At 50.1% G+C, this 62,500-nt stretch overlaps 2 protein-coding genes across 2 annotated transcripts; one reads left to right on the top strand and one right to left on the bottom strand.

Annotated features, from left to right (window-relative positions):
* Positions 1 to 19,341: 19,341 nt before the first annotated feature.
* On the top strand, positions 19,342 to 22,047 carry LOC126993572 (keratin-associated protein 16-1-like). Its single transcript, XM_050852711.1, has 3 exons — positions 19,342 to 19,991; positions 20,071 to 20,239; positions 21,868 to 22,047. Exons 1-3 carry the CDS (start codon positions 19,342 to 19,344, stop codon positions 22,045 to 22,047), a joined length of 999 nt encoding a protein of 332 aa, XP_050708668.1.
* Positions 22,048 to 22,686: 639 nt separating this feature from the next.
* On the bottom strand, positions 22,687 to 27,159 carry LOC126993573 (proline-rich protein 2-like). Its single transcript, XM_050852712.1, has 5 exons — positions 27,072 to 27,159; positions 27,018 to 27,025; positions 23,526 to 23,728; positions 22,952 to 23,453; positions 22,687 to 22,740 (listed from the first exon to the last, which is right to left on the bottom strand). Exons 1-5 carry the CDS (start codon positions 27,157 to 27,159, stop codon positions 22,687 to 22,689), a joined length of 855 nt encoding a protein of 284 aa, XP_050708669.1.
* Between the last annotated feature and the right edge of the window lie 35,341 nt (positions 27,160 to 62,500).

Below are 62,500 nucleotides of genomic sequence, written 5' to 3' on the forward strand. Positions count from 1 at the left end.
TGCTCCTCAATGTCAAGGGTGCTTTCATCTGCTCCCTCCAATGTCGAGGGTGCTTTTCCATCTGCTCCCTCAATGTCAAAGTGCTTTCATCTGCTCCTCAATGTCAAGGTGCTCATCTGCTCCTCAATGTCGGGTACTTTCCATCTGCTCCCCCAATTTGGCCCCAAGTCTCTGTCGAGAGCAGATTAAATCACCAAAGCAGGCAAACACGCGTAATGACTAATAGGCTGTTTCTGTTGCCCTGTATTTCCATGTTTTCATGGTTTCCTCTTCCCTTCATCTCCAATATTTCACTTACGTTCGTTTTCTCTTCCCCTTTCTATCTCTTCCTTCGGTTCCCTTTATCTTTTCCTCCTACCTCCTCATCTCCCTCTGCTTCTGCCTTCCATACACCCTCAAATTTGTTTCTTCGCCCTCTTCTTTCCTCGTAGTCTCCTCCTCCTCCTCCTCCCTGTCATCTCTCCCTCCACTCTCCTTCATGTCATCCCTCCTTTTCCTTCATCCTCCTCCTTCCTCCTTTTCCCTTCATCTCTCCCTCTCTCCCCTTAAGATTCTCCCTCCTCTCTTCCGTCATATGTCCCTCCTTTCCTCTCCCCTCCCCACCCTCTCCTCCCTCCCTCCTCCCTCCCCTCCTCCTCCCTTCCACGCAGTGATTACTCTACATAATGCATGGAGAGAGAGAGAGAGAGAGAGAGAGAGAGAGAGAGAGAGAGAGAGAGGAAGCACCTCCTGAGGTTATTTATTTGCCTTGCGGAATAAAAGGAATAGTCAACAGTAATGGGTTTTCTTCATAATAATACGAACACCTCAGAACAAGCCAGACAGAGTTTTTGCGTGATGTTCCTTCATGGTAATTCATGACAATTTTTTGTATCGAGGGTGTTATTTGAAGGCTTGAGCGAGGACTGGGTTATAATTACGAGGGTAGTCTGAGGTCATATTCTTATTAATTTCCTCTCGCCCAAGCTTTCGTAGGGAGTTTCGGAGCATATCAGAGGTAGATTTATGAGCCGGTATGTTGTGGTTTGAAGGCCTTCCTCTGTGCTATGAACGTTAAGAAACACTCATGAAAACCCGAGTAATCTCCTATTTGGCCTTTATAAATAGTTGATGTGAGAGGTGGAAGCGGCTGAGGGTCATATTCTTACATTTTCTCGTCCAAGCGCACATATTTGACAAGGCTTTCGTAGGAGTTGTGGGCATGTCCAGAGGTAGTTTAATGACCCTGGTGGTAGTGTGACCCTTCTTCTGTGCAATGAACGTGAAGAATGACACTCCTTTGAAAGCGATTAACCTCCTTTTGGCCTTTAAGAAATAGTTGATGTGAGAGGCGAGGAAGCGATGGCCAGAGAATACCCAAAATAATTGAACTTTGAGAATGCACCGACCCAGCCATACTGCTCTCGGGCAGCTGATTCTCTCTCTCTCTCTCTCTCTCTCTCTCTCTCTCTCTCTCTCTCTCTCTCTCTCTCTCTCTCTCTCTCACCCCACCTCTCCTCTCCGCTCCTCTCCTCTCCTATTCTCTCTCTCTCTCTCTCTCTCTCTCTCTCTCTCTCTCTCTCTCTCTCTCTCTCTCTCTCTCTCTCTCTCTCTCTCTCTCTCTCTCCTCCCTCCTCTTCTCTCTCCCTCCTCTCTCTCTCTCTCTCTCTCTCTCTCTCTCTCTCTCTCTCTCTCTCTCTCTCTCTCTCTCTCCTCTCTCTCTCTCTCTCTCTCCTCTCGTGTGTGTGTCTGTGTGTGTGTGTGGCCAATGTGTGTGTGTGTGTGTGTGTGTGTGTGTGTGTGTGTGTGTGTGTGTGTGTGTCAATGGTGTGCAGTCTGATGCTGTGGCTGTTAAAAAGCAGATTGGGTGACGCGTCCCAACGACAGGAGGGAGAATGGTGGAGGGAGGGCATCATGTCTGCCATGATGCTGTGTCTGTGTGTGTGTGTGTGTGTGTGTGTGTGTGTGTGTGTGTGTGTGTGTGTGTGTGTGTGTATGTGTGTGTGACCTTTAAAGAAAGCAGATGACGTACTAGTCGTAAAATAGATGTCAGAAGACGTAAATACTGTAAATAACATAAACCTTCGAGCGCACTAATATATAAAAAAATCTTACCTACCAGCTGGTCCATAACATCCTATGAACGTAGTCTAATGTGAGTCTTTCAGTTAGTTGACATTCATCTATACTTTTTAGTTACAGAGGGGAGCAGTGATTAGCGGGCTACTTTTGTTCCCCTGATGGCTTTGCCCTTGAGGCTGCTTCCTTTGCTGTAAAAAAAAAAAAAGCTGCAGACAATTGCTGAACAGTAAATAAGCACACGTGCTAAAGAAATTGGCAAGCGACGGTCACGATAGCGGTGCCAACAACAGGAATGCAGTGAAGGGGTGAAGAGGGAGAGGGAGGAATGAAGGGGGAAAGAGGAGAGAGGGAAGAGATGAAGGGGAGAGGAAAGAGAGATGAGAGATGAAGGGGAGGAAAGAAGTAAGAGAGATGAAGGGAGAAGGAGGAGATGAAAGGTGGATGAAGGGGATGGAAAGAAGATGAGAGATGAAGGGCAGGAAAGAAGAGATGGAAGAAAGGGAGAGGAGGGAGAGATGAGGGAGGGAAAGAGAGGAGAGAGGAAGGGAGGAGGAGGGTTCAGGGAAAGAAACGCAGGGGAAGGACCAAGGGAACAGGAATAAAAGATTAAAGGAGCCAAATGGTGTTTCTAGTTCTGTAATGACGTCACACATCCCGTAGACTTGACTGGCTCGTGGACATTTTCCCAGTGGCTGCATGGATGTGATGTCATGCAACTCACTGACTGTCCGCCACTTAGGAAAACTCTGAAGTGTTTTCCCGACCTCCATTAATGGTGCTGTCCCACGCCCAAGCACATGCAATGAATAATCGATTGCTATAGACAACAGGACGATAGCCATGGAAGTAAAGGAATCCCGCTAAGGAGTGTGTAAGGAAGTGCCAGAAGCAACTAGCCCTTAAATGGTATGGCACTCAAGCATTCTCCCCTGACACTCAGGGGCCCCTGGCCTACATTTTCACCATGACCTTTGATGGGTGACCTAAGCCTCGTAAATAATCTATAAATAAAGAACGTTGAGGCTCACGAATAACTACGTTTTGTTGTTAGTTCTGTCTCGATATATATAACTCGTCTATGTTAGAGAAAAGTAAGTAAACAGGTATGACATGGCAGTTAATATAGTTAGATAAATCAAGGTTCCAGAAAAAAGGAATTTTACAGTACAAACGGATTTTCTGGAAGGTCCAATTGATACAGTACAATTTGTTAGATAATTTCAGCTTCAAGTAAAAAAAAAAAAGGAGAGGTCAACCAGTTTTTCATTAATAGAACAGTGATGTAGTGCAACGCAAACTTGAAGTAGTCCTGCGTATGTTAGTGTCTCCCACCGGAAGGCCTTTCCCCAGGGAGTCAAGGTACGGGGTGTTCGTGTCAGCTTACCACTCCGAGGACCAGAGGGAGGTTATACGTAGATGCAGGGCGGGATCACCAGGGAGGGCGTGTTGGTGTTAGTAGTAGCACTGAGACTCACACGGGAGGAGTTAGTTGCCATGGCATCTTATTAGTGTCAGTACCTCAAAGGATCCAAAAGGCAGGGTAGACAGAGGCCTGGGTGGGATGACAGACCCAGATCTACAAGGCTCCGAGCACAGGCCGTCGTGTTTGCCGAGCAGCTGATCCACGCAAGGACCCTCGTCGCCTAATGTGCTCGCGTCCTTTGAGGGTCCCATTCGACATGTGTGCCATAAGCCTCGGGGCGTCCAGGCCGCCAGTGACATTCGGATTACTGCCAATTTACTTTCCCCGGGTGCCTCGTGCGTCCATTTATCGACAGAACCATAAGGCCGGACGGAACAATTGCACGGGCGGCCGCTGTGCCGATTGCTTCTGCCTGGACAAAAAAGGACAGGGGAAGGGGAAGGCCGTGGGTGCTGGTTTTGTATACGAGTCATAAGTCCATTACTTAACGTGAGGGAAGAAGACCTGCCTTAGTTATAATTTTCTTTATAGCAAAAGGAAGCAGCTCAAGGGCAAAGTAAGATTGAACAAAAAACATCCTGGCGCTGCTCCCTGCAAATAAGAGTGTGTCGAAAGAGGTCAGAATCGGATGGAGGCGTCTTGATATTTCCCGTTTGTATGCGTGAAGTCGCAGGCAGGAGGAAGTACAGACCATAAGGAGAGGAAGGAGGCTGGTGACGGTGGCTAAAACCTTTCCTTTCCTAGCAAGAACGATTATCGTCCTAACTACACTGCTTTGGTAACGCGGGCGAACGCTTCAACATATGTCACTTGACACGCAACTGTCTCCCCCCTCACGTGTGTGTGTTGGGAGGGGATCAGCTGCTGGTCAGGTCCTCAGTCTGTCCCATCAAGTACCCGATGAGTTATCAGACCATCGATCGGTACGCCATTAATCTGAATTGGAAATGGTCGCATATCAAAACAGATTCAGTGTACAGCGCAGAGCTACTTCAAAGGCTGCTATCACGGGGTTGAAATTATAAGGACTATATTGAACTTTATCATCATAGCGAATACTACGATACTGCACAGGAATGAAGCTGCAGTTCCTTTATGGAGAGAATACATATATTACAGACATCTAAATACCCTTGAACGCTTGCAAACCCCTGAGGGAAACCTGTGGCCGAGATAAGAACATAAGGGGTCATATTGTATGCAGTACATTTAATCATATGATAAGACCACGTAATTCTGCCAGATTCGTTTCCTGAGGACTAAAGAGTTTGTATACATCTTGCGTTGTGGCAGCGTGTCTTGTGCGGCCCTGCCAAGTAATAGGATGACAAGGACACCGTGCCGGGCAACTCTTATGTGTCATGTGTGGTGTGGAAAATAAGTCAAAACATGAAAAATTACAATGGAAAAGATATTGAGAGGAACAGAGTGGGAAAGAGAGGAAAAATGGGAGAAAGGAGAGAGAGGAGGAGGAAATTGGATGCTGAGCGATAGGAAGAATAAAAGAGAGAAGGAGAGGAGGGAAGGAAGGAAGGAAGCAGCGAGGGACGGAGAATGAAAGGCGGAGGATGCGACAAGGAAAATGTGATGTCCGGGAAAGGGAAGAAAAAGAAAAGGAAGAGAGAGATTGAAGAGGCGAAGGAGGACAGGAGAGAGAGAGGGGGGCAACGCAGCTAGCTTGAGACAGAGCCACGACCACACCTCAAATGACTCTCTAAAAAAGAAACTACTATGAGTCCTCCTTCACTGCTATCACTGGTACTATCTTACAGGCGTCTTCATTAACTCCTATCACTATCTCACAGGTGTCTCATTCACTATCACACAGGTGGATTCATTTACTAGTACTTCAGCGGTTTCATCACCCAGCCCTATATGGTAAGCCTTAAGGTGTGTGGTGATACTTAGAATGCAAAGGTGTTGGTTCATTGTGTGCGTGTGTGTGTGTGTGTGTGTGTGTGTGTATGTATGTGTGTTTGTAGACTACTAGTATAACTACTACTACTACTACTACTACTACTACTACTACTACTGCTATATCTGTCCCGCCTGGCTGAGGGTGTATGGGTGTGTGGGTGGCTAGGCTGGTGGGTAGCGGTGGATGGGTGGGTGGGAAAGGGGTGCAAGAGGCTGTGGGATGAGAGAGAGGGGAGGTAGGAGAACTGGAGAAGGCTGGTGGAGAAGGATAAAGGAGAGGTAGCTGTGGGGATTTAGGAAGGGACAGATGAAGGGAGGAGAGGAAAGTGGAGAAGCTGTAATGGAAGACAGTGGAAGGGAGATGCCAGAGGCTGTGTTGATGGGGTGCAAGAGGCGGTAAGGATGGAGAGAGGGGGGGTGAGGAGAAGGCTATGAATTGGGGAAGGAAAGAAGAGAGGCTGAAGAATTTGGGGAAGGGACAGATGGGGGGAGGAGAGAGTGGAGAAGATGTGATGAAGAGATGGGAGAGGATGTAGTGATGGGGGGTAGGTTGGTGGGTGTGGGTGCGGGTCTGGCCCTGGGTTCACCGGGGGCTGGCCTTCACACGTATATGGTTCCTGTGGCAGCAGTGTCAGGACAGAAACAGGGCAGGCGAGGATTGGAATATTTATTGGGCCAGCACCTGTGTTACCCTCCACCTGCTTCCCTTACCCTCCTCCGATGTGTGTGTGTGTGTGTGTGTGTGTGTGTGTGTGTGTGTGTGTGTCTTTCGGTGTCTTCGTTTCTCTCTCTCTCTCTCTCTCTCTCTCTCTCTCTCTCTCTCTCTCTCTCTCTCTCTCTCTCTCTCTCTCTCTCTCTCTCTCTCTCTCTCTCTCTCTCTCTCTCTCTCTCTCTCTCTCTCTCTCTCTCTCTCTCAATCTCTCTCTCTCTCTCTCTCTCTCTCTCTCTCTCTCTCTCTCTCTCTCTCTCTCACACACACACACACACACACACACACTCACACCTCCCTCCCCCCACACACAAATTCAGTTCTCGGAGACGTGTGGCCAAAAAATGCAAGTTAGTATTTTCCGGAGTAATAATGAACGTTTGCCGATGGATTACCGCTGATCTACTTGTGTTTGTGTAAATATTGGAAAGCCATTTATCGCCGGACCCGACCTGTACGAGAGAGAGAGAGAGACACACACACACACACACACACACAGGAAGTAGATATTTCCCACATGTTCTTGCTTTCCCTTGATCATTACGACCTACTACTACTACTACTACTACTACTACTACTACAACTGCAACTACAACTACAATACAACATAAATGATACCTCCACCCATGTTTATTTTCCCGACACAAAATCATGGAGGGCTCCATAACGGAGGTCGTTAGCTAACTCTGTTCGCTAATGACTGTGGCATAGCCTGCCATATCACTAATACTACCTGACACTAAATCACCTATCATCTATTACGTCTAGATCCCCCTTACTACTACTACTACTACTACTACTACTAGTACGAATAATACTATTAATAATAATAATAATTATAATAATAATAATAATAATAATAATGATACTTCTAATACTACTACTACTGTCTGCCTGGCTCGCTACGTTCAGCTGACTACAACAAACACAGCTGCTATTTCACAACCTGTCTTGCGTTGTTCGTATTGGTACAACCACCCTGCAACATCCTACGGTAGTCTGTTCACCCAAGTCCACAGCGTGTCCGAGTTCGTGGATAATGTAGCCTACGCATGAAACAATCATCAGTATCAATAATATGCAGGCAACAATATCAAATACCGTCAATTATTATCCATTTCGAGTTTAGAGATTAATTATACTGTCACAAAGAGTTGGTTTGTTGATATATAGTCTGCTGTTTTTTTCGGTGGCTGGGTGAGGGGGTTACAAGGAGGCTGTGTTTGGGAGGAAGGGGAGATGATACGAGGCTGAGGGGACTGGAGGAGGATGAAAGGAGGCTGGTAGGAATGTGGTGCTGGGAGGGATGCTGGGATCTCGGCGCCGCTTGGATGAAAGTAGCGTCGCTGACCACTGGGCCCCGACGCTCTCTGCTCTCCTCTACTTCCTCTACCGACTCTTCCTCCTCATCCTCACGTCGTAAACTCTCTCTCTCCCTCTCTCTCTCTCTCTCTCTCTCTCTCTCTCTCTCTCTCTCTCTCTCTCTCTCTCTCTCTCTCTCTCTCTCTCTCTCTCTCTCTCTCTCTCTCTCTCTCCTCTTCCTGTGTTTTTTCCTTTTCCTCCTCTCTATCTATCACTCTCCTCCTCCTCCTCTTCTCTGCACTATTATCTCCTTTTCTTATCTGTACAGGAATGAAGCTGCAGTTCCTTTATGGAGAGAATACATATATGACAGACATCTAAGCACCCTTGAACGCTTGCAAACCCCTGAGGGAAACCTGTGGCCAAGATAAGAACACAAGAACATATAGGGTTATATTGTATGCACGTAATCAAATGATAAGAGCACATAATTCTACCAAAGATTAATTTTCTGAGGACTAAAGAGCGTGTGTACATCGTGCGTTGTGGCAGCCAGGGTCCAGAGAAAGAAATATTCTCTGGACCCTGGCGGCAGCGTAACTAATGCAGCCCTGCCAAGTAATAGGATGACAGGGACACCGCGCGCCGGGCAACTCTTCCGTATCATGGTGTGGTAAAAAGTCAGAACATGAAATTATAATGTAAAAGATATTGAGAGGAACAGAGTGGGAAGAGAGGAAAATGAGAGGAAGGAGAGAGAGGAAAGTGGATGCTGAGCGATAGGAGGAATAAAGAGAGGAGAGGAGGAAGGAAGGAAGGATGGAAATGGCGAGGACGGAGAATGAAGGCGGAGGATGCGACAAGGCAAATGTGATGTCAGGATAAGGAGAAATGAAAGGAAGAGAAAGAAAAGGAAAAGGAGATTGAAGAGGCGAAGGAACACACACACACACAGAGAGAGAGAGACACCCACACTACCACACCTCAAAGGACTCACTAAAATGGAAAGACTATGATACCTTCCTTCCTTCCCTACTATCACTACTATTACTATCTTACAGGTGTCTTCATTAGCTCCTATCACTATCTCACAGGTGTCTTGATTCACTACTATCGCACAGGTGGATTGATTTACTAGTACTTCTACAGCTGTTTCGTCATTTAGCCCTATATAGTAATGTGTGTGTAGTTACTCTTATATGCGAAAAAATTGGTTTAGTTTCTTATTAGTGTGACGGGGCGTGCTGTGTGTGTGTGTGTGTGTGTGTGTGTGTGTGTGTGTGTGTGTGTGTGTGTGTGATTGGCTGGCTGACTTTCTGTGTGTGTGTGTGTGCGGCTGGCTGGCTGTGTGTGTGGCTGGGTTTGGCGGTGTCTGGCTGGGTGAGTGAGTGTAGCTATAGGGGCTGGTTGACTGACTGGGTGCGTGTGTGCGTGTGGTTGGGTTTGGTGGTGGATGACTGAGTTGGGGCAAGTGTGTGTGTGTGTGACTGGGAGGTGTATGAGGCGTGTGGGTGAGTGCGTAGGCTGGTGGGTAGCGGCGGATGGCTGTGTGTGACTGTGTCGGCTGCTACGTAGATGTCTGTGTGAATGGTCTACTGCTACTACTACTACTACTACTACTATATCTGTCCCGTCTGGCTGAGAGCGGATGGCTGGGTGAGTGGCTGGCGGTGGGTAGCGGTGAATGGGAGAGTGGAAGGGGGTGCAAGAGGCTGTAAGGATGAGAGAGAGGGGGGAGGTAAGAAGAACTGGAGAAGGCTGTGAATTGGAGAAGGAGAAAGGAGAGAAAGCTGTGAGGATCTGGAGAAGGGACAGATGAGGGGAGGAGAGAGGGGAGAAGATGTGATGGAAGACACTGGAGGGAGATACGAAAGTCTGTGGTGATGGGGTGCAAGAGGCAGTAAGGATGGAGAGAGGGGGAGGTAAGGAGAAGGCTGTGCATTGGGGAAGGGGAAAGAAGAGGAAGCTGAGAGAATTTTGGGAAGGGACAGATGAGGGGAGGAGAGAGTGGAGAAGCTGTAATGGAAGACAGTGGAGGGAGATGCCAGAGTCTGTGGGGATGGGGTGCAAGAGGCTGTAAGGATGGAGAGAGGGGGAGGTAAGGAGAAGGCTATGAACTGGGGAAGGGGTGTAGCCGCGGTGCCGCCGGTGTACGCGGCGCCGCGGAAAGGGTTAAAGGTCAGTGGTGTATGTTTACGCGTCGACGCGCTTATCAGGACCGTCTTCGCCCATATATTGGACCTACTAGGGTCAAAGGGTAATGCCTCCTAGGATTAATGTAGGGTAACGTGGGGTTACGGGGTTAATGTGGTGGAGGCGTAGGCCATTACTCGAGGCTTGAGTGTCAACAGGGAACCGTCATCCCGATGGCGGGCTGAACGGAGGACAAGGTAGTAGCAGGCTGGCGTTCATACCGTTAACACGGCGTTGATGGAACTGGAAGGAGTAATCTGACTAACCCCGCATTGTGTACGTATCTCTTTCTCTGTTATCGTCTAGCGTCTAAGTATCTCCTGATTCCACAATATTGTAATACGTTTCCTTAACGTCTAAGGTTATTCTGCCTCCCACAAGTGTACAAGTACATTCATGTTAACGACGAGTGGTACGGGTTGTCCTGCCACGGAATATAAGGATAAAGTTTACATTCATGTTCATATGTCGGACTGTAGGGATTTGCCCCATCCCGGAAAATGTAGAGATGGGTGTAGTGTACCTCACATTGTAATGTTTCATGATATCGGCTTGCAGGTTTGACCACTGTACAATAAACCGTGACGTGAGTTCGACACAGCGGTTTCAGTCATCCTTGGCACTCACTCAACAAGCGCTGGTCACCGCGCTTACAGTCAAACACACAGGGTTTGTGATGCCGCCAAATGGGATGGATTGAGTGAGTTGCAACAGGACAGCGGTACGAGGGCGCCGGACGCTGAGGGAACGGAAGGGCTCGAGGAAGGACTACACGACCCAGGTTGCCCGTCGGTTCGGCGTCGGTGTGGGTATGGTAAAATCTACGGAAGTGTCACTGACTGTTTCGTGTGGTGGGCACTGACGGTTTCGTGTGTAGTAGTAGCGGTTCTGTGTGGGTATGGAAAAACCTACGGGAGTGTCACTGATTGTTTCGTGTGGCGGGCACTGACGGTTTCGTGTGTAGTGGTAGCGGTTCTGTGAGGGTGTGAAAAACCTACGGGAGTGTCACTGACTGGTTCGTGTGACGGGCACTGACGTATTCGTGTGGTGTTGTGGTTGAGGTTCTGTGTGGGTATTGTAAAAAACCTACGGAAGTGAATTCGAGTGTTGGGTGTTCGGGGTCGTGTGTTGAAAAAGGGGGGAGAGGGGAGAGACCCCCCAACGCACGCCGCCTGTGCAAGACGGAAGTAAGACGTCAAGAACACGAAAACGACATCGACCGTCATACGCCCGCAGTGATGTCACAAGGTAAGACAGACGGGGCATCAGCCCACTTTCCAACAGGGAAGGAGAGAGTCTAACGCCTCTAGCGACGCGCACCCGGCGTTCGGCGCTCGCGATGATGAATCTAGCGGTGCTCCCTTGACACCGGTGTTACTGGGAAGCCGCGAGCCCTCGGCCCCTCTGCACGTGACGGACGACACCTCCGGGCCTAAGCCAGCCGAACCCGCCACCGAACCCGCCCGCGAACACCCCTTGCAGGGGGTTATGCCCGCCGCTGACTCTGTGCCTGGAGGGAGTTGGCACGCTTAGTCGCAACGATGATAGACGACCGGTTGAACCGATGGATGAGAGGAACGTTTCATAAGGGTGGACCGTACCGCCACAACACATCAAGAGACAGACGGAGAATATGCAGGGTCCTCGAATGAGGAAATAAACACAGGACGCGCCAGTGGGCGCGTATACACTACCAAACCAGACGGAGAATATGCAGGGTCCTCGAATGAGAAATAAACACAGGACGCGACAGTGGACGCGTTATGCACGATACCAAACCAGACGGAGAATATGCAGGGTCCTCGAATGAGGAAATAAACACGGGACGCGACATTGGGCGCGTTGTGCAACCTACCAAACCAGACGGAGAATATGCAGGGTCCTCGAAAGAGGAAAGATACACGGGACGCGACATTGGGCGCGTTGTACAACCTACCAACACAGACGGAGAATATGCAGGGTCCTCGAAAGAGGAAAGATACACGGGACGCGACATTGGGCGCGTTGTACGACCTATCAACACAGACGGAGAATATGCAGGGTCCTCGAAAGAGGAAAGATACACGGGACGCGACTTTGGGCGCGTTGTGCAACCAACCCACGGGAGGCGCGCAAAGCAGGGTCTTCTCATCGGGGCGGACCGAGGAGGCCCACGAACCCGCAACGACGTAGAGGGAGGAGGTACAACCTCCGATGACGAGGAGGGAGGCACCGGGTGCGCCAAAACCAGGGGCCGGGGAAGCCAAAGGACCCGTCGCGAGGCCCGTCGTGAGACCGACGGTGTAGGATCTAGGTCCAGATCCACGAGTGATGCGGAAAGACGCGGGAAGAGACGTCGGGGTAAGTCCCAGAGCCCCCAGACCAAACGACGTAAGAAAAGAAGGGACAAAACCGGAGCGGGTGGAACTCTACTTGAAACAGTGCGCATGATGCAGGCGAAGCTTCCCACTCTCTATGCGGGCAGTGTTGAGGACTACTGGGCGTTCAAGAGGCAGTTCCAGGAATTCGTCCTCGAGACATCGACGTCAGACATGCATAAACTCAACCAGCTGTACACCAACTGCGCCCGGGAGGTACGGCCACTCATAGCGCATTGCATGGCGCTGTCGTCGGAACAGGGCCTCGCTTCGGCCTTGAAGATCTTGGACGAACGATTCGGCGATGAGAGAGTTTATATGCATCATGCGAGGGAGAGATTGATTAGAGGACCAACGATTTCTGAGAACGACTATCAGGCCCTCTCCCAAATGTGTTCCCAACTGACGTCATACATCTCCTTTGCGGAAAACATTGGTCAGCTTTCGGATATCGACAATACACCCACTATCAGAGACATTCTCCTTCGGCTGGATAGGGCGATGCAGACCCGTTGGAATTCTCGATGGACAGGGAAGAGGGGCAGCCGGCCCCAACGGATTACGGACGTTTTACACTTCATGAAGAAGGAGACTAAGAGAGTTGAAAACAACCTCCTTTTGACGGAAAGACACGGCGCCGAGTTACGGAAACTAAGTGGGGGGGAGACTGACAACGGCAAGGAGGCCGCCGACAAGCAAGGGAAAGCCTACGGGGCAAGGCGGGAAGCCAAAGTGCCAGTCTTTGTAACACAAGGTAGAACCCGGGGGAGGATGGAAGGAGGCAGGTTCGGCAACGACGGATGTCGCTTATGTGGTGACATTCATGCACTCTCCTCGTGTACGATTTTCCGGCTGATACCTGTCGAGCACCGTAAAGAGGGTTGTGAGGGCGCAGGGTAAGTGCTTTCTGTGCCTTCGAGACTCTCATCTGGTGAGGGATTGCAGAGCACAGCTTTGTGAGATAGAGAACTGTCGGGGCCGACATTCCAAGTGGCTTCACGAAACCGCAGCGGAAGCTAGACCGCGAAGGGGAGGTGCGACACCAGGGCAACGCGTGTCGGCTGAGGTCTCCCGCGGGGCAAGCGGGAATTGACTAGACCAGGAAGGCTACGTCGCTCACACCACGGCACCGACGACAGGAAACGTGTTACCTATAGTGCCGGTGGTATTGACTGCTGGGGTGACGGCAACGGGGGTGGAGACTTGTGCACTGCTGGACTCGGGTAGTACCCGCTCATTCTGTGTGAGGCGTATTGTTGACAGATTGGGAGTACGAGAGGGAAGAGAAACGATTGTGCTTTCCACTCTTCTACAACAAGAAGTCCAAACAGCCCCTAGTGTCGAACTTGTGGTCACCGGTTTGTTCGGGAGGAGGCCAACACCGGTCAGACTGACTGGGGTCCTCGTTGTAGACTCGTTTCCTGACGGCTTGACGGAGGCCAAGGCGGACCCTGCCATGGCTGCTCTCTGGGAACATCTTAGGACTTGGCATCCATGCATAAACGTGCCGAGCACCTCTCCGTGGAGTTGTTGATCGGTCAGGACGCCCCCCTGGCCTTGACTCCACTGGAAGTCCGAAGAGGGCGGGACGGGGAACCCTTTGCGGTCAGGACAAAGTTGGGCTGGGCGATAAATGGTCCGCTGCAACGGAGCCGACAGTCCTCAACAAGCTTTAACGCTTTCGTGGAAGAAACGACGAAGATCCCGGATCCGTGTTCTGAAAGGGCCCTGCGGCAGTTTTGGGAAGTGGACGATCGAGAGGATCCGGAGCAACGGGGGAGGTCGGTAGAGGACCAGCTCGTTGTCGAACTGTGGGAAAAGGAGGGAGCGAAGACCATGGGCCATTACCAGTTCCCGATACCCTTCAGGGACAAGGAACCTGCATTACCAGATAACTCCGCCATGGCTTTACGGCGTCTGGCTGGGCTACGAGCTAGACTGAAGCGTATCGAACACCTCAGGAAACGATACGTGGAAGAAATGGAAAGTCTCATAGCGAAAGGATACGCTGAAGAAGTCATGGACCAGAAGGGCCTCTGGGGAGAACGTGGTATCTCCCGCACCGCAGTGCTCAGCCCAACTAAACCCGAGAAGACGCGCATTGTCTTCGACTGCGCGGCGGTGTACAAGGGAGTTGCGCTCAACATGCGAGTCATGCAAGGGCCCGACATGATGAATGATCTTCAGGGCATCTTACTCCGTTTTAGGGAGGGCCGGCTGGCCTTATCCGCAGATATTGAGGCCATGTTTCATCAGGTATTGGTGACACCGCGGGACCGAGATGTCCTAAGGTTCCTGTGGTGGCCGCGTGGGGACGTCGACAGGCCACCTGTCCTGTACCGCATGACTCGCCACCTGTTCGGCGGGGTGTGGAGCCCCGCGTGTGCCGCCTTTGCGCTTCGGAAGACCCTGCAGGGAGGAGGTGTAACGTCGCGCAAGGTAGGGCGGTGCTTCTACGTTGATGATCTCTTGCTGTCCGTCAAGTCCGAAGTTGAGGCAACGAGATGCGTCCGGGACTTGCAAGAGGACTTGCGGCGGGGGGGGTTCCGCCTAACGAAATGGATGTCCAGCTCCGCCAGGGTAATGGTCACGATCCCTCAGGTTGAAAGGAGTGCCCGTGTTAAGGGTATTGATCTTGCTAGGGATGAGTTGCCGGTGGACAGGGCTCTTGGGGTCCTGTGGGACTTGGAGGATGACAGCTTGCGTATCGCGGTGTCTCCGCCCAACAAACCTCACACGAAAAGAGGCGTTCTCAGCGCCATGAGCTCAGTGTTTGACCCGTTGGGCTTCCTGGCTCCCTTTACCATACGGGCGAAGATGATATTCCAGGACGAAGTACGTCGAAAAGAGGGATGGGATGTACGACTCACAAAGGCGACAGAGGACGGGTGGATCCTTTGGTTGGCGGAGCTCCGGGAGCTGGAGGATTTTCGCATCGCCCGTTACCTTCTACCCCCCCGCTTCGGCCGACTCATGGATGCCCAACTCCACCACTTTTGTGATGCCTCGACCAAAGCATACGCTGTCGTGTCATACGTGCGTCTCAGGACGACGTCGGATTCGTGCATTGCAGTTTTATTGCAGCACGTACGCGATTAGCCCCTATCAAAACGACCTCCATACCACGATTGGAGCTCTGCGCAGCCGTCCTGGCGGTTAGCTCTGACGCGAAACTCCGAGAAATCTCTCTCCCAATTGAAAGCTCCACCTTCTGGACGGACAGTATGATTGTCCTCAATACATTGCCAGCCCTCTCGGCGCTTCCACACCTTTGTGGCGAACCGCCTCAGGACTATCCACCGCCTGTCGTCCCCTCCACAATGGCGTCACGTGAGATCCGAAGAAAACCCGGCTGACGACGCCACACGAGGACTGCCTGCGCAAGTGCTGTTAACGGGTGGCCGGTGGAGACATGGCCCCGCTTTCCTACGCTTGCCCTTGGACTCCTGGCCTCTACTTCCTGGTGACCCCGCAGTGAGCCTCGACAATGACCCGGAGGTGAAGCGGGACGTTACCACCCTCACAATGGAGGCGCAGACGCCAACTACGATTGACCAGCTTCTGTCCCGTTATTCGTCCTGGTACGCCTTACAACGGGCTGTAGCCTGGCTCCGCCGGTTTGCTGTCTGGATCAGGAGGGTCGCCCCAGCGGCCGGGCTCCGCCTTGCAGTGACCGAGCTCCAGCCGGCCCGGACGGCCATCCTCAAATATGTGCAAAGGGCCCACTTCCAGGACGACATCGCGGCTCTCCGACGTGGCAGACTCACCAAGAGGAACACACTCTATAGGTTGGAACCAACTCTCGACACCCAGGGCCTTCTTCGCGTGGGGGGTCGGCGTTTGGACGCCTCGGATACCTACTCCCACGATGCCCCTCTTCTCCTCCCTAAGACTCACCATGTGACGGCCCTGATTGTCCGGGACGTCCACATCTTCTTGGCGCGGCACTCCGGGAGAACATACCCTGGCCTGCTGACGTGGCCACTACTGGGTGGTCGCGGGCCGCCCCTTGATCGACCGGCTCCTGCGTAACTGTTTCGTTTGTCGCCGGGTGAACAGCAGGCCGCTGGTGCAACGCCAGGGCGAGTTGCCGGTGGAACGGATCGCTGCTGGCAACCCACCCTTCACTCACACCGGGGTCGACTGTTTCGGCCCGTTCGGTATCACTTGTATGCGGCGATCGGTGAAGCGTTTCGGCTGCGTCTTCACCTGCCTCAGCTCCCGTGCGGCGCATTTAGAGGTCCTGGATTCTCTCGATGCTGCCGCTTTCCTCAACGCCCTCATGCGCTTCATTGCCCGGCGCGGCCCCCCGGCGAAACTGTTCTCCGACATGGGACCAACTTCCAGCGGGCTGCCAGGATCTCCACGCCGCGGCCCGGGGCTGGCGGGACGACGCCAGGGTGGAGAAACCTTACATCGGAGGGCCATCGGTGGGTCTTCCTGCCGCCTACCGCCTCGCACATGGGCGGCGTGTGGGAACGACAGATCCGTTCTGTCCGCAAGATCCTGTCCTCCATCATTGGCACCCAGCGTCTTGACGACGACCGGCTGCGCACGTTGTTTTGTGAGGTCGAGGCTACTCTCAATAGCCGCCCCCTTACAGCCTCCCCGGGTGATGCTTCTGAGCCTGCGGCGCTTACTCCTGACCATCTTCTGCGTGTCGGGGCTGGTTTCCACTTACCCCGGGAAGAGCGTTCCTTGGGTGACACTTTCCGCCGCCGTTGGACACATGCTCAGGCCCTGGCTGATCGGTTCTGGGTCCGCTGGCGGGCGGAATATCTCCACACCCTCCGCATGCGTCAACGCCGGATTGCTCCCGCCCGCAACCTGCGCGTCGGCGACCTCGTCCTCCTCACCGAACCCCTCCTGCCGCGTAACCATTGGCGTCTTGGCAGGGTTCTTCAGGTCTTCCCGGGTTCCGATGGTTTGGTTCGGAGGGTCCGCCTTCGCACCGGTTCAGGGACTCTCGTTCGCCCCGTCGTCAAACTCTGTCTACTCGAGGGTGATGTCGCTTCCTCTCCGCCCTCGCCTTCGGCCGCTGCACGCTGACGCCTGATGGCTGCTGGTTGCCCTTTTTTTTTTTTTGGTTGTTTACGCCGCCCGCGCGCAATCAAGGGGGGAGTGTAGCCGCGGTGCCGCCGGTGTACGCGGCGCCGCGGAAAGGGTTAAAGGTCAGTGGTGTATGTTTACGCGTCGACGCGCTTATCAGGACCGTCTTCGCCCATATATTGGACCTACTAGGGTCAAAGGGTAATGCCTCCTAGGATTAATGTAGGGTAACGTGGGGTTACGGGGTTAATGTGGTGGAGGCGTAGGCCATTACTCGAGGCTTGAGTGTCAACAGGGAACCGTCATCCCGATGGCGGGCTGAACGGAGGTCAAGGTAGTAGCAGGCTGGCGTTCATACCGTTAACACGGCGTTGATGGAACTGGAAGGAGTAATCTGACTAACCCCGCATTGTGTACGTATCTCTTTCTCTGTTATCGTCTAGCGTCTAAGTATCTCCTGATTCCACAATATTGTAATACGTTTCCTTAACGTCTAAGGTTATTCTGCCTCCCACAAGTGTACAAGTACATTCATGTTAACGACGAGTGGTACGGGTTGTCCTGCCACGGAATATAAGGATAAAGTTTACATTCATGTTCATATGTCGGACTGTGAGGTTGCCCCATCCCGGAAAATGTAGAGATAAGGTGTAGTGTACCTCACATTGTAATGTTTCATGATATCGGCTTGCAGGTTTGACCACTGTACAATAAACCGTGACGTGAGTTCGACACAGCGGTTTCAGTCATCCTTGGCACTCACTCAACAAGCGCTGGTCACCGCGCTTACAAGGGGAAAGAAGAGGAAGCTGAGAGAATTTGGGGAAGGGACAGATGAGGGGAGGAGAGAGTGGAGAAGGTGTGATGAAGAGATGGGAGGCTGTGGTGATGGGGTGTTGGTGAGTGCGGTGGGTGCAGGTCTGGCCATGGGTTCACCAGCTGGCCTTCACACGTATAGTTCCTGTGGCGCGCGGCAGTGTCGGGGACGGAAACAGGGCAGGCGAGGATTGGAATATTTATTGGGCCAGCACCTGTGTTACCCTCCACCTGCTTCCCTTCCCTTACTCCGTGTGCGTGTGTGTGTGTGTGTGTGTGTGTGTGTGTGTGTGTGTGTGTGTGTGTGTTCGTCTCTCTCTCTCTCTCTCTCTCTCTCTCTCTCTCTCTCTCTCTCTCTCTCTCTCTCTCTCTCTCTCTCTCTCTCTCTCTCTCTCTCTCTCTCTCTCTCTCTCTCTCTCTCAATTGTAGATACTGTTTGTGAATAAAAAAAATAATCAATAAATCTCATTGTGTCTCTATCTAACACACACACACAAACACACACACACACCTACACCTTCCCTCCCCCATACATATCCCCTTCATCCCCCCCCCCACACACCAATTGCAACTCCCGGGGACGTGTGGCCAAAAAATGCAAGTTAGTATTTTCCGGAGTAATAATAAACGTTTGCCGATGGATTACCGCTGATCTACTTGTGTTTGTGTAAATATTGGAAAGCCATTTATCGCCGGCCCCGACCTGTACGCGACGGAGAGAGAGAGAGAGAGAGAGTGGCGTAGGTTTTGCCAATACAACAAAGGCTTATATGTAAATGTATGTATGTGTGTTACCGCCAGTCAGAGAGACAAAGATAGAGTGAAAGAGACAGAGAGAGAGAGACAGAGTGAGGGAGAGAGTGTCGGGTCAGAGGTCATTGGTTGATGTTTACGCGTTCACCGGTCTTATCGCATAGGGTTAATGCAGGGTTAATGTAGTGAATGCTTACATAAGGTCCTGAGGGTGACTCACGTAAGGGGCGACAGAGTCCCTGAGGGTGAGCTACAAGGGAGAAAAGGTAGCAGACGGTGTCAAGAATTGGTACTATCCACATGGATATCCTTTCTGTCTGAGTTTGTCCGAGTCCGAGAGCCCGAAGCACGTAAGTTAACTCGCTCTCGTGTCACATATGTAAATACGTCGCCCCTGTTCTGTCATTATAATGCCATATTAGTTGACTTGTTCTTTGTCCTAGTAGCCACAAATTGTGTTCCAGGTTTTGACCGAACAGGATCAAAATAAAGGTTCGTGTCGACGTGCGGGTGTCTCATTCTCCAGGTCAACATTATTGAAATCACCGCAGTTGCGGTAACAGTCAAAACGTGAATTCATTAGTGGTCTTAGTGACGAAGAAGACAGTGGAAGTGATCTTGACACCGTCTTGTGTGGGAGAAGGGCGGAAACCGCCCTCCTCCCGCGGCCCTCTGTGTGCGTGCCGCCCGCGGACCTGTGTGCGTGCCGCCCGCGGACCTGTGTGCGTGTTGCCCGCGGACCTCTGTGCCGCCCGCGGACCATGTGTGTGCCGCCCGCGGACCTGTGTGCGTGCCGCCCGCGGACCTCTGTGTGCCGCCCGCGGACTTATGTGCGTGCCGCCCGCGGACCATGTGTGTGTCGCCCGCGGACCTCTGTGTGCCGCCCGCGGACCTGTGTGCGTGCCGCCCGCGGACCTCTGTGTGCCGCCCGCGGACCATGTGTGCCGCCCGCGGACCTGTGTGCGTACCGCCCGCGGACCTCTGTGTGCCGCCCGCGGACCTATGTGCGTGCCGCCCGCGGACCATGTGTGTCGCAGGCGGACCTCTGTGTGCCGCCCGGACCATGTGTGTCGCCCGCGGACCTGTGTGCTGCCCGCAGACCATGTGTGTCGCCCGCGGACCTGTGTACCGCCCGGACCATGTGTGTGTCGCCCGCAGACCTGTGTGTGCTGCCCGCGGACCATGTGTGTCGCCCGCAGACCTGTGTGCCGCCCGCAGACCATGTGTGCCGCCCGCAGACCATGTGTGTGCCGCCCGCGGACCATGTGTGCCGCCCGCAGACCATGTGTGTGTCGCCCGCAGACCTGTGTGTGCCGCCCGCAGACCATGTGTGTCGCCCGCAGACCTCTGTGTGCCGCCCGCAGACCATGTGTGCCGCCCGCAGACCATGTGTGTGCCGCCCGCAGACCATGTGCGAAGTAGCCCGCAGACCATGTGTGTCGCCCGCAGACCTGTGTGCCGTCCGCAGACCATGTGTGTGTCGCCCGCAGACCTCTGTGCCGCCCGCAGACCATGTGTGTCGCCCGCAGACCTCTGTGTGCCGCCCGCAGACCTTGTGTGTGTCGCCCGCAGACTTCTGTGTGCCGCCTGCAGACCATGTGTCGCCCGCAGACCATGTGTGTGTCGCCCGCGGACCTCTGTGTGCCGCCCGCAGACCATGTGTGTGTCGCCCGCGGACCTCTGTGTGCCGCCCGCAGACCATGTGTGCCGCCGCAGACCATGTGTGTCGCCCGCGGACCATGTGTGTGTCGCCCGCGGACCTGTGTGTGCCGCCCGCGGACCATGTGTGCCGCCCGCAGACCATGTGTGTCGCCCGCGGACCTGTGTGTGCCGCCCGCAGACCATGTGTGTGTCGCCCGCGGACCTCTGTGTGCTGCCGCGGACCATGTGTGTGTCGCCCGCGGACCTCTGCGTGCCGCCCGTCTCCGGCGGTCTTGTGTGTGTGTGCCGCCCGCCTCCCGTGCACCGGCGGCCTTGTGTGTGCCGCCTGCCTCCTGTGCACCGGCGGCCTAGTGTGTGTGTGCTGCCCGCCTCCCGTGCACCAGCGGCCTTGGGGGTGTGTGCCGCCCGCCTCCCGTGCACCGGCGCGGCCTTGTGTGTGTGCCGCCCGCCTCCCGTGCACCAGCGGCGCCCGGGTGTGTGCCGCCCGCCTCCCGTGCACCGGCGGCGCTTGTGTGTGTGCCGCCCGCCTCCCGTGCACCAGCGGCCTTGTGTGTGTGCCGCCCGCCTCCCGTGCACCGGCGGCCTTGTGTGTGCCGCCCGCCTCCCGTGCACCAGCGGCCTTGTGTGTGTGCCGCCCGCCTCCCGTGCACCGGTGGCCTTGTGTGTGCCGCCCGCCTCCCGTGCACCAGCGGCGCGTGTGTGTGCCGCCCGCCTCCCGTGCACCAGCGGCGCTTGTGTGTGTGCCGCCCGCCCCTGTGCACCGGCGGCCTTGTGTGTGTGCCGCCCGCCTCCCGTGCACCGGCGGCCTTGTGTGTGTGTGCCGCCCGCCTCCCGTGCACCAGCGGCCTTGTGTGTGCCGCCCGCCCCTGTGCACCGGCGGCCTTGTGTGTGTGCCGCCCGCCTCCCGTGCACCGGCGGCCTTGTGTGTGTGCCGCCCGCTCCCTGTGCACCAGCGGCCTTGTGTGTGTGTGTGCCGCCCGCCTCCCGTGCACCGGCGGCCTTGTGTGTGTGTGCCGCCCGCCTCCCGTGCACCGGCGGCCTTGTGTGTGTTGCCGCCCGCCTCCCGTGCACTGGCGGCCTTGTGTGTGTGTGCCGCCCGCCTCCCGTGCACCAGCGGCCTTGTGTGTGTGTGTCGCCCGCCACCCGTGCACCCGCGGCTTTGTGTGTGTGCCGCCGCCCCTGTGCACCGGCGGCCTTGTGTGTGTGTGCCGCCCGCCCCCGTGCACCGGCGGGCTTGTGTGTATGTGCCGCCCGCCTCCCGTGCACCAGCGGCCTTGTGTGTGTGTGCCGCCCGCCTCCCGTGCATCGGCGGCCTTGTGTGTGTGTGCTGCCCGCCTCCCGTACACCAGCGGCCTTGTGTGTGTGTGTGCCGCCCGCCCCCCGTGCACCAGCGGCCTTGTGTGTGCGTGCCCCCCGCCTCCCGTGCACCGGCGGCCTTGTGTGTGTGCGCCGCCCGCCTCCCGTGCACCGGCGGCACGACACTGTGCAATGTGACGACAATGATGTAGGCCCTGGCGGAAACTGTAAAACTGTTACAGAGTGGAAAGAACTCATCCATATCTAATGAACAGGCAACGGCCTCTTCTGAACCGAATCTGCTCCTTGCGTTAGAACCTCCGAACCAGGGGAAGGAAATAAAGTCACTCCCGTCCCCCGCGGCCTTGACATCTACTGGACAGGCAACGGGCCCTTCTGAACCAAATCTGCCGTGTCTCATTGGAACCTCCGAACCAGGGGGAGGAAATAATCTCACTCCCGTCCCCCGCCGCCTTGAGATCTACTGGACAGGCAACGGCCCCTTCTGAACCAAATCTGCCCTGTCTCATTGGAACCTCCGAACCAGGGGGAGGAAATAATCTCACTCCTGTCCCCCGCACCCTCACAGGTCGGGACTATCAAAACTGCTATGCAGAATGAGGAAATAGAGACGTATATAGTGGGCCCATGAAGGAAAACTTAAGGAGTTGCCTCGCGATGGAAACTCAGAAGGCAGGGCATGAAAGACCCTGGGCCCTTCTCGAAAAACGCCATGGCAATAAACACACTTATATGCGGAAGCTGACAGGGAGGCTTCTCGTAGGGCCGTCAGTGAGTCTCCAAGATCTGAAGGGTATGACACGACTGGTACATGACATGTTTTGCATTGACGGCTTAAAAGCAATGGGAGAACTCCACCAAATCGAAAACCTTCAGATGACGCTCGCCGCGGCTAAGAGATTCAAAGGTGTAATCGCGCCTATGAAGGGTAAATGTGTGGACTGTATGAATGTATAATGTTCGGGAAAGAGCGGGGCGCCCCGAGCGAGTCGTCGGGGTACCCCGGCATGTTGTTTACAGTGCCTAAAAGGCCTAGATAAGGAGGGCCTCATGATTGACCCTGGGGTCAAATGAGGGGCCATGGAGAGGTTCGCCCCTGACGGGAGGAGAGACGGGATAAAACGGCGTCAGAGGAAGACGGCAGAGTTCCTGTCTCCCACGGCTGACGAAAAAGAGAGGAGCTGCAAAGGCAGTCATTAGACCTCAAGAATGAGCGTACCACGAGCGACCAGGCCCACGGGCTGGCTGAAGGACGCCATCCACGGGGCTGCGACTTGGTGGCAGTGGTCGAGCCCACGGGCTGGCTGAAGGACGCCATCCGTGGGGCTGCGACTTGGTGGCAGTGGTCGGGCCCACGGGCTGGCTTAAGACAGCCACCAGTGGGGCTGCGACTTGGCGGCAGTGGTCGGGCCCACGTGCTGGCTGAAGGACGCCACCCGTGAGGCTGCGACTTGGCGGCAGTGGTCGGGCCCCCATGCTGGCTGAAGGATGCCACCCGTTGTCCTGTGACTTGGCAGCAGTGGTCGGGCCCACGGGCTGGCTGAAGGACGCCACCCGTGGTCCTGTGACTTGGCAGCAGTGGTCGGGCCCACGGGCTGGCTGAAGGAAGCCGCCCGTGGGGCTGCGACTTGGCGGCGGAGGTCGGGCCCACGGGCTGGCTGAAGGAAGCCACCCGTGGGGCTGCGACTTGGCAGCAGTGGTTGGGTCCATGGGCTGTCTAAGGGAAGCCACCCGTTGGGCTGCGACTTGGCGGCAGTGGTCGGGCCCATGGGCTGGCTCAGGGAAGCCACCCGTGGGGCTGTGACTTGGCGGCAGTGGTCGGGCCCATGGGCTGGCTCTGGGAAGCCACCCGTGGGGCTGCGACTTGGTGGCAGTGGTCGGGCCCACGGGCTGGCTGTAACGCCACCCGTGGGGCTGCGACTTGGCGGCGGTGACGTCGGGCCCACGGGCTGGCTCTAGTAGTCACCCGTGGGGCTGCGACTTGGCGGCAGTGGTCGGGCCCACGGGCTGGCTGTCACGCCACCCGTGGGGCTGCGGCTTGGCATAAGACCGCCCGCTCCGCACCAGGCCCACGGGCTGGCTGTTACGCCACCCGTGGGACTGCGGCTTGGCATAAGACCGCCCGCTCCGCGCCGGGCCCACGGGCCGGCTGTAACGCCGCCCGTGGGGCTGCGGCTTGGCAGCAGTGAAATTGGTGTTGGCGTGTGGCTCGGCAGCCACCGGCTCTTGGTCCGGCGGCTCGTGTGACGGTCATTCTTGTCTCATTTCTCTTTTCAGCCTTCAGTGTCATGTCCCTGCCCCCCCGGGATCCTGGTGTTGGGGGTCAGGACCCGTGGCGCTGCGTCGCCCTTCCTCCAGTCGCCTCCTCCCGGCCCGGGACCGCACCTCCCCGCTTCCTGTCCCTTCTGCTGCGCCCGGGGTTCGTCTCCGGGCCCTGTCCCTGCCCGGGGAGGGGGCCAGTGGGGCTCCTCGCCTTATCTCCCACCTCCTCACGCCGTCGACTGCTGTGGTTCCCCCTTTCTCGGGTTGGGGCTCACGGTTTCCTTCCTGTCTCCCCGCCGTCGTCGGATCCCTAGGTGCCTCCTTCCTGGCGAGCGAGGCCCATCCTCGCGGGGAGGTCCCTAGCTGCTCCTCTCCACGGCCGGCGTGACTCGGTGGCCGGGCCCGGGTGCCGTCTCGCTACTTCATCGTCCCTTCCGACTGCTTCCGTACCTGTTGCTGGCCCCCTACGTGTTTTGGGGTTTCGTGCGAAGCCCGACAGGGGGAGTGTTACCGCCATTCAGAGAGACAAAGATAGAGTGAAAGAGACAGAGAGAGAGAGAGACAGAGTGAGGGAGAGAGTGTCGGGTCAGAGGTCATTGGTTGATGTTTACGCGTTCACCGGTCTTATCGCATAGGGTTAATGCAGGGTTAATGTAGTGAATGCTTACATAAGGTCCTGAGGGTGACTCACGTAAGGGGCGACAGAGTCCCTGAGGGTGAGCTACAAGGGAGAAAAGGTAGCAGACGGTGTCAAGAATTGGTACTATCCACATGGATATCCTTTCTGTCTGAGTTTGTCCGAGTCCGAGAGCCCGAAGCACGTAAGTTAACTCGCTCTCGTGTCACATATGTAAATACGTCGCCCCTGTTCTGTCATTATAATGCCATATTAGTTGACTTGTTCTTTGTCCTAGTAGCCACAAATTGTGTTCCAGGTTTTGACCGAACAGGATCAAAATAAAGGTTCGTGTCGACGTGCGGGTGTCTCATTCTCCAGGTCAACATTATTGAAATCACCGCAGTTGCGGTAACATGTGTTTGTTTGTTTGTTTGTGTGGGAGATATGGTGTATGTGTGTGTGTGTGTGTGTGTGTGTGAGTGTGTGTTTGGGGGGAAATATGGTGTGTATGTGTGAGTGTGTGTGTGTGTGTGTGTGTGTGTGTGTGTGTGTGTCATGGCTGGATGTATAATAAATCCTTGCACCAAAGCGGCTTATGGAATTGGCTTACATTTATTCAACAAACACAAAGCCAACGAGGGAGAGTTTGTTGCCGCCCGCGTCCACATTGTGCGCGGGGTGTTTTAGTACGTGTGTGGGGGGGTAGGTGGGGGAATGAGAGAGAGAGAGAGAGAGAGATAGACAGACATAGTTTTAGCGTAATAAGTAAGTAAAAAAATAGTAGAAATACGTTGGTGAGATATTGTATAGAGTGGACGAGCTCTCATTACCACAAGTTACAGACAAACACAATATATATTTGCTTCCCTGACCCTTTCTTCCTATACTGTGGACAAGAGAACGTATATATAACAGGCCCAGCAGACACACGTACAAGGCGATCTCACTCACTCACGGCGGGGAAACGAGTCCCAAGTCCTCGCCCGCACGGTTAAAAAAGAAAGGAAGTTAGAAAAAGAAAGAGAAAAGAGAAGATAGGAAAATATGTGTATGGTGGCGCAAAAGATCAGGGAATAATGTTTTCTTTCTTTTCTTCTCTTCCTTTTCCTCTTCTCTTTCCCTCTTTTTGTTCATGTTTTTCCTTAATTATCTTGTATTTAGTCATATTCTACTTTTACATTTTTTTTTCTCCAATTTTACATCGTCTTCCATATCTCCTCCTCCTCCTCCTCATACTACTACTACTACTACTACTACTACTACTACTACTACTACTACCACTTCTCCTCCTCCTTCTATTACTTCACAGGTCGTTTTATTCAGCACATTCCCAGGATGGGGGTCACTTTTTCACTCCCTGCCCTCGTTGCAACCGCGCCGGGCCGCCGCTGCGAGTACCAATTCTGAACTTGCCGATTAGCCCAGCCGTCTGTTTTATGGGGAACATTTATATCGCAAGCTAGCCACTGACGATGTGTGTGTGTTCGCGGTGTGTGGTGTGTGTGTGTGTGTGTGTGTGTGTGTGTGTCTCTCTCTCTCTCTCTCTCTCTCTCTCTCTCTCTCTCTCTCTCTCTCTCTCTCTCTCTCTCTCTCTCTCTCTCTCTCTCTCTCTCTCTCTCTCTCTCTCTCTCTCTCTCTCTCTCTCTCTCTCTCTCTCTCTCTCTCTCTCTCTCTCTCTCTCTCTCTCTCTCTCTCTCATTTCTACCTTTGTATTATCAATCTACTTTCCTATATCTTTCTATCTGTCTATATCTATCTATCTAAATGTATGTATGTATCTATCTATCTATCTACCTATGTATCTATTTATCTATCTATATGGCAGAGAGAGTAATCCACATTCATATGGCAGGAATGTGCATCTATCTGTCTATCTGTATCTATCTGTCTATCTATCTATCCATCTATCTACCTATCCATCTACTATCTAGGCATAGGTTCATCCGTGTCAGATATCGCATCAAGAGAAAAAGAAAAAAGAAAGGCCCCTTGCAAATATGTGTTCCTGGGGTCCTACAACACTATTATTTCCCCAGTGAGTTTTCGAGGAACTTGTCAAAGGCAGTCCAGCCGGGGCAGAGGAAAGCCGCGGACTGTTTGATGTGACGTTTTCCAATGGCGGGTAAGAGTGGGAGGAGGAGAGTATGGTTGAAGAAATGTGTGTGTGTGTGTGTGTGTGTGTGTGTGTGTGTGTGTGTGTGTGTGTGTGTGTTTCGTCGTGGTAGTTTTGTATTAGGTAAGTTTTTGGGTTAATATGTTTTTTTTCTTTTTTTTTCGTTGTTTTTCTTGTTTTCTTGTTTTTGTTCATGACTTTTTTTTCTTTTCTTCGTCATCGTCATCCTCTTCCTCCTCCTCCTCCTCTTTTTTTCTTGTTCTTGTTCTTTATCTTCTTTTTTTTGTTTTTTCTTGTTTTTCTTCCTCCTTCTCCTCTTTTATTATTATCACATCATCATCATCATCATCATCATCATCATCATCATTATTAAAGTAGTAATAGTTTCAGTAGTAGTAGTAGTAGTAGCAGAGGGACGCGTGCTCATGGTTGTTGCCGGAAAACACTCGGTCTTGGCCGCTCACCGCAGCTCCTGTCAGGGGGCCACGTATAGGAGAGGGTAGGGAGGGGCGACTCACGTAACTCAAGCCCTGGATGTCGGCCAACGCTCCACACCTCAGCCTCGCCCCTTTGCCTGGCCCTCTTGCCCCCGCCTCCCTCACGCATACCTGTGGCGGGTTAAGTCATCTCGGCAGCTTTGGGCCTCAGATCAGATGAAGGGTGTCCGGTATAGCTATTCAACAGCACCGAATTAAAAAAAAAAAAAAGATATTCCCTTAGTCCTTTGGTGCAGTGGTTAGCGTGGTTAGCTAGGAATCCGCGGGTCTGGGTTCGAATCCCGCCCAGTTGTTCATCCACCCGCTCGGACTGGTCGATAAATGGGTACCTGGGGAAGCCTGGTGAGGGTAAACTGATTCTATGTCCCGGGGTAATGAGTTGGTTAGAACTCATTGCGGGACATAATCAGTTACCATCAAACCTGTATCCATTAACTAAATATCGTACTCAGCGCATTGCATTTTCGTTGTTTCTGACCGGTAACTATAGCAAAAAAGAACGAAACCTATAAATTTTTAACAGTTTTAACGCTAACTTTAATTTCCTATCGTTATTTGTGTGGTTACGACAGTCTTGGAGCCTAAAAATGATAAATGCAATGTTTAATGTACGACAGTTTGGCAACGTTGATTCTAACCCACCACAGACTCAGGGCCAATGCTACGGAGATGAGCATCACGGCCACGCGCAGCTACAGTGTATGCCCCCTGTTTTAACGTATCTTTTTGTTGCACATTATAATCCCGCTCTACTTTTCCGCAGCCAGAGAATAAGTTCCCTGTATGTTTCGGTATCTCCACTCTCCTCAAATATCTGGAGTCCACTTGTATGCAAATTTCTTCACAAAACTGCTTCCTTATTTTCGCTAATGTTGTGTACGCCTTCAGAAAATTGTCCAAACTTTTCTCTGTCTCTGTTCCGACCTTGTGTGTGTGTGTGTGTGTGTGTGTGTGTGTGTGTGGGTGGGTGGGTGTGGGTGGGTGGGAGGGAGTGGCCGCCGTCGTCCAGCGTTAATCTGTGTTTACCTGTCCTGTAAATACCAATCAGAGAACCTACCGAGGAATGCGTTAAGTTCTTTCTCATGTGATGGTACTTGTTAAGCAGTTCCCAGACGTGTTATAATTACTGTCTCTTCCTTTGTCACGTGACCCACCTCCCTCTCTCTCTCCACCTGTCCTGTTCATACTAATCAGAAGACCTACCGAGGAATGCGTCAAGTTCTTTCTCATGTGTTGGTACTTGCTAAGCAGCTCCCAGACGTGTCATGATTACTGCCTCTTCCTTCGTTGTCTCGTGACGCACCTCCCTCTCTCTCTCCACCTGTCCTGTGCATACTAATCAGAAGACCTACCGAGGAATGCGTTAAGGTCTTTCTCTCATTTATTGGTATTTGTTTTCCCGTTCCCAGACTTATGATCACGACCTCCACCTTGCCTAGTAGTGTGTCACGTGACCTCTTTACCTGTCCAGTACATACTAATTAGAGGACCTACTAAACATGCGTCAGGTTGTTTCTTTCGTGTGTCAGTGTTTGTTTAGGCGTTCCCACACGTGTTGTTACTTGGTCCTTTCCCAGCCCCGGGGTGTTGGCGGCGCCGCTTTACTCTGTGGTGGCAATTTTGATGTTTGTTTTTACGAGCTGCTTTACCCGCCTCAAGTGTTCCCGCGAGGCGCCTGTCCATGTCGCAGCGCTTGTCGCTCACCCCAGCAAGGAAGCGTTGAAGCTCTCGTGTCCGTAGCAGGAACTGTTTTGCATACGTGTTGAGGTGAAGACAACACCTGTACGGCGTTATTTAGCGCCTTATTAGATTTCTTTATCTCTTTTATTTAGTTTCTATAAGTTAGATTGGTGGACTAACTTATACCAACAATGGGCTGACGTGTTGCTGAAGCTGATATTATTACGTTAGGGAATATATATACGTAGGTATGTTAATGAATTTAGTGTATCGTGACTAACTTACACTTGTTACTTGGAAGATACGATATAATGTTTGTACGTCTGTCTGTCTATATGTATGTGTGTGTTTGTTTATTCACCCGACGCCTGATGTATAGCACTCGGCCGCCCCAGACGTTGTTTTCACCGCTGGCATTCACCATATTGGCGGAACACGACGCTTTCACCTCCGCCCCGACAGTTCTCTCCCAGACGCATGGGTTTTCGATGTTGTATTTGTTGTTTTCGCCGCTGGCAGAGTCTTGGGGCCGACTGATTCAGTGCCGCGGTTTAGTGTTGTCGGTATTGTGTACGAGCGGGAGGCTGAAGGGAACACAAGTCTCCGCAGCCCTCACAGGAGACATAGCTTACGAAGCAGACTTAATTAGAGCCGTGTTGTTGCGATTGTAGAACCCGAACGGCTGTCGATTTACCGAGTGACATAATTCAGACCGAGGCATGAGAGGAGGAGAGGAGAGAGGGAGTGCTCTTTCCTCTTGTACAGTTGAATGTTCAGGGATCAACACTCATGGTTGTTAGGGGCTAATACATCCACCGCTGATATGGCTTTCGTAGAGGTTGTGTTGGTATTTCCATAGGTAGTTTTATGAGGCTAGTGATAGTTTGACAAGGCTTCTGCACCATGAACGTGAATAACACTCAGGTGAATCCAACACCTTTGAAATTAGTTGTTGTATGTGTCTGTAGGCTCTCTTGGGGGCCTCTTAGACGACACCAACCTGTTAAGGGCGCAGGTGAATTTTATTTATATTGACTGCCGTGATGCATGACTCTTGCCTGGCCCATGCTGCCCCCGGTGTTCCTCTTGACCGAAGTCGCTGAAGTTAGGGTTGACGGAAGATCTGGGCAGCATGTGTTTAATCTTCCACCACCCTGCGATGGTTGAAAGTTGTCAGCGTCTTTCGGTGGGACTCGAACCTCGGTCCTTGGGCTCACCAAGCCCACAAGGAGGTGGTGGCTGAATGGATAGCGTGACGGCCCCGCGTTTGGGACGACGCGAGATCAATCCCCTCCCGGTGCCACCAAGCTGGGATTTTTCAGCCGCCGCCGAGTGGCTTAAAACTACCCACATGCTGTCCAGAAGACCACCTATCAACCCGGACTCTAGATTCTCGGATTAAAGATGAGCTCCGGGAGGGCAGCATGAGCCAATGCAAGATGGCGCCACTATAAACACTCGCCTGCGCCAGAACGGGCTGGGCCGACTATCAGGCCCCACCGGGAAGAAGTTTTGGGCCGACCATCAGCCTCCACCGGGAAGAAGCCTACCGGCGCAATAGGCCGCGACGTAAAAAAATAAATAAATAAATAAATAAATAAAATAAAAAAAATAAAAAAAACGCTGACTACTCGGCCACCGCCTCCATTATTTTGGTGACGTCACTCAATCTGCGCGGGCTCGAGGAAGTGGAGCTGTCTGGTTACCTCACTGGATATTGGCCTCAACCTCTCCTGTCCCCAGGCGACTCATCTTAGTATTTTGCAGCCTTTTCCTCGCCCCTAACTCTTTGATCGAGGCCCCCTTCTCCCTCCTCCTGCTCCTCCTCCTCCTCCTCCTCCTCCTCCCCCTCCCCCTCCTCCTGCTCCTCCTCCTCCTCCTCCTCCTCCTTCAAGGCACTTCCATTTTTCCTTTCCTCCACGTTTTTCTTTATTATTTCCTTCCATCTGCTTCGTTTCCTCTATCAATTATCCTCTGAAATCCCCCCCCCCCTCTCTCTCTCTCTCTCTCTCTCTCTCTCTCTCTCTCTCTCTCTCTCTCTCTCTCTCTCTCTCTCTCTCTCTCTCTCTCTCTCTCTCTCTCTCTCTCTCTCTCTCTCTCTCTCTCTCTCTCTCTCTCTCTCTCTCTCTCTCTCTCTCTCTCTCTCTCTCTCTCTCTCTCTCTCTCTCTCTCTCTCTCTCTCTCTCTCTCTCTCTCTCTCTCTCTCTCTCTCTCTCTCTCTCTCTCTCTCTCTCTCTCTCTCTCTCTCTCTCTCTCTCTCTCTCTCTCTCTCTCTCTCTCTCTCTCTCTCTCTCTCTCTCTCTCTCTCTCTCTCTCTCTCTCTCTCTCTCTCTCTCTCTCTCTCTCTCTCTCTCTCTATCTCTCTCTCTCTCTCTCTCTCTCTCTCTCTCTCTCTCTCTCTCTCTCTCTCTCTCTCTCTCTCTCTCTCTCTCTCTCTCTCTCTCTCTCTCTCTCTCTCTCTCTCTCATGTTGTTATTGGCGTTATTGATTTCACCTCCCCCAGCCCAGACGAGGAGACAGACACTTGGCAGCCAAATACATGTTGAGTGACGGGGTCGTTGCTTCCGCCTTCAGAGCACGACGCAAGGACTTCTTCTAAGGACTCACGCCTCCTCGCCCTCACACGAACGCTAATGCACTCAGTCTCTTCCCCCGCATGTATACTTACATATTTACATTCATACATACACACATACATACATAAGTACATACGCAATTTAATGTTGTCTTTGTGCTGTTGTTGTTGATATTGTTCCCGTTTTGTTTTGTTTTTCTTTTTGTTTTTTCTATTCCCCCACCCCCACACACACACACACACACACACACAGGAAGATAGATAGATAGATGGATAGTTAATTGACCTCTAAACAAAATATAGCGCACACACACACACACACACACACACACACACACACACACACACACACACCGCTCCGGTAGCTCAATCGGTAAGTGCGCCGCGCTGCATGGCTTCACGGCTAAAAGGCGGCGTTCGAGCCCCGCTCAGGCCGGATTCTTTCCATTGACTAGGTGTGGTTACTGTCCCCCCTTGAGAAGAGGATGGGGTGTGTGGTGTGTGAGGTCCTAACAGTACCAGAGATCGACGATAATGAGCACTTGCTCACGTCGTGAGGAACCTGCTGGCAGCAGTCCAACTCGCGATCAGGCCGTGGTGAATTACACTCACACACACACACACACACACACACACACACAACCACATTCCCACATAAAAATGATATATAGTTAATTGATCTAAAACTTAAAATATACCACACATACACATCAACACACACACACACACACACACACACACACACACACACACACACACACACACACACACACACACACACACACACACACACACACACACACACACACACACTCCCTTTCCCCCCCCCCCATACACACACACGTCGTTGCTAAGGAGGCACGCAACACTCCCGTATCCCGCCTCACACTGCTCCTCTGGGCTAATACACTGCTTCACCTTACGTGGCTCACCCCGTCACGAGAGGCCCGCAGACTGCACGCCTGCCACCCATCATCCAGCGCCGCCCCACCTCATCTTGCCCCACCACCTCAGTTCTGTATTAGTCTCTCATCTACTGTTCTTTCCTGTCTTTGTACCAGATCCTTGTTCCTACTAGTAGCCCCAATTCTTCCCTGTCTTTGCTTTAGTTCATGTTTTATAGTAGTTTTTCAGCCAGCAACCAGCCAGCGCGGACCGTCCCTACCTCGGCCTGACTTACCCCGACTCATCCAGCTCCCTTTACTTGCCTTCCTTTACCTTACCCGACCTCTTGTACCTTAGCTTACGTTATTTAGATTGTTATATGTTATTTATGTTATTTTATTTACTGTTTGTTAATTTTTTTTTCCTCTTTTGCAGGTAAGAGAGATGGAGATAAACGCGGATGACGTAGGTATGGGAAAGGTTAATTTTCTCTCTCTCTCTCTCTCTCTCTCTCTCTCTCTCTCTCTCTCTCTCTCTCTCTCTCTCTCTCTCTCTCTCTCTCTCTCTCTCTCTCTCTCTCTCTCTCTCTCTCTCTCTCTCTCTCTCTCTCTCTCTCTCTCTCTCTCTCTCTCTCTCTCTCTCTCTCTCTCTCTCTCTCTCTCTCTCTCTCTCTCTCTCTCTCTCTCTCTCTCTCTCTCTCTCTCTCTCTCTCTCTCTCTCTCTCTCTCTCGTCTTTTCTCATTCTTCTTTTTCTCTTATTCGCTTTCTTTTCCTTTTTTTTTATTCATTCTCTTTTTCTTCTCTCAAACACACACACACACACACACACACACACACACACACACACACACACACACACACACACACACACACACACCACACACCTCACCCGCGCATGTCATTATCTGCATATTTTCGCCTCCAGGAAGTGCAATCGACCTGCATTCCTGTCTCCTCCGCAGTCAATTTTCTTTCCTTTTCTTTGTATTATTTTATTTTCTTCCTTGTCTTGTTGTTGCATTAGTTTAGTTCCTTCCTTGTCTTTGCATTACTGTAGTACCTGTTCTTCCTTTACATTCACGTGGGTCTGGCTACTGTGTGTGTGTGTGTGTGTGTGTGTGTGTGTGTGTGTGTGTGTGAGAGAGAGAGAGAGAGAGAGACGATGTGCATGGGGGAAAGAGGAAAAAAAGTAAAAGGTAAAATTGGGAAGAAGGGGAGGAGGAGGACGAGGAGGAGGAGGAGAACATGTCTGGCACAACAGAGTCAAGACACATAAAAAACACTTACCGTCACAGGAGGCAAAAAAAGTGTGCATTTAAATGAGCCGCATCACCACACACACACACACACACACACACACACACACACACACACAGACACACACACACACACACACACACACACACACACACACAGACAGACACACACACACACACACACACACACACACACACACACACACACACACACACACACACACACACACACACACACACACACACACACACACACAAGGGCCTGGTTCTGGGTGCAAGATTGTGTGACCCGTATCAGGTAGTGTGACCCGCATCAGGTGGTATGACCCGTATATTTTTGTTTTGTTTTTACTTTTTATTTTCTTTATTTTTATTTTTATTTACTATTTTTATACCTTCATTTATTTTCTAATTTTTTTTTTACCATTCTTCAGTTATTTTTCTCACCTTCCTAAGTGTGACCCGTATCAGGTAGAATGTGACCCGTATCCGTTTGACCCGTACCTTTAGGAGCAGTGAGTAGCGGGCTTTCTTTTCATTATTGTTTCCTTTTTTTTTTTGCCCTTGAACTGTCTCCTTTGCTTTAAAAAAAAAAATTAAGTGTGACCCGTATCTGGAAAGTGTGACCCGTATCTGGAAGTGTGTGACCCGTATCAGTAAGAGGCGTTATAGGGTGCCTCGAGTTCCGTGTCATCAGTCAATAACTTGTGTCTCGAATCTCGTGTCTCGCCTCGTAACTTCATCGTGGTCGTCGTGGGTGGGTCGTGGGTTACCAGCTGTAACCGTGGTGATATACTGTCATTTTCCGTGGCCGCCGTAAGTGGGTCGGGAGGGCTCCGGGGTGGGATCGGGAATGGTCCGGGAACGTCGTTCTCGTTCCAGCGTACTACCTTTGTACACCGTTGTACAACCGCCACAGGGGTAATCCGGCGGTCAGATCGTGGCCAGAGGTCACGGATTAACCATCTGCTCTCCGGGATGCCATCGTGGACCACAAACCGTGAATGTGTGAACCCAGCATAAGCTGCATGTGAATTGAAGCCGAGACTTACTGGGTGAGGAAGGAAGGGTTGAAAATCATGGAAAATTCGGCCCGATATATTCTCAGACGCTTTAGGCTCTCACAACAACTATTTCCCAAGGCCACAAAGGAGATAAGTCGGTTCTCATGAGTGTTGTTTCACGTTCATAGTGCAGAAGCCGTGTCAAACTATCATTAGGCTCATAAAACTTCCCATGGAAATACTAACACCTCAACCTCTACGAAAGCCTTATCAAATTTAGGTGTGTTAGTCCAAAAATGGTTGAGAATATGGCTAATCGGGTTCTCATGAGTGTTCTTTTCACATTCATGGTGCAGAAGCCTTGTCAAACTATTACTAGGCTCATAAAACTACCCAATGGAAATACTAACACAGCATCCCACAAAAGCCTTATCTAGTGTAGGTGTGTGAGCCCCGAGACGTTTGAGAATACGGTTAATCGGGTTCTCATAAGTGTTCTTTTCACGTTCATGGTGCAGAAGCCTTGTCAAACGATCACTAGACTCAACCTTACCAGTGGAAATACTAACACAGCCTCTACGAAAGCCTTATCTAGTGTAGGTGTGTGAGCCCCGAAATGTTTAAGAATACGTATCATAGAGAGAAGACATCGCATGTGTAAAGAAGAAAGGTAAATGGACTCTGAAAATAAGTCAAAATGCTTAAAGAAAAGTATAAAAAACGGACATGGCCGAAAAAGCGAGACAATGGAGAGAGAGAGAGAGAAATTAATATACGAGTCATGCACTTGAAATTCAGACGGAAAAAAAAATTCTTCCCACACTAAAATATTTCCCCTGAATATTAAAACGAAACCTTTCTCGTCAGGTTTCAGAAAGAGCAGAAAACAGACAAATTATAAAAGTTTCAATTATCACGCAAATAAGAGAGGGAAGGAGGTATGAATGTGTGGGCGGCGCTTCACTGCGGGACGGGGAGTGGATGACCGAGTGGATCTGAGTTGAAACGAAATGAACCGAGTGGAACCTTCCTTGCGCCGAGCCCCAGAATCAAGGACTGGCTCCCAAAGACTATAGGACATGTCATCTTCGTATCAGGACACCTCTCCTCCTGAAATTGACTACTCTTTCGACCACCTCGTTGGATTTTTTTTAGAAGCAGCGAGTAGCGGACTTTTTTTATTATTGTTTTCTTTTTTTGTGCCCTTGAGCTGTCTCCTTTGTTGTAAAAAAAAAAGTATCCTCCTAGTTTGGCCTATCTCACCTTACCTTACCTTTCCTTACGTTATTTACCTTACTTCACCTTACCTTACCTCACGTTACTCTACCTTATGCTACCTTACTTTAACTTACCTCACATACCTTACCTTACCTTAAGTTACGTTCCCTTACGTTACCATACCTTATCTTACATTACATTGTTACATAACGTTACTTTGCCTTACGTTACCTTACCTTACCTTATATATCTTACGTTAGCTTATCTTACTGTGCCTTACGTTACCTTACCTTACCTTATATATCTTACGTTAGCTTATCTTACTGCGCCTTACGTTACCTTACCTTACCTTATATATCTTACGTTAGCTTATCTTACTTTGCCTTACGTTACCTTACCTTACCTTATATATCTTACGTTAGCTTATCTTACTGCGCCTAACTTCATGTCTTACTCAGGCTATGTTCTTTGGGCCCCGATAGTGCCGCTTCACGATGCTTGCTTCATTATTTCCCCTCGCTTCCATCTTTGCTCTCAACGCATCTGCCTCTCTCTCTCTCTCTCTCTCTCTCTCTCTCTCTCTCTCTCTCTCTGCCGCCCATACACAGTTCTTCCTCACGCCACCTCTTCCTATAATTACCTCGCCTCGCCTCCTGTCCTTTCTCTCGACACTTCTGCTTCATTCCTCTCGGCGCCTCCCACAGTACCGCCGCACGCTGCTTTCTTCTCCCTTGCTTCTCGCCTCGCCTCCCGTCCTTTATTTCGTCACATTTCTCTCACGCTGTCGCCGCCGCTCATACAGTACTTCCTCACGCTTCTTTCTCCCTTACTTCGCCTTGCTTCCCTCCCTATCTCCCAACACAACTGCATCACTCCTCTCGGCGCCTCCTGCAGTACCTCCTCACGCTCCCTTACTTCGCCTCGTCTCCCGCCCTTTCCCTCTTCGCATCTGTCACGGCGCCGCTGCTGCTCACACAGTTATCACTATCATTATTATTATTATTGATATGCTGCTGCTATTACTACTATTACTACTACTACTACTACTAGATATTAATACTATTACCAGAGAGATAAATAGGGGGATAGTTAAATTTACATGGATTTACAAAGATATTCAGAGCACACTGACCCTTTGATCCAGACAGGTGACTCGACTAATTATTGGGAGGGCGAGTGAGTTAGTATGAAGGCGAGTTGGTATAAGGAAGAATTAGTATAAGGGGAATTAGTATTAGGATAAGTTAGGAAGAGGCAAGTATGGACGCATTTCTTAGTTATGTAAATATCTTAAGATGTTTACCTTTTTACAAGACGGGAGCGAGGAGACATATAATAATTTAATTACTAGATTTAAATCGCCCTTGTTAATCTCCATTATAAATTTAAAACCCATCAAGTGAGTCCCCACGCAGTCCACGTCTCGCCAAAGAATGGTAAGCTTCAAAGTCATTGGAGAGAGAGAGAGAAGGTTTGAAAGAATAAGAAAGAAATATAAAGAGAGTTGGAGAGCAAGGAAGAAGAGAGGTGGAAGGGAAGTGAGAAGGAAAGAGAATCGAATGCCGCACCGAAAGCCGTCTCGAGTTTTCTTTCTATTTTGTTGATGCTGTCCCGTTCCCGAGGCCTTCCGACTTTCCATCCCAGAACCTACAAACGCGGTGCGCGGCGCCCTCACAGTGTTTGTGATTGATTTAATAATCCCGTCTGGCACTTTTGAGAAGCGCGTTCTTGCACCCGCCCTCCTCGAATCGTCGGGGCCGGGGAGCACCAGCGAGTCCTTGGTCTTGCTGGTGAGCATCGCAGGACTGTAGGGGCCCCGGTAGGGCGTCCTGGCTCCCCCGGGGCGTCCATGGCGGTGCCGGGGATCCCGAAGGTCCGGCGGGGGGAAGGCGTTGAAGTTCCCACAAGACGTGCTGACCTTCCTAAGAAGTAGCCAGACGAGCTGTGACCCTTATATCAGTTTAGGTCACCGGTACAAATCACCATAATCATAATGACTGACGCCTCCAAGAGGAACTGCCGCGCGGGGAAGAAGAAATCCCCCCAGCAGGGCAGAGCGTCACTAACTATAAAAACATAAAAACAACAAAAAAATCATAAAACAACAAAAAAACGGTGCTGTGTGTTGGTAAGAGTGAGTCTCCTCTGGGGAGAATGCGGCTTATCCAGACCAACAGACAACACCAAAGTTATGGCTGAGACTCTTCTGGGGAGACAGCGGCTCAGCCAGACTAAAAAAACACACGGACTGACAACTCCTGACGACCCACGACCTACTGACCCCTGACAGACCCCTGGCACTCTTTGGACACGGACTGATAACTCGATTATACGACCTACTGACCCCTGACAGACCCCTGGCACTCTTTGGACACGGACTGATAACTCGATTATACGACCTACTTACCCCTGACAGACCCCTGGCACTCTTTGGACATGGACTGATAACTCGATTATACGACCTACTGACCCCTGACAGACCCCTGGCACTCTTTGGACACGGACTGATAACTCGATTATACGACCTACTGACCCCTGACAGACCCCTGGCACTCTTTGGACATGGACTGATACCTCGATTATACGACCTACTGACCCCTGACAGACCCCTGGCACTCTTTGGACATGGACTGATAACTCGATTATACGACCTACTGACCCCTGACAGACCCCTGGCACTCTTTGGACACGATGGACAACCCGATGACGACCCACGCGATAATGCCCCCTGACATTTCCTGACCACTCTCAGAACAATGCCTCCGGACAATATCTCGACGTTTCTCTAATGTTTCTCAACAACAAAAAGAAGAGTTCAAAAACTCACGAATGGCTTTCTCACTTTCTTACTTTTCACACCAAACTACATACACGCTACACACTCACCATTTACTCAATAATCTCAAAATTTGCTACGAAATTAGTCAATGGGTATGCCTCGGAGGGGCTTATAATTATTGATTCCTGCATCTTTCTTATTTGTTAAGTATACTTAATGCTGTTACTCTTACTAAAATTATATCATTATCATTATTATTGTTGTTATGCTACTACTACTACTACTACTACTACTACTACTACTACTACTACTACTACTACTAGATATTAATACTATTACCAGATTGATAAATATAGTTAAATTTACATGGATATACATAGACATTCAGAGCACACAGACAGTACAGCAAGTTTGTAAGCCCCCAAACCAGACACCAAATACTACGAAAACTCCTTGTGTGGTGCTTGGTGTTGATGAAGAAGGTCAGCAATTTAAGATACCCATAGATACATTCAAGAAGAGATTAGATAAAGCCATGGATGGTGAGGTAAGGTGGGGTTGAGTATACAGGAGCTGCCTTGTATAGGCCAGCCGGCCTCTTGCAGACTCCTTACGTTCTTATGTTCTTATGTTCTCCTCCTGCCTTGCCTCGCCTCCCGCTCTTTCTCATGTCACTGCAAGTACTTCATTCTACTCGTTGCCTCCTACTTTACTTCGTCTCACCTTACTTCCCTTTCTCCCGACCCATCATCACAGTGTTCCTCGCTCCTCCAGTACCGCCGCTCACTACCTCCTCCCTTGTTCCTCGCCTCCAGTCCTTTCTCTCGAGTCACAACCCTTCTTCTTCACGCCTCCCCCGCCTCCGCCTCCGCCGCCGCAGCCCTGCCGAAACCTCCCCGTCAAATTTTCTCGTTTGATATTTTTGTCTCCCGTCAGTCAGGCCTTCAAGCGTCTGTCTGGGTCACGCTGTCTGGTGTTGATTTTTACCTCTATTTGTGTTTGTTTTTTTATTATCTGATGCCGCTGCCAGTCTAGTCTAGTCGGTGAATTTTGCGAACTGATGTAGGAGTGTGTGTGTGTGTGTGTGTGTGTGTGTGTGTGTGTGTGTGTGTGTGTGTGTGTGTGTGTGTGTGTTTGTGTGTTTCCTTTCCACCTCCCACATACCACCTGCTGCTTCCCCCCTCCCCTCCTCGACGAAGAAGCTTTACAATCAGATCTAGATCGACTTGCACGTTGGGCCAATCAATGGCAAATGAAATTTAACGTTGACAAATGTAAAGTGTTGCACATCGGAAAAAATAACAATCGCGTTCGGTACGTAATGAATGGCCAACAACTTTCAGCAGTAAGTAAAGAAAAGGATCTTGGAATCACTACATCAAGCGATTTAAAGCCCGGTTAGCATTGTTCAGAGGTAGTTAAAACTGCAAACAAATTGGTTGGCTTCATCGGACGAGTCTGTAATAATAAATCGGAAAAAGCAATATTAAAACTGTATAATTCGTTGGTTCGACCCCGTCTAGAGTACTGTGTACAGTTTTGGTCTCCCTACTACAGAAAAGACATAGAAAAGTTGGAACGGGTTCAACGAAGAGTAACAAAGATGATTCCTAGGTTGAGAAATTTGTCATATAAACAAAGGCTTAAAGATGTAAATTTATTCAGCCTATCAAAACGAAGAATGCGAGGCGATCTAATAGAAGTGTTTAAAATGTTTAAAGGATTCAATGATATTAATGCGGAAGATTACTTTACAATTGATCGATCAAATAGAACAAGAAGAAATCACAATTTGAAGATAAGTGGTAAAAGATTCTCGTCGCACGAAGCTAAACACTTCTTCTTCAATCGAGTTGTTAATGCTTGGAACTCTCTTCCCTGTGATGTCGTTGATAGTACAACAGTTACGACCTTCAAGAATAGATTAGACAAGTATTTTGAATCCAACCAGCAACTAAGATATTACTCATTGTCATAATAACGTTAAGTTCTTTCGAATACTGGTGTCCTTGTCCGCTTATATCGCCCGGTTAGTGGTAGCAGTAATGGTAGTTCTTTCCTCTTTCCTACATAATTTCCATGCAGTTTTTCCATGCTGCATGGTTCTTTTTCCTTTCCTGCCAGCTTTGGCTGGAGGGATGGGGGGTGGGGAGGAGCCTTCGCCTTTGCTGTCCTTCATGGTCCACCTTTGATTAGATAGTTAGTGTAGCTTGTCAGAAACAGCCTCGTAAGGACCAGCAGGTCTGCTGTTGTTTGTTCTTTCTTTGTGTTCTTTTTGTTCCTCCTCCTCCTCCTCTTCTCACTGCTCCTCCGCTCATATCCCCCTTCCTCCCCCCAATCGCTATATCTTAAGCGGGAAAAATATATTCGCTCAGGTTGAAATTTGTTGTATTATTTAATGTGTGTCTTGTCTCGCTTGTCTTGGTCCCTCCGGATCCGCTGATGTGTGTGTGTATGTGTGTGTGTGTGTGTGTGTGTATGTGTGTGTTGGCGTGTGTGTGTGTGTGTGTGTGTGTGTGTGTGTGTGTGTGTTGCCTGAGCTATAGTGGGCAGTTCGTATCTGTATTTTTATCCGTACACACACACACACACACACACACACACACACACCTTTCGTACCATTGCCCTCCTCTCTCCTTCCTTCTGTCTCGTAAAGGTAAAGAATAAGTAACCGAAGATCATATTTAAAGCCTGACGATAATAAGTCTTAGTATTACTGCTACTACTTCTTAACTAACTCCGGCTTGTTTAGGGCAATATAGAGTCAGTAACCTAAGATCATGATATGCACCTACTAAGTCTGCCATAGCTACTACTTCTTAAATAACGCTAAACTTAGATGTCTTGTTAATTCCATACGAAGTCCACTATTGCTACTACTACTTCAATAGCTCTAGCTTGTTCAGGGTATAGAGTAAGTAACCTAAGCCCATATTATAAGTCCTACCAAGTCTATTGTTGTTCCTACTACCTCTTAATATCGCCCAACTTAGATGTCTTGTTATTGAAGTCCACTGTTGCTACTACTACTTCAATAACTAGCTTGTTCAGGGTATAGAGTAAGTAACCGAAGTTCATATTATAAGTCCTACCAAGTCTACTATTGCTGTTACTACCTCTTAATATCGCCCAACTTAAGTGTCTTGTTATTGAAGTCCACTGTTGCTACTACTACTTCAATAGCTCTAGCTTGTTCAGGGTATAGAACCTAAGCCCAAATTATAAGTCCTACCAAGTCTACTATTGCTTCTACTACCTCCTAATAACACCCAAATTACCTCTTGTTACTTTCATGAGCTTAGTTTCCCAAGAATGCCCGAGATGTGTGTTAACGCCTCGCTCCCTGATTCAGTTACAGGAGGACTTGCTCAAATATGTCAATTATTCTTGAGCCTAACGTTGTTTCTTCAACTTTGGGGAATTAATAAACTTTCCACGGCGCCTGCATATTTAATGAGTTGTAGGTGCTCCTCCTCCTCCTCCTGTGCTGCCGGCAATACTAGAGGCGTTAGCGGGGCACGAGATACCATGACCACCACTACCACCACCACTACTACTACTACTACTACTACTACTACTACTACTACTACCACTACCACTACCACTACCACTACCACCACCACCATCACGAGGACTTCTTCCCCAACCACCACCACCATCTGCCAGACACCCTTTATGTCTTCATGTCTGATAAATGAAGCCACGAATTTTGGAGACATTGAAGTGGAGGAGGAGGAGGAGAAAGTGGATGTGGGCCTGATGGAGGTTATGTTGATGTTGGTAGTGGTTGAGGAGGAGTTGGATGTGGAAGAGGAGGAGGAGAAGAAGGATAAACTTCAATATATGATCTGCATTCTCTAGAAAGGCGAAGGCTGCGAGGAGACTTGATCGAAACTTATAAATGGATGAAGGGCTTTAATGAGGGGGATATTAATAAGGTTTGTATTAAGTGAGCCGTGTAGGACTTAAGTTATGTTAGACAATTTCAAATTCTAAAGACATAGGTGAGAATTGGTTGACGAACAGAGTGGTGGATAAATGGAACAGGCTCATGTTGTGAGTGACAATACTAAGAGTGGTGGATGAGTGGAACAGGCCTGGCAGTCATGTTGTGAGTGCCAATACTAAGTCGTGGATGAGTGGAACAGGCCTGGCAGTCATGTTGTGAGTGCCAATACTAAGAGTGGTGGATGAGTGGAACAGGCCTGGCAGTCATGTTGTGAGTGCCAATACTAAGAGTGGTGGATGAGTGGAACAGGCCTGGCAGTCATGTTGTGAGTGCCAATACTAAGAGTGGTGGATGAGTGGAACAGGCCTGGCAGTCATGTTTTGAGTGCCAATACGATAGATACATTCAAGAAAAGGTTAGATAGATTTATGGATAGTTAGGTTAGGTGGGGTTTGGGTTACACGAGCTTTGCTTAGGCCTACCGACCTCTTGCAGACTCCCTATGTTTCTAAGTTCTTAAGTAGTGGTGGTGGTGATGGTGGTGGTGGTGGTGGTGGTTGGGAAGCAAGAGGATGAGGAGGAAGGAATGGTGGTGATGGAGGTGATGGTAGCAGTGGAGGAAGAGGAGGAGGAAAAGGAAAACGAAAGGAAAAAGTTGAAACAAGAAGAAGAACCAGTAGAAGGCAGAGGAAGAGGAGGAGGCGGAGGAAAAGGAAAACGAAAGGAAAAAGTAGAAACAAGAAGAAGAAGAATCAAGAAGGAGAAGGAGGAAGCGGAGGAGGAGCAGGGGAAGCACACGTCCTCACAGCTGACTAGACACGAGACGCTCCAATTGTTTCTGTTCGTGCATTGTTTCATCGTCAGCGCCAAGAGGTATGCTGATGAGTTCCCTCGCTTGTCGCCTGCACTCCGAGACACGTGTACAGGGAGTGAAGGAGGCTGCCTGTGCGTCGTTCCCCATGGTCTGATCACGTGCTGGACCCGCGATCGCTATATGCAACACGTATCTTCTTTGAACGGATCGTTATTGTAGTTTTCTTCCTTGTTTTGAACCTGGAGATGCATTTTCAGTGTGTGTGTGTGTGTGTGTGTGAGAGAGAGATTGATTGATTGATTGATTGGTTGATAGTTTATTGCTACAGGTAAACAGCAAGGGAGAAGGAGGAACATGCCATCCCACCCCCCAGGCAGGACAGTGTGATGAGAGAGAGAGAGAGAGAGTGTCCTGTGTTAGGGTTATGCATTGTTCCACGTCGCATGTTGTTTATAGCTGTTGTTGTCATTCATTGTCACGAGTGTTTTCCTGTTGTTAGTGTCACTGTTTTGGTCCTTTTGTTATTCTTGTTTTTCTTTTTCCTGTTATTTATTTCCTGACAAGTTGTTGTTGAAGGTACAAGAACATCAACAGTAGTAGTGATAGTATTATTATTATTATTATTATTATTATTATTATTATTGTTAGTATATTTTTTATTGTAGTGGTAATATTGGATGATGATGATTATAATGAGGAGGAGGAGGAGGAGGAGGAGGAGGTGGTTTAGTATTAGTTATAGGAGAATGAGGAAGAGGAGGCGGAGCAGGATGAGGATGAGGAGGGGGAGTATTAGGTCAATAGTAGTAGTAGTAGTAGTAGTAGTGGCAGTTTCAGTTACTTCACCAAAAAGACGACCACTAAAATAATCTAGATACTTGCGCTGGGCAGTCCGAGTCAGTCCTCAGTTGTTGCCGCGTCACGTCGGGCGAGCGGCTGTTATGCCTGGCCACAATGACTCACAGGGGGGCCGCGGAGGGTGGTGGGCAGGCGGCGAGGGTGGTGTGGGGTAGGAGGGGAAGGGTGGCGAGGAGGGAGGGGCGGGAGCGAAGGGGAAGGGCGGTTGGGATGTAGGGGATGGAAGGGGAAGGGAGTGGAGGGCAAGAGAAAGGGAAGGAGGGGAGGGGAGGAAGGAAAAAGAGTAAAGTGTGTGGGGGAGGAGGAGAATGGAAGGGAAGGAGAGAAGAGGAAGGGAGGGAAGGAAGCTGCATGGGAGGGAAGAAAAGTGTAGCGAAGATGGAGGAGAAAGGGAAGTGTATGGGAAGAGGAGGGAAGGAGAGAAGAGGAGGATGTAGGGGAGGGAAGTGGAAGGAAGATAAGGATGGAGGGAGAGGGAAGCATAGGGGAAGAGAAAGGGAGATAAGGATGGAGGGAGAGGGAAGCATAGGGGAAGAGGAAGGGAGGTAAGGATGGAGGGAGGGGGAAGGAGACGGAAGTAGAGGAGGAGGAGGAGGAGGATAGAGGGGCAGGGGGGGACGTCTCAAGGCTTTGGTAATGACGCCTCATTCTCATACATTCAAGGCGTGCGTGGGTGGCGGGGCGGGCTATTTTCTTCGTGACCATTCCCCCTTCCCCCACCCCACCCCTGCCTCGCCTCGCCTCTCCCTGCCCACTGCCCTCTTTCTGCCCGGCGCCCTGATGTAGCCTCTCCTCGCCTTGGTTGTCTTTCTCTTTTAGTGTCTTTATAGCTTAGTGTGAAGGAAAACGAGTAGGTGGATTAGTTAGGTTGAGTAATAATTGGTTTTCTTATCATCATTTTCTTTCTCTAGCAAAGTGTGAAGGAAGATATGGTGATTTAGTCAGGAAGGGAGAGGAGTAGTGTAGTTCTATGGGTTGGAATGCTAATTGTTTTGATATACGAGGTGTTTGTTGATGCCCCAAAGTCTGTCTGTCTCTTTACCGGTCACATGAGAAGCTGAGATGTTTTGTTCAGGAGGTGAGAAGTTGGGTTGGTTGAGGGTGGTAGGATGGAGGTACATTAGGAGTAGAGGGAGGAAAGGGGTAATGTAGGATGTAGTGGCGGTGTGTTCAGAGTAAAGGGAGGAGAGGGAAGTGTGTAGGGGAAGAGGGGAGGGAAGGGGAGGGGCAGAGGGAGGGAAAAGTGCATGAGAAGAGATCTGGCAGGGGGACAGGTTAGGTTGGTGGGTGGTGTAAGGGTAGGGTGGAGATGTGGTCAGAGGGAGGAAAGGGATAATGTGATAGATAGGATGGGGGTGTGGCCGGGGTCTAGGGTGGGAAGGGATGCTCTCTGTCTGGCCGCAGCGCTGACCTTTACCGCCGCAGGCACCCGGTTAGCAATTGGCCGAGCCGGAGTTGCCTCACGTCGCTTGCAACACCCGGCCAGGCAGCCATGCACGCGCCGGCCGGCCATGTGCATACCGATCCGCCCTCTGTGTTTCCTCCGACGCTGATCTCCACCCGTAATTACGGGTTTAACTCATGGTTCACCTGCTCCGCGCTGCGTCACGTGTCGCGCGGCTTAACATGCGGTGCCGTGCCTCTAGTGAATAGCGGGCGACTCCTTTCCCAGTCATGGTGCCTGAGGAGTGTTTACACTTCCCGGCCCACGGCGCAGACGTGGCCGCTCCCTCGCCGCCCCCTCCCTCTCCTCCCGCCTCCTCCACCCCCTTCGGTCTGGCGGCGGCTCCAGTCAGCGCCTCACATGCTGCCTCACGCACCCCTGCACTGGCCGGGGCGCCTGCTCTCAAGGCTGCACCAAGAGGTCACAGACCCGTATATTCGGGGCTTACACAATACACACCCACATTGGATAAGGCTTCCGTAGAGGTTGTGTCAGTATTTCCATGGGTAGTTTTATGAGCCGAGTGACAAGAAGGGAAAGAGGGATAAGACCCGTATTCTTAAGCATTTCAGGAGCTTGCACACACGCATATTTGACAAGGCTTTCATAAGAGTTTGGGTCATTTCCAGGAAAAGTTTTATGATCCTTTGTGTACTTCGACCCTTCTGTACTATGAACCTTAAAAAACACTGATGAGAACCCGACTGATCTCCTTTTCGGCCTTTGGAAGTAGTTAACGTGAGAGCCGAAAGCGTCCCCAAGGAGTGTTCGCCTAGATATCACAAGTTACGACGCGCTCTCTTTGTTTTTTCCTTCATTCATCCCAATACTTAGCCTTAATTAGAGCACCAGCGTGGCCCAGCACTGTTAATGTGGCAACAACTCCCCCAAGTTTGCACAGCGTTATGTACTTACTCGCGTCTTTTCGGGTCAGGGCGGCGCCGATGTTCAGTTTTTGCGGCAGTGTTAATTTGGAAGAATCTTTTGAATCTGGCTCAACAGTTTGGTGGGCTTAATCTGAATGCTCTCCCTTATTGACTGGTCTGAATGCTCTCTCTCTCTCTCTCTCTCTCTCTCTCTCTCTCTCTCTCTCTCTCTCTCTCTCTCTCTCTCTCTCTCTCTCTCTCTCTCTCTCTCTCTCTCTCTCTCTCTCTCTCTCTTTTACGACTGCCTGTTCTTGTTGCCTCGTGTGCCTGTGCTGCATCGATCACGAGAGGCGGGTTACTACTGCTGCCCCAGACTTATTATTAAACCCTCAGGTGATGTTGCTGGCGTAGAGAACACCTGAGAATTACGACGCTCCTTCACTATGCTACATTTCCTAGTGACCGTTCCTCTTCTGCGTCAATCGTCTGTCTTCCTCTTCTCGTTCCTTTTTAATCTGAGTGTGTGTGTTTCAGGCGTAGAGGAAGACTTGATACTTGATAATTACCACGTTCCTCCACACACTTTCCTTGTTTGAGTTCCTCTTCTGCGTCCTTATTCTGTAGTTCTTCCTCGCCCCTTTTGATAATCTGATATTTGTCTGTGTTTCTTTCTCCCATCCTTGTTCTCTCGTCCTCTTCCTCGTCCTCTTCTTATCTGAAATCATGGCGCTGCTTGTACTGTGTGTGTGTGTGTGTGTGTGTGTGTGTGTCGGGCCAGTGACAGTCAACGCGATTTCCTGCTGATGGCATAACAGCAACCGGTCGGCGTCGATGGCAGGTGGCGGCGGCGGTGACACGTTGCAGTGACAGCCGCGGCGGGTTATGCAAGGGGCTAATGGCGCGGCGGGAGCGTGGCGGCGTGTTGGCTGCCGGCGGGGTTGTGGACATGGCAGGTGATGCTGACTGGCTGGCTGGGGCAGGTGCATGGGGGGCAGGAAGGTGTGGTTTTACATAGTTTATAAACAAATCGGCTGGTACATTACGTAAGCCAAACTAAAGATGCAAAAAAAAAATTATAGCTGTCCTAGAATAGCTTTGTCTTACCTCGAAGTAAACCCAAACATCACTTAACTAATCATACACGAAAACAGGGAAATACAGGCAACAGAAAGCTTACTTGCTCATTACGAGGCTGCCCGCTCTGGTAATTCAATCTGCTCCATAGTCACTTCGTGCCTGAGAGCAGATGGAAGCGCTTCGGTATTCAGTTCACTCCTGCCTGAAGAACCTCACACGCAAGATTTCCAATGCGATTGTTTTTAGGTAGGCTCTCTTGAGGGGTTTCTTAGACGACCTCAGCCCGTTAGTTGCGCAGGCGAATTTTATTTATAGTGGCTGCCGTGATGTATGACTCTTGCTTGGCCCTCTTGACCGAAGTCGCTGAACGTAGGGTTGGTTGACGGTCTGGGCAGCATGTGGGTAATCTTCAGCCACTCGGCGATGGATGATAATTGTCAGCTTGTTTGGTGGGACTCTAAACCAGGTCCCCGGGCTCACCACGCCCGCACGCTGACCACTCTTTCACCGCCTCCCTACGCACTGAACGCTTAACACTGAACAGGCCATCTAATGTTGTTATAAAGCAGCTCACTTAAATGCAGTTCTTTGTACAACTGAGGGGGGGGGGGGGTGCCGACAGTGTGGACGAGGACTCACTGTTGTGCTACTCTCTCGTCGCCTGAGTCTCCCGCGCCTCCCAGCCTGATACATCCACGGCTGTGTCCCAGCCCAAGGTCACCGAGGCCGCCGCGGTGCATGACCACACGCCATCCACCAGGCGAGACGGATGGTGTCGTGCGAATAAGTTCAAGTCGTATTACCCAGACGAGGTTCACTATACGTTCGTTCCCTCAGCGTCTCGGCGGGGCGGCCAGGCTTAGGTAACGTGAGGTGTCGGGCCGTGATGCATGATAGCCTCGGCAGACGGTTAAATCCCGCCTCGACGAACCTTCCTTCAGGCACGAGGCAACAGGTAGGATGAAATATAAAGTGGCGGTCTCAGTCATTTTGCAAGAGGCCGGGTCGTGGTGGGATGATTCAGTGTGAAGGAAGTCTAAAAAAAACACACAAAAAAAAAAACATGATCTCATCACGGTGACAGTTCCCGCCCACTTCCAGCTCGCCCGGCACCCTCGGACTCGTGTCGTGTTGTCTTGCACAGCGAGAGTAATAAAGTGTCATTTTCAGTCATTTTGCAAGAGGCCGGGGTCGTGGTGGGATGATTCAGTGTGAAGGAAGTCTCACAAAATAAAAACATGATCTCACGGTGACAGTCTCCACTTCCAGCTCGCCCGCCACCCTTGGACTCGTGTCGTTGTCCTGCACGGCGAGAGTAACAAAGTGTCAGTCTCGGCCATTTAGCAGAAGTCGTGGTAAGATGAATCAAATGGAAGGAAGTGTAAAAAAAATAACTCACGGTGACATTCTCCACTTCCTGCTCGCCCGCCACCCTCAGGACTGTCTCGTTGTTGTCTTCCTTTGCGGCCGCGCAGTGCACCAACAGTGACGCCACACACTGCACCCATGACACCACCCGCTTGTCATACTTGCCACTCCCATCAAACATTCCGCTGGTCTAGAAGTTGCTCTGCTTTGGGGTTTTGAGAAGATAGGAAGGACAACTTCATAACCTAACGTGCAGCATTCCCTTACCTAGAGACACCTGGCAACCATGACGGCAGCAATTTATCTCATCTTTGCCACTCCAATAGAACATTTCACTGGCCTAGAAGTTGCTCTGGCTCGGTGTTTTGAGGAAGGTTATGTAGGGGAGAGGACAATAGATGAACAAAGGGATAGACTGAGCGGTAACTGATATAGAAACACCCATGGGAAGGGAGGCCGTTCAGTAGATGCTGTGATGAAATGAAGATGTTTACGAGATTAGCGTCGAAACTATAAACCAGAGACAAGATGTGAATGAATGGAAACACCAGGCTGATGATGATGATAATGATGATCGTGAGGGGGAAAGCCTTTGAAATGAAGAGAAAACCTACGAGTGTGTAAATAAATGAAGAAAAAACGCACGATATTGTGATTAAAACACTTTCATCAACACTCACAAAGGAAAACAAATTAAAAGTGAACAAACAGACGGTAACTGCATGGGCCGAGTCTTCATGTTCGTTCAGTAAGTAATTTGAGATATTCGCTTTGCCGAGGTTATGCATTTTTCAGCGGGCAGGGTTCAGACGTGTTTTCTAGTTCGTTTTTAAATACCAGCGAATGTTTTATGCTTTTTTTACCTTTTTATACCAAACTTTGATCATAACCTTTTTTGTTTGCTGCCGCTTCCCAAAACTGTTTCCATTACTTTTCCGCAAAACTCATCATTTCTGTAATTTAATTCTTCTGTGCTGTATATTTTCATTTGCAACAACGCGTGCCAAAGTTAATCCACAAGAGAGGCAGTGAGTGGCCGGGCACCGACTACTACAGGCCATATTCTTAAACATTTCGGCGTCCAAGCACACACATTTGACAAGCCTTTCATAGGAGTTGTGGGAGGCATTTCCATGGGTGCTTTTATGCACCTGGTGGTGGTATGACAAGGCGTGTTGCTACGGCATCGCTCAACCACCAAAACTCGCGTCTCCCAGTGTTAGTAAGTTAGTTAGCTGGTCATAATATTGCTTTGTTTTCGCCTACGAGTCTAGATATGAGGGTGACAGTTCATCTACCCATCTTGTTGAAGGGGCTAAGTGCTGGTAATATCTCGCTTCTTTAAGGAAAACTCGCATCTTGTACGCCAACGGTGACAGTTTCCTTCCCTAGTATGCTAACTTGTACGTGGCACTCACTCAGAAAATAAAGGGAAAAAAAAGAAATAAAGGGAAAAAAAAGAGGAAAATGTGTCGTAGAATTGTCCGGTTTTCGTTTCCTTGTGTACGAATATTCTGTGTCATCCATTTATCCTGTTCAAGGGGCTTCGTGCAGTTCATTAGTCTCGAACTCTAACGCTGACAGTTCATCTATCTATCGTGTTTAAAGGGCTACGTGCAGTTCATTAGTCTCGAACTCTAACGCTGACAGGTCATCTGTCTATCGTGTTCAAAGGCCTTCGTGCAGTTCATTAGTCTCTCACCTCGAACTCTAACGCTGACAGGTCATCTGTCTATCGTGTTCAAAGGGCTTCGTGCAGTTGTATCTCGCTTCACTAAGGAAAACTCTCGTATCTTGAACTCTTAGCGGCGACACATTATCTCTCTATCTCGTTTCGTTAAGGAAAACTCTCGCATCTTGAACTCTTAGCGGTGACACATTATCTCTCTATCTCGTTTCGTTAAGGAAAACTCTCGTATCTTGAACTCTTAGCGGCGACACATTATCTCTCTATCTCGTTTCGTTAAGGAAAACTCTCGCATCTTGAACTCTTAGCGGTGACACATTATCTCTCTGTCTCGTTTCGTTAAGGAAAACTCGCATCCTTCGTAAACCGCTGCGGATCGTAAAGTCTCCCGCCACTCCTGCCTCAGCCGTCCCGGTGAGGTCTGCACTTGACGTTGTCTTAATGATCTTGGCTTGGCTTTTAATTCCCAGCAATATCCGGTGATGCCCGATGATGGATCTCAGGGCCAGATCTTTGCTTTCGTCTGTCTGTCTGTGAGAGGCACCGACCAAAATAGGGAGAGAAAAAAAACAACGAAATGTAGAAAAACACGAAAGGAAAAAGGGAAGAAAAAGCGAGCCGGTGAGGGGGCGACGCTCGAGAAAAATGTCCCCGGGAAGGGTCGGGGCACACCTTTTTGGCGGCGCACACTGCCGCGGATTTCAGGACAAAAAACCCAATCTTTATTTTCCTGCAGGGAGGCAAAGGACACGCTTTTTTCTCTTCTTTTAGGTTGAGAAATGAAAACACAAAAACGCAACCACTTACATTTATGAACTAACAGGTAAGAGTCACAGTGGGGGCGAAAGGCAAAAAAAGACTCAGATGGGAGGCAAAGAACATACATTTTTTTTTGTTCTTTCCGACTGCAGATTGAAAAGAGGTAAAATAATAGGCAAAATGGTCTGCCACTTACATCCATAAGTAAGAGAGTCTTCACAGTTCTCCTACTTCTTGAACCGTCCTTTTCCTTCCGTCCATAACCAGGCACGTAGCCTCAGACAGCCTCAAATACCCAAAAGTCCAAACTCATAACGATTCACCCGCCTCTTCATCCCTCAAGCAAGTGAAATTTCCCGGTAAGAATAGCCAAGTCCACCTTCCCAATGCGCCGCGGGACAGACGGATCCCTAATGCTACAGGATCACGCAAGCAAAAGTTCCAATCGTTACTGCTCAGCTCGCGACCCCAACTTCTGGTATTATTTATTTTAGTGGATGTCCAAGGTGCCACGAGGAGGCCCTTGGCGTGACTAATTGCACTTTCTTCGCTCGGGCTTACAGTGTTGGTCGCTTGAGAATTCCTACACAGAAAATTCATCTCACACACACACACACACACACACACACACACACACACACACACACACACACACACACACACACACACACACACACACACACACACACACACACACACACACACACACACACACACACACAAACACACCCACACACACACACACACACACAAACAAACACACACACACATCTACATATAATCTTTTGTTGTATTTAAAGTCTACGCCGCCCATTTGTTCATATCTGAGAGAGAGAGAGAGAGAGAGAGAGAGAGAGAGAGAGAGAGAGAGAGAGAGAGAGAGAGAGAGAGAGAGAGAGAGAGATGTCTCAAGCAACACATGGAAGGGCTGGCTGGCTTTCTGGCTGACTGGCTTTGTAACTGGTCCGTCCCCTTCCCTTCCTATCGTCCCTCGTCTGTTGCCAGCCCGTGATCCAGCCAGCCAGCCAGACGGACAGACAACCAGCCAGCCAGACAGACAGACAGACAGACAGACAGACAGACAGACAGACAGACAGACAACCAGCCAGCCAGCCAGACAGACAGACAGACAGACAGACAACCAGCCAGACAGACAGACAGAACCAGCCAGCCAGCCAGACAGCCAGCCAGACAGACAGACACACCTTCCGGCCCCCGCCCACCCTCCCGCCATCATCGTCAGGTCACTAGCCATCACGTCGGAGTTTGTCTTATCTCTCCCCCTTCACTGACGTGCCGTCCTCAGGTTCACGTCCCTTTCACGCCGCCCTCGCGCGTCGACGAGCGTGTAATGAGAGATACCGAGGCGGAGAACATCTGTCACTCTGTCGTCTGTCGCCACACGAACACCACGAGGAAGGGAAGGGAACACAGCAGACTCATAACACCGGAAAGACGTACTCGTTCCCCGTAAAATGAAAGATGCCGAGACGAACATCTGCACGTACTTATTCTCCGTGTAATAAAGGAGGAAAATCTGTCATCTCTCGCCACACAAGGGAACCCAGCGGACGCCTAACACTAGACACACGTAGTACTTATTCTCCCGTGTCTGTTCAGTGAAATTAAATCACGCGAGCACGACCCTAAAGCGGCGAGCTGTTCCACGCCGCCAAGCAGGAGTCCGGCGAGGAGGAGGAGGAAACACAAAGGAAACACAAAGGAAGAACAAACAACAGCAGACCTGCTGGTCCTTACGAGGCTGTTTGTGACAAGCTACACTAACTATCTAATCAAAGGTGGAAGATGAAGGACAGCAAAGGCGAAGGCTCCTCCCCACCCCCCCATCCCTCCAGCCAAAGCTGGCAGGAAAGGAAAAAGAACCATGCAGCATGGAAAAACTGCATGGAATTAATGTTGGAAAGAGGAAATAACTACCATTACTGCTACCACTAACCGGGCGATAAAAGCGGACAAAGACACCAGTATTCGAAAGAACTTAACGTTATTACGACAATGAGTAATATCTTAGTTGCTGGTTGGATTCAAAACACTTGTCTAATCTATTCTTGAAGGCCGTAACTGTTGTACTATCAACGACATCACAGGGTAGAGAGTTCCAAACACTAACAACTCGATTGAAGAAGAAGTGTTTAGCTTCGTGCGACGAGAATCTTTTACCACTTATCTTCAAATTGTGATTTCTTCTTGTTCTATTTGATCGATCAATTGTGAAGTAATTTTCCGCATTAACATCACTGAATCCTTTAAACATTTTAAACACTTCTTTTAGATCGCCTCGCATTCTTCGTTTTGCTAGACTGAATAAATTTACTTCTTTAAACCTTTGTTATTATGATAAATTTCTCAACCTAGGAATCATCTTTGTTACTCTTCGTTGAACCCGTTCCAACTTTTCTGTCTTTTCTGTAGTAGGGAGACCAAAACTGTACACAGTACTCTAGACGGGGTCGAACCAACGAATTATACAGTTTTAATATTACTTTTTCCGATTTATTATTAAAGACTCGTCCGATGAAGCCAACCAATTTGTTTGCAGTTTTAACTACCTCTGAACAATGCTGACCGGGCTTTAAATCGCTTGATATAGTGATTCCAAGATCCTTTTCTTTACTTACTGCAGAAAGTTTTTTGCCATTCATTACGTACCGAACGCGATTGTTATTTTTTTCCGATGTGCAACACTTTACATTTGTCAACGTTAAATTTCATTTGCCATTGATTGGCCCAACGTGCAAGTCGATCTAGATCTGATTGTAAAGTTTCTTCGTCGAGTGTCGCAGTTACTTTACTAGCAATTTTTTTGTGTCATCAGCAAATTTTGATACTTTGCAAGTGAGCCCATCATCGATATCATTAACATAAATTAAGAAGAGCATGGGGCCAAGCACTGATCCTTGAGGTACGCCGCTTCTGACGTCGAGCCAGTTAGATGTAACACCGTTTAGAACTACTCTCTGTTTCCGCTCAGAGAGCCAGTCCACAAGCCAATTGTGAATGGTACTCGAGATACCGTGCGCCAATAGTTTGCTGAGCAATCGTTGGTGGGGGACTTTATCAAATGCCTTTTGAAAATCCAGATATATGATATCTACTGATCTGCTTTCATCGAACACCTCAAAAATATAATGAAAAAAATCAAGTAAGTTAGTTAAACACGAACGTTTACTACGGAAGTCATGTTGCGAATTATTTATCATATTATTTTCTTCGAAAAATTTCACCATATTGTTGTGAATGATAGTCTCCATTAACTTACAAACAATCGATGTCAGGCTAATTGGTCGATAGTTTCGTGGATGAGACTTGTCCCCCTTTTTGAAAATTGGTGTGACATTTGCAAGTTTCCAATCTGACGGAACTTTTCCAGCTGTTAAAGATTTATTGAATATGATGGAGAGCGGTTTACAAATTTGATGTCTGATTTCTTTTAAGACCCTAGGGGTAATTTTGTCTGGACCAGGAGCTTTGCTTACTTTAATCTTTTCAATTGTGCGTAAAATGTCACTTTCTACGATGAGCACGCCACTTAACATCTTTTCGGCCCTTCTAACCTCCGGCGGTTGAGGTGATAAACAATCTTCGTCGGTAAATACGGTTGCGAAAAAGTTATTTAGGGTTGTAGCCATTTCATTTTCATCGTTCGTGTTGTTACCATTTTCATTAGCAAGCGGTCCGATACCATAAGGAGGAGGAGGAGGAGGAGGAGGAGAGTTGCTGAGAGGGTAGGAAGATGTGTAAGCGAAGGGAGGGAGGAAGGGATGGTGAGGGAAGGAACTGGAGTAATGAAGGAACGAAGGCAAGAGACGAGGAGGAAATTACTGATGATGTTAAAATGTAAGGGTATATTAAAAGATTCTCTCTCTCTCTCTCTCTCTCTCTCTCTCTCTCTCTCTCTCTCTCTCTCTCTCTCTCTCTCTCTCTCTCTCTCTGTTCACACCTTTTATCTTATACATATGCGATAAGAGACGTTTCGCTATATCTATTTTACGTTGTCTGAGTAACACTGTTTTAATAAGAAAATTGATTAGGATGGCTTTTTTTTTCTTGAAAGTCAAGTAACAGAGACAAGCGGCAGAACGAGAGGCTGAATGGGACAGGGAAGGGGCGAGGGCTGAGGGAGGGAGAGAGCGAGGGAGGAAAGGGAGAGGGAGGGTATTGTCCTAAGGTGACCACTTTGTAAACATTCTCATCTGCTTCTCTGCTCGGCTCCCTCGAGATGCGCGCCGCTCGTCCACCTCACGCGGCTCTCTAACAAGATTATCTTTTGTTTATACCCCGCCCAGGACTTTTTTCAACCTTTTGTCAGGGCGTGTCGGCGCGTGTGTGCTGCGGCCTGGCTGGGGTAAAGGGGTCGGGAGGCGAGCGAGGGCGTAAGGGCTGACCTTATTAGTGTTTGGGCTCGGAAGGGAATGAGACTTCGGTCGGTATTCTCAGGCGCTTCCTTCTCTTACATCATCTATTTCCAAAGGCCAAATAGGAGATCGGTCGGGTTCTAATGCGTGTTGGTTGTCTCAAATGATTTACACGAGTATCGATTGAATTACACGAGTCTAGGGACATCGGTGGCACAGGACAACGGAGGGCTGGAAAGAGGACCTCGGTGGGACAGGACAACGGAGGGCTGGAAAGACGACTTCGGTGGGACAGGACAACAGAGGGCTGGAAAGACGACCTCGGTGGGACAGGACAACAGGGGGCTGGGAGGGGGAATGACAGTCGAGTCTTGGGACCTCGGTGGGACAGGACATCAGGGGGCTGGGAGGGGGAATGACAGTCGAGTCTTGGGACCTCGGTGGGACAGGACATCCGGGGGCGGGGAGGGGGAATGACAGTCGAGTCTGTGGACCTCGGTGGCACAGGACAACGGAGGGCTGGAAAGAGGACCTCGGTGGGACAGGACATCAGGGGGCTGGGAGGGCGAATGACAGTCGAGTCTTGGGACATCGGTGGCACAGGACAACGGAGGGGTGGGAAGAGGACCTCAGTGGGACAGGACATCAGGGGGGTGGGAGGGGGAATGACTGTCGAGTTTCACCATGAAGAGAACGTGTGAGGCGATAGTCTCTTGAGGAGCCAATAGAGCGGCTGTAAGACACGGCGTAAAGATGTACTTGAGAACGTTTTACGGCGCGACCCGACCAGACTTTGTGGTGTGTGTGTGTGTGTGTGTGTGTGTGTGTGTGTGTGTGTGTGTGAACCGCGAGGGTCGTGGTGTGTGTGTGTGTGTGTGTGTGTGTGTGTGTGTGTGTGTGAGAGAGAGAGAGAGAGAGAGAGAGAGAGAGAGAGAGAGAGAGAGAGAGAGAACACGTACCTGAATAGCCTCGCTGGACTTGATTAATACGAGACTCAACCTGCACGACGTCCACATGTGCGTGTATGCTGAGAACAAAACACACACACGCACACACACACACACGGTAACCAAGGTGATCAGCGCCGCGTGTCTGAAGGAGCGCTGTGAGGGCCGCTTCTCTCTGTCTCTCCGGGCAATGCGACTAACTAAGGTCATCCTTGAATATGAGCTTCGGCAGGTGGAGGAGATGGTCCTTGAAGGGGCTGGCTGGGAGGGCGGGAATAGCAAGACTAAAGTCCGGCAAATCTTAAGTGGCGGCTCTGACGTAGACAGCCCGCTAGACACTGGTGCTATGTCTCCAAATGACCTCGCGTACCGTGCCTCTCACACCCTTCTCTCTCTCTCTCTCTCTCTCTCTCTCTCTCTCTCTCTCTCTCTCTCTCTCTCTCTCTCTCTCTCTCCTCGTGTCTCTCTCTCTCACTCTAGTATAAAAACAAATATGTTTTTTTATGATTGATTCTCTATCTGTGAATGAATACAAAGAAATTTGTACAACACTTGGCAGCGTTGCCACCGCGGCGTTGTACAGCTCGAGTCAACCCAACACACCGCAATTGCCAGTTGCTCTGCCTGCTTGAATTATCGCATTTCTGCCATTTTTGGGTGTGTGTCTGCCATCTGCCATACAATATCAGCCATATGGCATAATTATGATAAAATATGGAGACTGTACCTGTATATGGAATGCCAGGACCGTCAAGCAAATTTTGATGCAAGTCATCCAGGTGAATGGTGAGGTTCCGCTGGGGATGACCAGGGAGTGGGGAAGGAGTGGTCGCTAAGAACATTAAAATATTACACTTTGACCTTATTTCCACACCACCCAAGGGGTAAAGAGTCTTGGTGCATTTTTTAAAAGAGGTTTATTATTATTATTATTATGCATTGTCGTGCACCATACTCCCCGAATGAGAGTACACCCCCACTTTTCTCGCACACACACACACACACACACACACACACACACACACACACACACAGAGAGAGAGAGAGAGAGAGAGAGAGAGAGAGAGAGAGAGAGAGAGAGAGAGAGAGAGAGAGAGAGAGAGAGAGAGAGAGAGAGAGAGAGAGAGAGAGTGAGAGAGAGAGAGAGAGAGAGTTAAGGGAAAAATGGACGCTCTAGGGCAGGGAGGCTGGCGGGGAGGGCGGCGAGGGGCGGGTGGTGCCGGGGCGTCGTTACTAATGCAGGCGGGGATTTCTCTAGGGCGTCGCGGGCCGGGAGGAACAGCGATCGTTGGGCCTGAGCTGCAGCCTCCCGTCCTATTTGTCCAGTGGTGTGTGTGTGTGTGTGTGTGTGTGTGTGTGTGTGTGTTTGGAGGTTCGTTCCCGCGTCTCGTCCTGCCGGCGCCTGTCTTGTGGCCTCGCTTATCGTGGCTAAGACTTATCATGTATCAATTAACCGTCTTGCATCAACAACAACATCAACAACAACAACAGCAACAACAATTCTATTGCTACTAATGTTACATGTTACTGTGCGTGTGTTTGGATCATCTCAAGCCTGTCTGTGGCGAGATCATTTGTGCACACGGCCAGATATGATTTTTACACACTGACAGGAGTCCAGAACCCCGGGCCAGAAACACCTCGTGCAGGGCCAGACACTGTTCTATGGAGGACAGCCTCTACTTCCAATCACCGGCCCTCACACGAGCAGCAGAGTGCCATACTCTAGAGCCAGAGTGCCAGGCCGCCCGTCAGCACAACGACATTCTCCTCCCCGCCTCAAAAACAGATTGTTATGGTGAAATTTAATTAAGCTACATATTGCCAGGCGTAAGACGATAAACTCATGCGACACTGTATTGTGTTTGAACTATATATGAGGCAGACCCGGCCGTCGAAAACTGAATGAACGCAACAACACAACCTTCACGTCCAGACACAGTGTAACACAGACACACGGTGTTCCAGCGTGTACGATTACAAGTGCAAACACATAATTGTTCCTGCCCTGACTACTATTGCTGATAGTAATGAGGACAATAATAACTATAATAAGTATTATGATAAGGCTGTTTCTAAGTATCTTAATAGTTTAAAATAATGATGATAATAATAAGTATAGTAATAGTAATATGATATTGTTAAAGTAATCATTATCGTTGTTATTATTATTTTTCTTGTTAATTGTTTTCTTAGTATTATAAGTATCAGCATCAGGCGCAGCTGCTGCAGCAGTGATGTGATGAAAATGTTATTAACGGTGTTGTGTTCTGTGTGTTGCAGGTACCGTGCCATCACTCCTCCACTAAGGGCGGCGGCGGCGCGGCTGTTGTCTCGTCAACACGACACAAGGCAAGTTGTGGCGTCCTCCGGGGCGTCCCCGCGGAGGCGCCTCGCGGCCTCGTGAATACAAATGAGCACATCATCACTACGCGGGGACGCGGCGCCAATACCGAACACGAATATAAACACAACAAGGGTCCATTTATTTACATTTTTAGCGCCTTTCCACTCCGTGGTGCGGCGGGACGCTAACGAGCAGTGAAGGAGGTGCTTAGCAGGGAAGCCAGTACTGCGGACGCGGCCGTTATCCCCTCGTGAGCGTCTCAGTCACTCCTAAGTGGCTCCATATTCGCGCCACTATTAACATTACCGGCTCTTGGCGCGCCCTTCACGCATATCGCTTCATCATCATGTAACGCGGCGATTACCAGGATTAGCACGCACAAAGAACCCGCCTTGATACAGCGGTGTTGACGGGGACATGTCTCGCCCCGACGCATTCTTCAATAGCGTGCTGATGAAGGCGAGGGGGGAAGGAGGAGGATGCGTATACCCTATCTCTCTACTGGCATGTGGCGCTGACGCTTGAACAGACCAGGTTAGGTAAGGTTAGGTAAAGTGTGGTTAGATTTGCCTAGGTAAGGTTAGGTTAGGTTAGGTAAAGTTAGGGTGAGGTAAGGTTAGATAAGGATAGGTTAGGTTATGTAAGGATTGGTTTGGTAAGGATAAATAAGGTTAGGTTAGGTAAGGATAGGTGAGGATTGGTAAGGCTAGATTTGGTTATGTTACGTTATGTTATATTAGGTAAGGTAAGGTTAGAAAAAGAGTTATTCATGGTATATACTTTGAGTGGGGGATTTACAAGGAGAGCATTTTCCAGAACACCTCGTGGTTAGTTTCTCAGCTACAGCCTTACTCAGGGACCACATACCCATAGAGAGATAGATAACATGCAGCCGGGACTCAGGGACAGTGGGGCGGAGGTGAGGTGTCAGTGAGTACGGTTGGCCAGCGAAATTCTGCCGCGCCAAGCGTTGGAGTCCCGTGCTCGACGATGCACTGGAGTGAACAGACGCGTCGTAATCTGATTGGTCTGGCGCGTCATTGACTGGTCGTGGGCTTCAGCTTGTCCCCGACTCTGCCATAATTATGTACAGAGAGAGGGAGGGGGGAAGAAGGAGAGGAGAGGAGAGGAAAGGAAAGGAGAAGTAAGGGAAAGAAAGGGAAAGAAAAGGATAGAATAGGATAGGAAACAAAGCTAAAGGAAACGAAACAAGGGGGAGAGAGAAGGAGAGGGAGAAAGAGTGAGAGTGAGATGAGATATAAGAGACGAGGGCGTTGAAGCTATGTAACACTTACCAACTTAAGTTCATAAAGGAAGTTAGCCAACACCAACACGTCCGGTCGCCCATCTCCAGCATTCTTTGTGTCCGCCCCCTCGCGCCGCTGCCTGTATTACCTGAGCGTGTAATTGTTTGAGCTGTAGCGTCCCGAGACTCAAGAAGGGACGGCCGGCTCTAATCTTACGCCGGGGAGATGCAAATTACGCTAAGTGTTTCGGGGGCTGTGATGGGAGCACGGATAGAGGAGGCGGGGTGGGGCGAGGAGGGAAGGGGAGGGTGGGAGAGCACAGAGGGAGAGAGAGAGAGAAGGAAGCATGAAGCAGACAGGAAGAGAAGGGAGAGTAGAGAGGGAGGAAATAGAGAAGGGAAGGGAGAGTACAGAGGAAAAGAAATGAAGAGCAGAGGGAAGGAAGCATGACTCAGATAGGAATAGAAGGGAAAGGAAGGGCGAGTACAGAGGAAAGGAAATAAAGAGCAGAGAGGGAAGGAAGCATGACTCAGATGGGAATAGAAGGGAAGGGAAGGGAGAGAGAGGGAAGGAGCCACGACTCAGACAAGATGTGAAGGGAAGGGAGAGTAGAGAGAGAGAGGGAGAGGGAGGGAGATGGAAGGAAGCATGATCCAGACAGGAAGGAAAGGGAAGGGAAGGGAAGAGAAGGGAAAGGAAGGGAAGGGAGAGCAGAGAGTGAAGGGAAGGGAGGGCAGAGAGCACAGAGGGATGGAAGCATGACCCAGACAGGAAGGAAAGGGAAGGGAAGGGAAGGGAAGGGAAGGGAAGGGAAGGGAAGGGAGGGCAGAGAGCACAGAGGGAAGGCAGCATGGCCCAGACAGGAAGACAAGGGAGGGGAAGGGAAGGGAGGGCAGAGAGCACAGAGGGAAGGAAGCATGACCCAGACAGGAAGGAAAGGGAAGGAAAGGGAAGGGAGGGCAGAGAGCAGAGAGGAAAGGCAGCATGACCCAGACAGGAAGGCAGGGGAGGGGAAGGGAAGGGAAGGGAAGGGAAGGGAAGGCAAGGGAAGAGAAGGCAAGGGAAGGGAAGGGAAGGGAAGGGTAGTGAGGTCGATGTGCGGTGAGGTACACTGAAGACTGTTGCTCCAGGTCACTTGTTTCAGGCTGCTGCTGGTGCGAATGAACTCCCCTGCGTGGCGTCGTAGGGTGGCAGACGCTCCCCCCGGCGTATGCCCTTAGTGATGGACTGAATGTACTGCACTGTAATTTGTGGGTACGAAGCGGCTCTGAAACTAAATTAACGTTATTTTTTTCGGCGTCCTCATTTCGTTTTTTCTGCACCCTCGTTTTTCTTTTTCTTTTCTTTTTTGTGTCATTTTCAGCTTTTCGGCGTCCGCAATTACGTTTTTCGGCATTTTCATTTCAGTTTTCCAGCGGCGTCATTTTCTCATTTGTTTTGGTATTATTTTTAGTTTTTCTTCATTTTCATTTAAGTTTTTTCGGTATTTTTGTTTGATTTTCTCGGCATATTCATTTCAGCTTTTCGGCATTTTCATTTCAGCTTTTCGGCATTTTCACTGAAGTTTTTGATCATTTTCATTTACGTATTTCGGCATTTTCACTTAAGTTTTTCGACAATTTCATTTAAGTTTTCCGGCAATTTCATTTAAGTTTTTCGGCAATTTCATTTAAGTTTTTCGGCATTTTCACTTAAGTTTTTCGACAATTTCATTTAAGTTTTTCGGCGTCCTCAATTCAGTCTTACGTAATTCATGTCTATTTACAACGCCTTACCTCTATCATCTTCTTTTATATACTTAGAGTATCATGTTCCGTTAAATTTAGCGCTCTTAATCTACTTTTATGACATAGAAGAGTACCGTGTTGCATTGATTCTCTTATACACCTTTGTTTGTCCCTTGCCCTGACTCATATAGCGTAAAAAACCCACGTCATTAGCATCAGTTCACGTCAAAAGGGTTCGCGTACACCAGTGGCTTAGACGCGATCCTTGTATATCCTTCCTCAGTGGCGTTCTTGGTTTTTCCCGCACGGCGTTGGCGGTAACTAATCATATTACTATTGTGTCGGGAGGGAACCCTTTGGCGGTGCTGAGCTGCTTGTGTTTCAGCTTAATTCAGTTGCTCTTGGTGACGGAAAGAATGCAAGGGAGAGAGAGACGAGGGGAAGGAGCGACAGGGTGAGGGTTGCGTGGAGAAACAGTAACAGGAGAAGAGATCGAGGTCGTGAAGTTGGTGGGAAAGAGACGAAAAGAGAAGTAGTAGCAGGGGAAGAGATCAAGGTTGCTAAAAGGGAAGAAAAGGACGAAGGTT

This window comes from Eriocheir sinensis, unplaced genomic scaffold (assembly GCF_024679095.1).
Source record: "Eriocheir sinensis breed Jianghai 21 unplaced genomic scaffold, ASM2467909v1 Scaffold636, whole genome shotgun sequence".
Lineage (NCBI taxonomy): Eukaryota > Metazoa > Arthropoda > Malacostraca > Decapoda > Varunidae > Eriocheir > Eriocheir sinensis.

Coding starts and splice junctions, on each gene's coding strand:
- LOC126993573 (XM_050852712.1), bottom strand. CDS start 27,159: ATGCGTGAGGGAGGCGGGGGCAAGAGGGCCAGGCAAAGGGGCGAGGCT. Junction 23,454..23,525: donor GCCAAGTCGCAGCCCCACGG/GTGACTACTAGA, acceptor GTGGCGTTACAG/CCAGCCCGTGGGCCCGACCA. Junction 22,741..22,951: donor GGCCCGACCACTGCCGCCAA/GTCGCAGCCCCA, acceptor CTGCCTTTGCAG/CTCCTCTCTTTTTCGTCAGC.
- LOC126993572 (XM_050852711.1), top strand. CDS start 19,342: ATGTGTGTGCCGCCCGCGGACCTGTGTGCGTGCCGCCCGCGGACCTCT. Junction 19,992..20,070: donor GTGTGCCGCCCGCAGACCAT/GTGCGAAGTAGC, acceptor TGTCGCCCGCAG/ACCTCTGTGCCGCCCGCAGA. Junction 20,240..21,867: donor GTGTGCCGCCCGCAGACCAT/GTGTGTGTCGCC, acceptor CCTCCGAACCAG/GGGAAGGAAATAAAGTCACT.